The sequence below is a fragment of the Hippoglossus hippoglossus genome, chromosome 20 (genome assembly GCF_009819705.1).
Source record: "Hippoglossus hippoglossus isolate fHipHip1 chromosome 20, fHipHip1.pri, whole genome shotgun sequence".
NCBI classification, from domain to species: Eukaryota; Metazoa; Chordata; class Actinopteri; order Pleuronectiformes; family Pleuronectidae; genus Hippoglossus; species Hippoglossus hippoglossus.
The window spans coordinates 6,097,665-6,167,249 of record NC_047170.1 but is presented as its reverse complement, the minus strand read 5'-3'; the positions used below and the strand labels follow the sequence as shown (position 1 = coordinate 6,167,249).

Below are 69,585 nucleotides of genomic sequence, written 5' to 3'. Positions count from 1 at the left end.
ACTAAAAATATTCTATAAATAAAAATCAATCCTGAGCCCTAAGGATTAGAAAAATATAATCTACTGAACGTGACAGTGTTTTGTGTGAAATTGAAATCTTCATGTACAGTATGTGCCCGGGGACGACTGGCCGGTTGAAAGGTTACCGAGTGCAACCTGGTGATTCATGAACTAGATATGCAGGCAGCAGCTGACTGTGAGTCATCCTCATGCACGCACATATGCAACACACAGGAAGGCAAACTCCTCCACCCGGATACCCAGACTGCTTCACAAAAATGTCCCCTGAACGCCACGAATTCAAGCCTAACCACTGTGGAGCATCTCACATTTTCTTACACACACACACACACACTGTATATTTCTTATTGTTACACACTTCCACCATCAGTCCTGTGGGGCAGGGCCAGCAAACATGAATGCTCCAATAACCTCCATGTGAGATTAGGGGGAGAGTGTACAGTGAGATTATGGAGCCACTGCCAGCAGTGTTTGTTTTGGTTGTGTTCATGCTCTAGTTGACAGATTAATCTGTGAAGGTTACACAAGGATAGACGCTGACGCCGTTCCACATTTGCTGGGAAATGCTCCCACCTACTGGTCACAATGTCAAACCGCGGCTGAAGAGAAGCCTTTTACGCATCTGTTACAGGTCACTGAGTGTTTTAGGACAACACTACATTCAAATCAGCCACATCAGTTGAAATAAAATCTATGATAAAAAGAATCGTGGACTGTATTCACATGGTTGATCACCTGGGTTCATTGGTTCCATACTAATTCATTTTTATTTATCTGTTCATTACTGGACCAGAGGGATGAATCACAGAAGTATAAAAATAAAACATACTTTAATCCAAACTCCAACTCATTTCAGGCTATTGCACTTTATATTGATTATTTGCCTGTTTAACACATTGGTTAAGTTTTTGACAATGAGCTGATGCGCCTTTTAAAATATGCAAATGTTTCTGTATAGAGAGATTATATTCCTGTATACTCACATAAACTAGAAGGCCACTCTTTCACAATGTTGCATTTACATGTATTGAGATCAGATACATATACCATGTACACAGAACTATAAAATACAGTACTGACATGAAACCCAGGCAAGATGTCCATTCTTTGATACAGTTCAAAGGAATATTTGTTACCATACAGTAACTGAATAAAGATAACCCCTCTAAAAATACTTATATCATAGATATTATCATTCTACACATGCCAGATTCTTAATTTTTTCATAAAGACATTTCACAGAAATGTCAAAAAAAGAAAGTCCTATCTCACAATATTAAATAAAGCAGAGAAAAAAAAATCCTGGATCCGTTCCCTTAATCAAATCAGTTCCAAAAGTGCATGGGTTCTACCTTGGCCTATACCTCTCCCTTTCACTAACTTTTAATAAAATATTATGGAATTGTATTATTTTGCAAAATCCTGCTAACAGACAAACAGGATGAAAGCATAACTTTGTAACAGAGGTAAACATTCAAATATCACGTTATATAAAAAGTGCATTATTTTACCTTGAGGGTCAGTGTCTCCGATCACACCACAGAGCACCTCTTTTATCTTTGTATCAGTAAAGGTTGAATTTAACGAGCCCTAACAACACTTGTTTGTTCTGGTGAAGCAATGAGCATCAACATTTTAAAGTATTTTCTCTAAACTGAGAAAACTTGCCTGGTTCATGGTTGTTTAGACTGTGAAGGAACTTTGTGTGATTCTCTGATCTACATCAGATATTTTGCCCCTTCAGCAAATGGAAAATCTCTGATTGTCATGAGGTAAGGTCACAGGTGGAAGACTTGAACGTTGTCAAAGCAGTTTTATGTCCAGTGTGAGACGCTGAGGATTTAAGGGTTTTGACCTGCAGTGGCAAGCATTTAATCAGTGGCTTTAACTCAGAATGACTGGAAATACCTCTGACATTTATTCGCCCCAAAAGTGGTACGACATATGACTGGTCCGTACCAGGAATAATGAGGTAACATGACAAAGTAATTACCAGTAAAACACTGGGGAGATTGAACAAACTTTAGTCCATCAACTCCAGGTAAAACCACTGAAAAGGTGGAACATCCTTTGAATCGTTATATTGAATCGGCGATCAGAGTGGAAATTCCTTCCACATTCAGATCATTCAACCTTTAGTCTCTGAGGAGTTTGTGCTGGTTTGTAGTGGACTATGATCTGAATCAAGACAAAACAGTTGATGATCAAGAAGAGCAGTCCAGCGAGCCAGATCAACAGGAAGGTGTTGTAGCCTTCAAACTCCAGGAAGTAGGCCGGCCCCAACCAAATACCCTGGGGGAGAATTGGAGAGAAAACGGGTTTTCTTTCATACTAAGCTCAATTGTAGCTGTTTCACTCAAAAATTCAGTAGTGAATCTACACAGATAACATCAATACCTGGAAGGCAACAATGGATGGTCTGGAAATGTGCTTATGTGAAGTTTACCTGTCCAGCAAACCAGAGGAGCAGCAGTCCAGCCCCCTGTTTCAGAGACAGACTCAGGCGAGGGATGACCAGAGGAAGTAGGCACAGGTACCACAGGAAGTACTGTGAAAGGATAACATGTAACTTTGTTAAAGTATGTATGAAGATATGTCGACAATATAAACGACCCCAATACAGAGTATGAATTCTTTAGAAAAGCCCCAAAACTATTTTTGGATGGTCACAGTGACCTTTAACCACCAAATTCTATTTGGATCATCCTTGAGACCAAGTGAATGTTTGGATGGAATTTGAAGATAAATGTCACCATCATGGAGACACGAAAACAAACAAACTTCTACCTTTCTATCGGATCCCTGCCTAAACTCTGTTTGTTGATGGTGGTTCATGTACCTGTGAAGTGCAGACTTTGTTGAAGGAGACGAAGATAGCTGTGTGAAGGAAACAGGAAAAAGCCAGGTCGGCGCGAAATGCCCACGATGCTGCCAGCAGCAGGATGAGCTGAGGGAGAAACGCAGCCAGGCCAAGCCACTGGCTCCACCTGCTGTCTGCTCAGACACAAGACAGAAAAAACAGACCAGTCTTAAAAAGCTGCATTACAAACACGCATCATGGGATAGCTTTGTAAACTGTATACTTTTAATCCAGTCATCCTAATTGTATGAATGTATTTTGTGCAGTGGTATACATCTTGCGCTGTGTAGACTTTTGATTTTTTTTTTTTTATTATCTAAACTAGCAGTTTCATTGGAGAGTGCCCTGATCGAGCCACTCCGAGGGTTTTATGCACCTCTCCATCACATTTTTTATATGTATATATGTATATATACATATATATATATATATTTTATTTAAATTTGTATCACTTATAAGTGCAAACCAATAAAAATCAAAATCAAGATGTACATCTGCAGTAGCTATATCTTCCTGCTGGTCTTTGCTCTGTAGTTCTGTGACGCTGCTTTCAGACATGCACTGAACTCCGGATAATCTCCGGACATTCTGCAGAGTTTCTCCTGCCAGCCCGCTAGTAAAAGCTCTTGATAATGTCCAAATGACCCCATGTTAGAATACAGCAGGAGGACATCCGGAGGATTCACCACAAGTGAGTGGATATGTTCATGTTTATTCTAACACGCAAAAGACGCAAAACTGAAAAAAAACAAAACAAAAAGAACACAAATATGTCAGAATGAAAAAGCGGTGCCACACACGAAGAAGACACATCCAAGATGTCGAGAGAATTTTTGCTGATAAGGACCAACACCAGTGTTGATGTGGTGCAAACAAAAACAGGTGATCTCAGCAGCGGAATTCATACATTACCTCCTGCATGCTGCACCACCCCTCCCCTAAAAGATCCGCAGATTTCTCTGTTGTTATGAATGTTGTAAATCTGCTGCCTTCTTCATGTGTGAAAGGCAAACTCTGGAGTCCAGTCACCATTTTGAGATTTCAATCTCCACAGTGTATATCTGAAATAAGCTTATGAAGCACTGTGACAAACTAGGAAGCTATAAAAGGTTGGACAGATGAATACCTGCAGTGAGGTAGAGCATGTAGAAGTATGGAGAGAAGTTGTGTCTGATGTCTCTTCTGGTCAGGTGGTACAAGTAGGTCTGATGAAGGAACTCCCAGCCATACCTGAAGAGACAGGAGAGGAGTCACATGATCTGAGCATTTCTATTCAAACCTATCAAAAGTTAGTATACTTGTTCAGATAAGGAAGTTAAATAGATATATTTTTACTATCAAATAACAATAAATACTAAAAGTATTTAGCGTTATTGTAAGAAATGAATAGAGCACTTAATACTTGTCTGTGCAGTACTATGGAAATCAACTCCTGTGTGTTTGTGTGCATCTTGTTCGTCTCACATGTGATAGAAGAGGGCTGTGAGTCCACAGAAAACTCCTCCGGCCACAGCTGCAAAGAGGAACAGCTCAGTGTTGAGGAGGCTTCCAGTGAACCTGATAGTTCTCCTCCACCTCTGTTTGTCCTCTGCTCGGCTCTCTGGTGTGCGCAGGGTCAGAGCGATGGGCAGAGCATACGTACCGGGGTAGATCTTCATATGCACCGACAGGCCGTACAAGATGGCTGCGCATATGAGATGTCGGCCTTAAAGAAAGAAGAAGATAAAAGTATCAGCACAGGAGCAGTATTTTACAGGGCTAAACACAACATCCACTCACTTACCTTCCATACAGAGTAATGTCCCCAGCACCAAGGCTGCCAGGATGGACTCAGCGTTCCCTCGGGTGGACACTCCTATGGGCAGTGGGTTGAGGAGCCACAGAGAAGAAACACGACATGCAGTCTGAATATGAAGCACATAAAAAACACACAACGTTAACTGCACTGTGCAAAAAGCGTCTTGGCTCCATCTACGTGGATTTGACAAAACAAAATGTGTTTTCTGATCAAAAGATTTCAAGTAAAAAAAGATCTAACCTCAGAGGTCAGACCTCGCAGGCGCAGGATTCTGTAGATGAGCAGTCCCGACAGCACGTCACACACAACGAATAGGATCTTGCCAAACACCATGCTGAGATAGATGTTGGGGGTGAGAAGCCAGGCCAGCAGAGGAGTGTAGCGGTAGGTTGATCTGTTGTACGGGGACTCGCCCTGAAGGGATGTGGAGTTAAAATCAGAGACATGTACTGCACCTCTTACTGATGCAATTGTTGACTGAGTCAAGTTCTGGAGTTTTCTGTTGGATTGACAACATCACATGTTTATTTTGATAAAGCTGCTCATCTTCATACATCAACGTATAATATGTATAGATGAGCGTCATAGATAAGTATAGATATAAAATGTATAGATAGGGTAAAGTACAAAAGCAGCAAAGTGTATCAAGAGTAATAGATCTCATTTTGCAAAATGGCCACTGTCTTGTTCATATTATCAGTTCATCGGTATTGATTTTTTATTATTGATAATTGATATTGTTGCCGGATGAAAAGGAGCAAATTTTAAATGCATCACATAACTTCTTAAGGACAATGATCATATTTTATACACTAAACCCACATGTATTGTCTCTAAAATCCTAATCTGAAAGGCAACTCCTGACTTTAGTTGAAGGATATGCGCGGAGGAGTAAATGTTCCCTTTGTGAAATAAAGGATTGAATTTGAAAAAGGCAGCTAGTGGCGTTGAAGGTGCACATTAAATAGTAAATTAAATTGATGTGCTTCACAAGTTACAATAACTTCCAACACTGTTATTTTGTTAAATCTCTTTAATTATTTCTTTAACCTGTGACACTGAAGTTAGTTTCTAACTCAGCAGTTCATGGGGAGTATTTAAGTATTATACCATGTCTATACCATGTAAAATATTAATCTATAAATATAAGATACAAGATGAAAAAGTGTTTCAAAACGGTTAAAAAATGTATTGCCGTTCTGCATATTTTCACTGTTTTCTAATGCATATATTTATTGTGTGTTACTACTTTCTGGTGTCATTTATGTGAAGCTCAATGTGACTTTGGTCTCTCAAACTTTACTAAACTACTTACTGACTGACTGACTTCTGATTTGTGAAAAACAATCACTGATTCTACACAACACCAGAGCAGCTGCAGAGCACAACACCTGCTGTTCTCTGACTTGTCAAATGTCTAAACCAGGACACAAACAGTAGCTATCTGCTGTTACACATGAGGTCATGGTGCTGTCACCTCAGTGATGAACCTTGCAGCATCCGTGAACACATGGTAGTCAATGTCCGTGTACTTCACCGCCATAGTCCGGTCCTGGTGGTCTCCATAGGCGACCAAAGCCAGTCGCACAGCGAGGGAAACCGAGAGCAGTGCGTGTTTGCAGGTGAGCATGGAGGTCAGCCGCTCCATCGCGCAGGGGAACCAGGTCAGCACTACAAGCTAACTCTGGCTAACTAGAGTAGAAAACTGTCCCTGCCTCCGCGGTCACATTCAACTCCCAGACACGAGAGCAAATATTGTTATTATCGTCACGTTTCACTGACAGGTTCCGCTGACCAGACTCCGAACTCACTTCCTGTATTTGTGTCACGTGGGTTGAGGGTGTACCATTGCAGCGGCAGGTTTGAAGTGGACGAGGGCACACTCTTCTTCTTTTTGTTTAATGGCGCGTGGCACCTAACGTCACAGGTGCATTACCGCCACCTACTGTGCTGGAGTGTGGGTCTGCGGAAATACATTACTAATAATAATAATAACAATCATACTACTACTACTACTTATAATAATAATAATAATAATAATAATAATAATAATAATAATAATAATAATAATAATAAGGACAAAAAACAACAACTTAAATCCTCCTCATTAATCCAGTTTCTTTTAAAAACTCAAACAAGGCTTTTTATTTCCATTCCTCAATACTGAATACTGTGTTCACACTTCCACCCCACATTCATCTATGTGGCTCAGTCATGCTGAAAATAGAGAATATAAATGCACTGTTTTGTTTAATCCTGTGTGTCTTATTCTTAACCTTGATATGACTTTTTTCTCTCTGGTGTTTTTCCCTATTTTCATTCCTCCCACTTTTTGGCTTATTTGATATAGATGGCATTCTTTACCTCCATCATCCCTTTGTTTTTTACTCCTAATTGCTGTTTTGGCCTTACTGAAAGGTACCTCCATAACTCTCTCCTGTTTTAAAATTGTTTAGCGACTGAATCTGCCATTTCCTTACCCTCAATGCACCTGTGAGCTGGGATCCACATGAACCTGACTTCTGTTTGTGTGTGATGTAGTCTGAATAGTGTTTCGTATATATTTCATACAGAATATCTGCTCTGCTGTGACATGGACAGTAATGATACCAATGCTGATAGGATGTCTGAACATACTATAACCTCCTGAATCTCGCTTTGCTCTGTCCACTGTAATGTCAATGCTATTGCTAACATCACAACTTTATATCCTGTCAGGTGATCTGGTGTTCTTTCCTTTATATTATATTTAACTCTGGGACAACAAAAGCAAACCTTGTCCTTCCATTCTTGGAAGGACAAGAAGGCTCCTTTGATCCATCTGTATATATTGGGAACAGAGTATTGTGTGTAGATCTTAACCTTCCCTCTTCTATCACCTCATCTCATTTGCCATTTTACTTGCTGTTCAAGCATAACACTCAGTCTTTGCTTTCCCACTTTCCCAGCATGGTCTAAGGGCCCTCAGGTGGGTGATCTTCTTCCTTGTGTCCTTGTAGGTTTGACAAGTAATTTAGCATTAGCGGTTTGTATCGGAGATTCAGCTGCATTTCTCCCATCTCCACTTGGACAGCTATAGTTGGAGAAGTCTTAATAGCCCCACAGCATATACTGTAGTCTCAGTGCCGGATGTTGTATTATTTCTAGTATCTTTGCAAATCTTTTGCTCCTGACCTGTCTACCACACATCCATAGTCAATCACTGATATTATTAAAGCTATATATATATGTATATATATTCTTCAACTCTTTTCTACCAGCTCCCCATTCAGACCCTTTGAGACATCTCATTACATTAAGAAGCATCTTGCATTTTTTCTCTATCTTATTTATATGTTCATTCCAGGTCAGCTTTGTGTCAAATAAACCCTGCAGATATCGGAATGTGTTTACCTGCTCTGACTGTTCCCCAAACATCTTTAAACCAGCCTCTCTTATCTTCTTATCACTACTTTAGTTTTTTTCCACTGAAAACCTAAATCTCCATGAATATGACCATTTCTCTACCATTCTGATTGTATTTTGTATCTTCCCCTGATATACTGTTCAGTATTTATAACTATTTAATAAAGCCCCATCAACAGCAAATAATAATTTTCCTATATCAGAGATTACGTCTGAGTACACATCATTAATCATGATGGAAAAAATTATTGGGCTGATCACACTGCCCTGAGTTTTATTATAGGGATGATGCCTGCTTCTTTCCAGCTCGTAGGTAATTTTCCCTCTTCCCGTATTTTATTATATATCGCTAAAAGTTTAGTTGTCTGCTTTCCCAAATGTTTTAACATTATATAACAGATTTGGTATTTCCCTGGAGATGTTTACCCAGTCTTTCCTATGGCTCTCCTCATCTCTTGTAAAGTAAAAGTTGTATCCATCACACCATTTGTTCTTTCTCTTCTCTGTATCTTATCTGTTTCTTCCCTCCCTCGCTTCCTTTTCTGTGTTAGATTGTCAGAACTGTGAATTTCCGCAAACATCTTGGCCATTACTTCTGACTTGTCTTCATTTGTTATTGCTGTTTTCTCTCCAACTTTTAACATTGGGTCCTGCCTCTCTCTTCGGATTCCCCCCAACTCTTTTATCATTCCCCATACATTGCCTATAGGAGTTATCTGCCTAATTTAATGCAGAATTCTCTCCAACATTCTCTCTTTACTTTCTTTTAGTAAATTGTGGGTTATCTTTAATTCTTTCTTTCATGGTTCTACTACACTCCTCTGTCCACCATGGGACTGGTTTTCTACTCATTGTCCCTTTGCTTCTAGGGATTGATACGTGTTGCTTTGGCATGAACAAACAACAGTCCATCTATAACTGTTAAAAATAGTGAAGTTTTGTGCAGCAGTAGGCCGTGATTACAGGAAAAATTTGTAGTCATTATAATACATCTATTCTTTCATCCATTCGTTTTGGTTAAACATTAACAGTGACGTGTAAAAAACATGTCATGAACAACAAGTGTAGTATCATCTTTATTACAATGATTAAACTGCATTATATCCTTCTTATACTCACTATACACTGAACTAGACAAAATGTGAATGAGTTATTTTCTTTTTTAGAAAAAAAGTTGACAAACAATATTTGGGGATCACACACTTTTATTCCATGTGTAAAAGCATCAAGATACAGAAACATAATTGGTCAAAACTTCATATAAACTATTTTTTATGAATACTCATTAAATGCATAGAAGTGCAATAACTAATATCCACCAAGCACACATCTATCTGCAAATATACTCATCACAATATTCTCTTTGGTTTGCTGAATATATAAAATAATGATATTGCATGTTATATAGAGACAGTGCAGAGATTCTTTCAACCATCATATGTTCACCTGGTATACAGGTACAGTTGACCTCTGTGCTGCCAGCTTAGAAAGGCATAACAAATGTGATCAAGGCAAATTCTTCCAAAGAGTCTGAGGTACAGGATAACAAATTAGACTGTAATGGTATAGATGCTGCAGCAAAGAGGGCCAAATGTGTATTAAAGGGATAAAGTGACCAAAATCTGAAAAAGATCAGATTGGGTGCAATGTTAAAGCAGAGCAGAGAGCTTGTGTTCAGGACAAACACAATCACTCATGTGAGAAGTGAGGCAGACGAGAGCCACAGTAAAAAAAAATCCAAAATAATAGTTTCTCCTCATCATCCTGATGCTGCAAATATAGGACGGGAACTTGGGATATGATCAAACTCTAGAGCCGTGTTTCTCAAACGCTCAACAATGTAGTTCTCACTGAGGGGAGCAGAAGCGGCCGGCAAACAGAACACTCATTGTGGGGTTATGTCGTATAAAGAAGAGGAAGGGATGGTCTGCAATGAATCTGACTGGAGGCATTGGAAGACAGCGCAGCATCATGACGGCAGCAGTAGCAGCAGCAGCCTCGGTTCCCTCCTCATTGACCTCAACAAAAGCCTTGTGGACGACCTTTGACAGCACCAGGTCATTAGAAGGAGACATGCCTGTCACAAAAAAAAGAGGGACGGAGTATATTTCATGAATGGAGGACACACTGACTTGGGAGAACCTCAGGATTCTTTTATTTTTTTCCTGATGTTTAAATGATGATCAACTAATCTGATGTATGGTGCATGTCCTACCTGAGAAGTCACTCATTCCCATATCAAAGGCATCCACCATGCCCATGCTGATCAGGACATCCTTCATGTCATAACTCTCCTCCATCTTGAACCGAGGCAGGCCCAGTTGAACCTCTCCTTTATCCATCATGTCTGCACGAGTCCACTCAACAAAGTTCTCATAGGTCAGCTCCTTCTCCAGCTGGGGTCGTAGACAAAATCAATTATTAGTTTGTCTTGTGGGTTTCTGTATGTGTGGAAGTGCATGTGTGTGCATGTCCTACCTTCTCCAGACCAGTTGAACTATCGTCTATGTCCATGGGGAGAAAGATGAGCATGCTGAGCTCCTCCCCTTTGTAAGGAATCTCCAAGACCTGAAGAACAGCGTGTTTCCATAATGATAAATATATACTGAATACAGTTGATATGCAAAAATCCAAAACAATAATCAGTAGCTAGTTTCATAGTTACAGTAAAAAAAACTCCAGACATGTCATCCATTTTTCTTTGAATCATGATTCGCCTCATTCATATTTAATAGAACTTCGTAAACTAAAGTAATGAATTATCAATTTTGTTCTCTGGTCAATTTACAGGTGGTTGACGAGACACACTGTTTTCACTGACTCATTAAATGGATGTCTTGATTACCTGACAGTTGACTTCAGAGATGAAGGTCAAAGGGAACTTGGTTTTCTGATGCATCATCTTCACCGGCTTACTCTCATTCTAAAAACAGCAAACAGGAGAAGCAGCTGAAACCTTGTTCACATCACTTTGTTGCAGTCATGCAGAAAAGCAAGGTATAGTGAATACACTGTGACATCATTACTGAGAGAACAAAATATGGGTTATGGATAGTGGTTGTTAAATATAGTGTGCTTTTCTAGTCTTAATGACCACTCAAAGCGCTGTACAGAAAATATTGCATCTTTGTGCAACACTTTCTCTGTCATAGATCACTGCTGAGACAGTCAGCCTATCTTGCTGAAGGACACTTGGGCACGTGGAACAGGACTCTGCCCACCTTCTGGTGGATGAACCGCTCTACCTCCTGAGCCACAGCCACCACCTTAAACATGTTTCCTCACCTGTTTAGGATTTTATATGACACTAGAAACCTTGTAAACTGCTGCTACTAAATTGGCAAATTCCATTATGGAGGCACTGGATTGCAAAACATTTTATGCAGATCTTTTTATGGAATTGTCAAAAGCTTTTGACACAGTGGACTTCATCATCTTGGTGAATAGACTCGAAAATATTGGCTCATCTGAGCATGCTGTAACTTGATTTTCAAACTACTTGTCAGCTGGATCATAATGTGTCCAGGTTGATTGGTCTTCCTCTTTTTTCCTGCCTGTATCAAAAGGCGTACCGCAGGGTTCCATACTAGGGCTTCACCTTTTATGTCAATAATCCCTGTGATAATTTATCAAATGCTGCCATTCTTATGTAGATGACATAACTGCTACTGCTCATCCAACTCAGTACTACAACTGACTACTGTACCACTCTTGAATTCCTGCTATCTTCCTTTGATGTTATTCCGTCCTGTTTAAGTAAACTTAAGTTGGTGTTAAATGCAGACAAATCCAAATTCATTTTATCTTCCGTCCAATTTTACCTTGTTGATTCTGAACTGAGCATCTTTTGTGTCACTCTCCTTAAACTGCTTGTTCCAGTTTCCTTTGAAGTAGATGGCATTCACCAGCACCAGCCTGGTCATGTTGTCCACCACACCCTGGGCCAGCACATCCTGAATTTTACCTAGGATTTTGAAGTACAAATTTGAAATGATGAAGAAATGACAAGCTCAGTCACTGTGTTCCCTCAACAGAGAAATGAGGTAAGCTATATTAATTTGACCAAAAACAGAAAATCTTAAAGGACTGGTGACCACATTCCACTAATACCTGTGAGCCCAAGTGAACATTTGTGCCAAATTTGAAAGGATTCTATCGAGGTGTGATGCAAACAAAGATTTTGTGTGGTCATTGACCTTGACCGTTGACCACTAAAATCGAATCAGTCCATCCTGGAGTCCAAGTGAATGTTTGTGACAGATGTACTGAAACACCCTATGCAGGTTCCTGATGTTTCATTTTCACAAAAACACGAGGTCACCTTGACATTTGACCTTCAACCACCAAAATCAAATCAGATTGTATCAGATTTGAAGTTGTTGCGTTCACAAGACCAAAAACGTGTTTTGTAAGTTCACAGTGACCTCGCACTTCGATTGCAAAAGTCTAGCCAGTGCATCTTTGACTCTAATAAAGCATTTGTACCACATTTGAAGAAATTCCCATGAGGCATTCTTGAGATATCATATTTACAAGAATGGAAAGGACAGATGGACAGACATACCGACCTATGTACTAACGGACAGTCAACGTGAAAACATAATGATTCTGTCACTGGTGCGGAGGAATAATAAAACTGGATTAATCTCTCTGCCCCTTCTGGATCATCATCTTTCAAACAGCCAAGTGCAGTTTTGCCAGTCTGGAAATAATTTTTTCTGTTCTTTTTTTGGATTGCACGGAGGGATCATGCAGGCCTATTAACATACTGGTGAATGTGTGTGACCCACCTTGAGTCTGCTTCTCCACCCACGTGTTGATGTTAAGTCTTGCCGCCTCATGGCTGGTTTGGAAGTCCACAGACTCCAACTCTGCATCGTAGTGCTTCCTGGTTTCTCCCAAAAAATCCTGAAACCATCAGCAACACATTTACTGATTCAGATCACACAAACAAAATAGTCTCTTCACTTGACTTAGAAGAGTTTAAAGTCGTAACAGCAGGAGAACATTTGCACAATCACTTCCTTGCTTGATCATTTGCTGACCTTCTATCCACTCCCTCAGTCATCATTCCTTTGTACTTGAGCTGAAAGATTCCTATCTGAGCCTCTCACAACACTCCACACCCCATTATGAACACACACCTCTACAAACTGGTAGGACTGCTCCCCGTACAGTCTGTTGGCAACACTGAGGGAGTACGGAGCATCTGCCTTGTTGAGTGCATTCAGCAGTTTACTGAAGTCAGCGTGGACGTTGTCCTGACAGTGCTTGGTCTTCAGACTCTGTCGAGAAATTAGACAAAGGCATGTTAGAGAGACACTCTGAGCCAGTAAAAGACCAGTCTAACTGGTCTGCTGGTCAACTCCCCTGTTGAGTGTTGAGAATATTGACAATATCACCATCTCTTACTGATAAATATTTTTCTTGTTGATCCACCATAAGTTATGTATGTTTTTGTAGACTGTAACTGACCTAAAATATTTCCAAACATAAACCTGATGTAGGTAGTTATAAATCTCTCTCTTATGAATCAAGTGGTCATAACAACAAAAACTGAAAAATGTCTGGTCTATGAAATTTGCCTTCGCCATAGATCCTGGTACAGCACAGTGTATGGACTGGTCCATGATAATGACTTAATGGATAAGGTTTTATTTACTGGTTTAATCTGATGGCTTTCAGTATCTGTATGTGAAATGCTCATAACTATATGTGAATATGGATGCACAACATGTCACCACTGACTGAAAATTAAAAACATAAAAATACAATAAGGAGGTAACATAGAAAAAGTAAACCCATGGAAATGCCTGCCCAGGACAAACACACATCGCTTCATGCACCAACGAGTTATTATTTACCCAGGTTTGATATCCTTTCATGAGAATTTAGCATGGAATACCATCTTCTGGAGACTCTCATAGTGATGCTTGCTACATTTGGATGTATCCATGTACAAGAGCAATATCAGAGTAAAGAGGAAACATCTTAAGTTGTGTGGTTCCGTGCAGCTGCTTATAAGGGTTAAATACCACACCAGAAAGAAGCCTTTTAACAGAGAAGCCAGGACTACATTCCTGTGAATTATGCAACACTATGAGGTTTGGATCTGACATTCAAGGCACAGCTACTCCCTGCATTGTTATGTTTCTCTAAATTCATTAGATTAGGAGGTTAGTAAAAAAACAAGAATCCCCTCACCACATGACACCACCCAGACCATTTATTAGTAAAACACCCCGCAGTTAGTTCATCGTTCCTTTGCTCTTGGCTTTGCTACCACCTTCAGCAGATGCAGTGGCAGTGTGGACTGGACCTGCTGCTGCATCTGCATCTGCATCTGCTGCTGCTTCTGCTGTGCTCCTGCAGGCTGCGGCTTCTCTGCCTCAGTGAAGCTGAGGACCTGGCAGGATTGTAGTTAAATTAAGACATCAAATGGCTATGGCTGTGCAAAGTAACCTACATTATCATCATGATGTGTAGGTTGAGTCACATTCTGTGGTCCGACATTTAGATGCTGATGAAAACATAAACTACTTGCTGGAGGTAACTATTCACCTGTTGAACTCACATACATTTCCTAAATTACATCAACTGGAAAACTGTTGAGAGGAATTACATTGTCATCTTCAGTCATTGCTTTCACTGTTTGTCTTCTTGTGTGAGTCTCAGGGTGGACTGACCGCACCCTGACTGTTTCTAAGTAAGTGCAGCAAAGCGAGACTTTCCAACCCAGCAATGTTTTCTTATATGCATTGCTCAAGTTTGTCTTCAAGACAGCATAAAAAAAAGTACTGCATGGATCAGATTTATGCAACAGAATTATTTACAAAGGACTTTTGTTGCTGCACTTCATGGCTTTAAAACAGCTCATATGTAACTGAAAACTTTTCATTAATTTGTCATTAATTTAGTTCCAGCCATTTAAAAAACGGCATAAAATTGGTATTTGGCGAAAAGATAAGTGACACGTTTGCACAAATTCAGGTAACCCAAACGCTGACTCGCAAACGTCTTATTCCCATCAACTGACTGCAATATTTGTAGAGTCGTTGTTGGCCAGCTGGCGAATGAACAAGTTACAAAATTAGAACAGTTCACACAACTGGACTTTCTGGTCACTGCCTGTTAGAACATGCTCGCTGCAGCAGCTCAAACGTAGTACTGTTAAGTCTGCTTCATTTCATGGTTATACTAACTGAAGGAGCAAAAATTATTGGTAGCATGAACTCTTATTTTGTTTCAGCTTTAAAACCTCGACACTGATATTATCTCGCTCTTGACCCACCCACCATTGATCCTGGGTGCAGCTCTGGAGAAGTTAGACTGCTGTCAGCACTTTGAGCTGAAAGGTGAAGCAGCCCAGCCTTTTTACTTCATAAATTCAAACCAGGTTGCATCATGGCTCTTTGAAAAGTGAACTCTGGCACAGAAGGCCTGATCCTGTTTAACAGCCAGGGAATAACCCTACTGCTACCGTGTCAGACGACAGAAGGTCATGAAAAGGGACAAAATACATTTTGTTCCTTTCATTACCAGCTATTATATTGCATGGTGTATCAATTGGCACATGCTGTGAATAAGTTTGTCACCAGCATCTTTAACTTATCCTTTATTCCCAAAGACATTGAGCTTTTGAGTGAGTGGAATTGTTTCCGAACCCCAGAGATGTGATGGATTAAGGGCCAGGGACCCGCCCTCACACATACTCTCGTTGTCATTTCGCTCATTTTGTCTTATCTGGGTGTGTCATTGCTGAAGCAACAATCTGGCAAAATGTCACAGAATGTTCCCGTTTTTCAATGTGTCAACTTCCACATACAAATTAATGACCTCTGCTGAATGCCTCATTATACTGGTGATCACCAAGATTTTCTGTCATTCATTCTGGAATACAGAGTTTATTATTATTATTTTATATGAATGATTATTTATATGTCCCAAAACTACTCAATAAATATACATTTAGCTTCTAAAAGGGTTTTTCTCTGAGGATCTATACACTTCTTAATAAAGAAGGGATCAATTCTACTGTAAAATATGTGATACAATCAGTGACTAAACTTTGAGAGTAATGCCCAGGTAGCCAGGTGTGGATGTATGGGACATATGCACACAAAAGCTGTGTCTCAATTCAGTGGTTGCGTCCTTTGTAGGAAGTGTTCTACCAGATAAGGTGTACATATTGCTTTACTGAACCTCGGACTTTATTGTTTTAACACTTCCATAATATGTAGCATGTTCCTATAGCAACACATCACAGAGCTGCTCCAATAAAACCTTGTCAGAGTCTGAACAGCAGATCTTTGTCATTGTTAGTGACTCTGGAAGACAAAGCTGGTGATTCATGTTGAACGTGGGCTGACACTGATGCAGTTCTCTGCTCTTTGTATTCTGACACACAGTGTTTCTGTGTCAAAGTTCCTTTTCGTTCAGAATCATCTCAGCGAAGAGTCAAAATCATGGGAACGTCTGAAGCTGCAAGTTGTGGAGGTGCATTTTAAATCTTTCTGCCCACTAGAAAAGAAACAAAGTGTGTGTGTGTGTGCGTGTGTGTACCTCTGACATCTGTGTGTGTGTGTTGCCTCTGGCCCCCAGCATCACCATAGCCAGGGCTGAGGAGATGCTAAATGGAGAGTAGAAGACATTTGCTGCCTTGTCGTTGTCACTCAGCTTCTTGAACAGATCCAGACAGAAGCTGGTGTTGGCCTTGGACAGAGGGGATGATGATTCCATTGTGTCTACAAAGAAAGCAGAGCATTAATTATTACATGACTCATTTTAAATCAGGCTTTTATCTCTTTATCTTGCTGTCATTGTGCCAAACTCCACTGAAAATCTTGTTAATTTAGCATTACATGGATTGTCTCTGAATATAAATACCTGATTGGCAAATTATTAGAACAATTTCTAAACTGTCAACACAAACAGAACACACCAAGCAGCGTTATGTTATATTTTAGTTTAGATGTGTGATTTCTACTTCTTGGCATTATAATCTTATTCAAAATCATGTAAAGCACCTTGTAATAGAGCTGTTGTTAGTGAGATTATTATTATTAAAGTAAAGTGGTAATTGTTGCCACTAGTTAATTATGATTCTATTGAAATTAAAAGTGACTTTGGCGACATGATTGTAAGTTGATCAGCAGACTAAAACTAAATATACATTCAACACATCCTGAAAGTATTAAATGTACAGACTTTCTAATGGAGTATGCTGGAAAACAAACTGTTAGTATCGCAATGAAAACGACTTTATGTTAAAAAACACCAATAATTACATATAACACCATTTGTATAAACTATATTCTGCCCATGACGCCAGACCGTGAATGAACCTGGTTTCTAACATGAAGCGTTTAAAACCAGTTCGAGCAGAAATCATGTGTCTACAATCTAAGATCTTAGTCTCTACTTACATTCAGACAGCTTCCTTCAGAGTCTCAGTGTGAAGAGGCAGGTTCTTTATTTACATGCGCAGCTGACACACCCCGAAAACACCGAGCTACTTCCGCGTTGTCGCATGTCCGTGTATGGAAGCCGAAAGGAACTTTATTCGCTTTATTCCATTATTTTTAAAACCCTCTTTTAGTCGTGTGCTTTAAGGGTAGAAACATAACACTAAAAGAAGTTTCTATAACATGTTAAATATTCTTTGTATAAAACTAATCAAAGCCTAGTTAACGTTAGATATGAACAGTAACATGTTCCTGTGTGTAGCATGTTACTATGATTTTAATGTGTCCATGACTTGTTAAAAACTTGTCATGGACAACCAGTGTAGTATTAACACTTAAACAATGATTGATTAATCGTCATTATATCCATCTGGTCCCACTTGTTTCACCCAGATCTGAGAAAAAAAAGTTTGTATACAACATTTGAGAATCACACTTTTATTCCATGTGTAAAAATCCAAAAATACATAAAATGACATCTTGAAGTCTTGACAATGAGCTGATGAACCTTTTAAAACATGCAAATGTTTCTGAATTGCCTAAAAAGAATTTGACAAGATTATATTCCTGTATAATCACATAAACTAGAAGGCCACTCTTTCACAATGTTGCATTTACATGTATTGAGATCAGATACATATACCATGTACACAGAACTATAAAATACAGTACTAACATGAAACGCAGGCAAGATGTCCATTCTTTGATACAGTTGTAAGGAATATTTGTAACCCAACAGTAACTGAATAAAGATCACCCCTCTAAAAATACTTCAGTCATGTTGAGCCACATGGACCTCAAGCTGGTTCCATTCCCTCCACATGCGGCTACAGATCACCAAGCATCCTGAGTTGGTGTCTGCGATACATTACAAAATTGAACATTGAGATAATTAGACACCTACCATGTTCAGCCTAGTCTGGTACATCTTTGAACCACTGTAATGCCATTGTTATTGCTAACATCACAACTTTATATATTGTCAGGTGATCTGGTGTTCTTTCCTTTATATTATATTTAACTCTGGGACAACAAAAGCAAACCTTGTCCTTCCATTCTTTGGCTCCTTTGAGCCATCTGTATATATTGGGAACAGAGTATTGTGTGCAGGCCTTAACCTTCCCTCTTCAATCCCCTCATCTCTTTTGCCATTTTACTTGCTGTCCATGCATAACACAGTCTTTGCTTTCCCACTTTCCCAGCATGGTCTAAGGGCCCTCAGTTGGGTGATCTTCTTCTTTGTGTCCTTGTAGGTTTGACAAGTAATTTAACTGGTCTACAGGTACAGTTGACCTCTGTGCTGCCAGCTTAGAAAGGCATAACAAATGTGATCAAGGCAAATTCTTCCAAAGTCTGAACAAGAACAGATTGGGTGCAATGTTAAAGCAGAGCAGAGAGCTTGTGTTCAGGATAAACACAATCACTCATGTGAGAAGTGAGGCAGACGAGAGCCACAGTTCCAAAAAATCCAAAATAATAGTTTGTCCTCATCATCCTGATGCTGGAAATATTGGACGGAAACTTGGGATGGGATCAGACTCTAGAGCCGTGTTTCTCAAACGCTCAACAATGTAGTTCTCACTGAGGGGAGCAGAAGCGGCCGGCAAACAGAACGCTCGATGTGGGGTTATGTCGGATAAAGAAGAGGAAGGGATGGTCTGCAATGAATCTGACTAGAGGCATTCCAGAAGAGCCCAACATCATGACGACAGCAGTAGCAGCAGCAGCCTCGGTTCCCACCTCATTGACCTCAACAAAAGCCTTGTGGACGACCTTTGACAGCACCAGGTCATCGGAAGGAGACATGCCTGTCACAAAAAAAAGAGGGACGGAGTATATTTCACGAATGGAGGACACACTGACTTGGGAGAACCTCAAGATTCTTTTAGGCGACAGTAGCCAGATCAGTTTTATTGTTTCCTGATGTATAAATGATTATGAACTAATCTGATATATGGTGCATGTCCTACCTGAGAAGTCACTCATTGCCATATCAAAGGCATCCACCATGCCCATGCTGATCAGGACATCCTTCATGTCATACTTCTCCTCCATCTTGAACCGAGGCAGGCCCAATTGAACCTCTTCTTTTTCCATCGTGTCTGGACGAGTCCACTCAACAAAGTTCTCATAGGTCAACTCCTTCTCCAGCTGGGGTCGTAGACAAAATCAATTATTAGTTTGTCTTGTGGGTTTCTGTATGTGTGGAAGTGCATGTGTGTGCATGTCCTACCTTCTCCAGACCAGTTGAACTATCGTCTATATCCATGGGGAGAAAGATGAGCATGCTGAGCTCCTCCCCTTTGTAAGGAATCTCCAAGACCTGAAGAACAGCGTGTTTCCATAATGATAAATATATACTGAATACAGTTGATATGCAAAAATCCAAAACAATAATCAGTAGCGAGTTTCAAAGTTACAGTAAAAAAAACTCCAGACATGTCATCCATTTTTCTTTGAATCATGATTCGCCTCATTCATATTTAATAGAACTTCGTAAACTAAAGTAATGAATTATCAATTTTGTTCTCTGGTCAATTTACAGGTGGTTGACGAGACACACTGTTTTCACTGACTCATTAAATGGATGTCTTGATTACCTGACAGTTGAATTCAGAGATGAAGGAGTAAGGGAACTTGGTTTTCTGATGCATCATCTTCACCGGCTTACTCTCATTCTAAAAACAGCAAACAGGAGAAGCAGCTGAAAGCTTGTTCACATCACTTTGTTGCAGTCATGCAGAAAAGCAAGGTATAGTGAATACACTGTGACATCATTACTGAGAGAACAAAATATGGGTTATGGATAGTGGTTGTTAAATATAGTGTGCTTTTCTAGTCTTGATGACCACTCAAAGCGCTGTACAGTAAATATTGCATCTTTGTGCAACACTTTCTCTGTCATAGATCACTGCTGAGACAGTCAGCCTATCTTGCTGAAGGACTACTGGTGGATGAACCGCTCTACCTCCTGAGCCACAGCCACCCCCTTAAACATGTTTCCTCACCTGTTTAGGATTTTATATGACACTAGGAAACCTTGTAAACTGCTGCTACTAAAATGGCAAATTCCATTATTGAGGCACTGGATTGCAAAACATTTTGTGCAGAACTTTTTATGGAATCGTCAAAGGCTTTTGACACAGTTGACTTCATCATCTTGGCGAATAGACTCGAAAATATTGGCTCATCTGAGCATGCTGTAACTTGATTTTCAAACTACTTGTCAGCTGGATCATAATGTGTCCGGGTTGATTGGTCTTCCTCTTTTTTCCTGCCTGTATCAAAAGGTGTACCGCAGGGTTCCATACTAGGGCTTCACCATATATGTCACTAATCCCTGTGATAATTTATCAAATGCTGCCATTCTTCTGCAGATGACATAACTGCTACTGCTCATCCAACTCAGTACTACAACTGACTACTGTACCACTCTTGAATTCCTGCTATCTAACTTTGATGTTATTCCGTCCTATTTAAGTAAACTTAAGTTGGTGTTAAATGCAGACAAATCCAAATTCATTTTATCTTCCGTCCAATTTTACCTTGTTGATTCTGAACTGAGCATCTTCTGTGTACCTCTCCTTAAACTGCTTGTTCCAGTTGCCTTTGAAGTAGATGGCATTCACCAGCACCAGCCTGGTCATTTTGTCCACCACACCCTGGGCCAGCACATCCTGAATTTTACCTAGGAATTTGAAGAACAAATTTGAAATGATGAAGAAATGACAAGCTCAGTCACTGTGTTCCCTCAACAGAGAAATGAGGGAAGCTATATTCATTTGACCAAAAACAGAAAATCTTAAAGGACTGGTGACCACATTCCACTAATACCTGTGAGCCCAAGTGAACAATTGTGCCAAATTTTAAAAAGGATTCTCTTGAGGTGAATGACCTTAAAACCTAAAATCTAATCAGTTCCTCCTGGAGTCCAAGTGAATCTTTGTGCCAGATGTACTGAAACACCCTATGCAGGTTCCTGATGTTGCATTATCACAAAAACACAAGGTCACCTGACATTTGACCTTCAACCACCAAAATCAAATCAGATTGTATCAGATTTGAAGTTGTTGCGTTCACAAGACCAAAAACGTGTTTTGTAAGTTCACAGTGACCTCGCACTTCGATTGCAAAAGTCTAGCCAGTGCATCTTTGAGTCTAATTAAGCATTTGTACCACATTTGAAGAAATTCCCATGAGGCATTCTTGAGATATCATATTTACAAGAATGGAAAGGACAGATGGACAGACATACCGACCTATGTACTAACGGACAGTCAACGTGAAAACATAATGATTCTGTCCACTGGCTGTCACTGGTGCGGAGGAATAATAAAACCGGATTAAACTTTCTGCCGCATTCTGGATCATCATCTTTCAAACTGGTGGCATTGTAAGGCCATGTGCAGTTTTGCCAGTCTGGTGTGTGTGTGTGACCCACCTTGAGTCTGCTTCTCCACCCACGTGTTGATGTTAAGTCTTGCCGCCTCATGGCTGGTTTTGAAGTCCACAGACTCCAACTCTGCATCGTAGTGCTTCCTGGTTTCTCCCAAAAAATCCTGAAACCATCAGCAACACATTTACTGATTCAGATCACACAAACAAAATAGTCTCTTCACTTGACTTAGAAGAGTTTAAAGTCGTAACAGCAGGAGAACATTTGCACAATCACTTCCTTGCTTCCTCGTTTGACTCGTTTGTACTTGAGCTGAAAGATTCCTATCTGAGCCTCTCACAACACTCCACACACCATTATGAACACACACCTCTACAAACTGGGAGGACTGCTCCCCGTACAGTCTGTTGGCAACACTGAGGGAGTACGGAGCATCTGCCTTGTTGAGTGTCTTCAGCAGTTTACTGAAGTCAGTGTGGACGTTGTCCTGACAGTGCTTGGTCTTCAGACTCTGTAGAGAAATTAGACAAAGGCATGTTAGAGAGACACTCTGAGCCAGTAAAAGACCAGTCTAACTGGTCTGCTGGTCAACTCCCTGGTCAAACCATCAATCTCTTCCTGATTGATTTTTTTCTTGTTGATCCACGATAAGTTATGTATGTATTTGTAGACTGTAACTGAGCTAAAATATTTCCCAAAATAAACCTGATGTAGGTGGTTCTAAATCTCTCTCTTATGAATCAAGTGTCATAACAACAAAAACTGAAAAATGTCAGGTCTTTGAAATTTGCCTTCGCCATAGATCCTGGTACAGCACAGTGTCCATTATAATGACTTAATGGATAAGGTTTTATTTACTGGTTTAATCTGATGGCTTTCAGTATCTGTATGTGAAAACCTCATAACTACATGTGAATATGGATGCACAACATGTCAAGACTGACTGCAAATTTAAAACATAAAAATACAATAAGGAGGTAACATAGAAAAAGTAAACCCATGGAAATGCCTGCCCAGGACAAACACACATCGCTTCATGCACCAACGAGTTATTATTTACCCAGTTATGATATCCTTTCATGAGAATGTAGCCTGGAATACCATCTTCTGTAGACTCTCATAGTGATGCTTGCTACATTTGGCAGGTCTACCTGCTAGTGCCATCCAGAATGAAGCAGCTCGACAGGTCTTTAACCTAATTTCACTCACAGTACTCCGCTCCTCTGCTCCCTTCACTGGTTACCAGGGGCTGCCCGCATCCGTTTCAAAACATTGGTACTTGCGTACCGTGCTGTGAACAGACCAGTCTACATCCAGGACATGGTCAAACGTTACACCCCAACCCGTTCACTCCGCTCTGCATCTGCCAATCGGCTTGTTGCTCCCTCACTGCGAGCTAAACACTCAACAAAATCACGACTGTCTGCTGTCCTGGCTCCTAGATGGTGGAATGAGCTCCCCAATGACATCAAGACAGCAGAAAGTCTTTCTGCCCACGAGAAAAGAAACTGTGTGTGTGTGTGTGTGTGTGTGTGTGTGTGTGTGTGTGTGTGTGTGTGTGTGTGTGTGTGTTTGCATGTTGCACCTCTGACATCTGTGTGTGTGTGTTGCCTCTGGCCCCCAGCATCACCATAGCCAGGGCTGAGGAGATGCTAAATGGAGAGTAGAAGACATTTGCTGCCTTGTCCTTGTCACTTAGCTTCTTGAACAGATCCAGACAGAAGCTGGTGTTGGCCTTGGACAGAGGGGATGATGATGCCATTGTGTCTACAAAGAAAGCAGAGCATTAATTATTACATGACTCATTTTAAATCAGGCTTTGATCTCTTTATCTTGCTGTCGTTGTGCCAAACTCCACTGAAAATCTTGTTCATTTAGCATTACATGGATTGTCTCTGAATATAAATACCTGATTGGCAATTTATTAGAACAATTTCTAAACTGTCAACACAAACATAAAACACACCAAGCAGCGTTATGTTATATTTTAGTTTAGATGTATAATTTCTACTTTTTGGCATTATAATCTTATTGAAAATCATGTAAAACACCTTGTAATAGAGCTGTTGTTAGTGAGATTATTATTATTAAAGTAAAGTGGTGATTGTTGCCACTAGTTAATTATGATTCTATTGAAAGTGAAAGTGTCTTTGGCGACATAATTGTAAGTTGATCAGCAGACTAAAACTAAATATACATTCAACACAAACTGTTAATATCGCAATGAAAACGACTTTATGTTAAAAAACACCAATAATTACATATAACACCATTTGTATAAACTATATTCTGCCCATGACGCCAGACCGTGAATGGACCTGGTTTCTAACATGAAGCGTTTAAAACCAGTTCGAGCAGAAATCATGTGTCTACAATCTAAGATCTTAGTCTCTACTTACATTCAGACAGCTTCCTTCAGAGTCTCAGTGTGAAGAGGCAGGTTCTTTATTTACATGCGCAGCTGACACACCCCGAAAACACCGAGCTACTTCCGCGTTGTCACATGTACCAGTATGGAAGCCGAAAGGAGCTTTATTCGCTTTATTCCATTATTTTTAAAACCCTCTTTTAGTCGTGTGCTTTAAGGGTAGAAACATAACACTAAAAGAAGTTTCTATAACATGTTAAATATTCTTTTGTATAAAACTAATCAAAGCCTAGTTAACGTTAGAAATGAACAGTAACATGTTCCTGTGTGTAGCATGTTACTATGATTTTAATATGTGTCCATGACTTGTTAAAAACTTGTCATGGACAACCAGTGTAGTATTAACACTTAAACAATGATTGATTAATCGTCATTATATCCATCTGGTCCCACTTGGTTCACCCAGATCTGAGAAAAAAAAGTTTGTATACAACATTTGAGAATCACACTTTTATTCCATGTGTAAAAATGCAAAAATACATAAAATGACCCAATCCCAGTTCAAAACTTCATGTAAACTCACTGTCCATTCAGTTTATATTTGTTACATGGATCTGGCTCTAGGGCTTACAGAAGTGATCCCCACTGTTATAGCAGTGGCAGCAGCAGCCTCGGCCAGGTGACATGACTGTGACATGTCTGAGTACACATCATTAATCATGATGGAAAAAAGTATTGGGCTGATCACACTGCCCTGAGGTGTTCCGTTATCGACATTATACCTGGTAAATATTGTTGTTCCCATCTTTACCTGGATCAATCTATCAAACACTTTAAAAAAAAATCCAATTAAAAGTTATTCCTGTTATTTCCATTTATCTAGTTTAATCATTAAACCAACTTTCCATACCATATCATAAGCCTTCTCAACATCAAAGAACACTGCCATTATAAATTCTTTATTAATTTGGGCTTTCCTCATTTCTGTCTCTAAACAGACGACTGGATCCATTGTTCCCCTCCCTTTTCTAAAACCTCAATGATAAGGAGATGACATACCCTACTCTCTATATGGGATGTCATTCTCTCACTGATCTTCCTTTCCATTCATTTTCCAATATGCGATGTAAGTGCAATTGGTCTGTAGCTTGTTGGATTTGTCGGGTCCTTTCCTGGTTTTATTATATGGATGATGCCTGCTTCTTTCCAGCTAGTAGGTAATTTCCCCTCTTCCCGTATTTTATTTTATATCGCTAAAAGTTTAGTATTTGTCTGCTTTCCCAAATGTTTTAACATTATATATCAGATTTGGTATTTCCCTGTAGATGTTTACCCAGTCTTTCCTATGGCTCTCCTCATCTCTTGTAAAGTAAAAGGTGTATCCATCACACCATTTGTTCTTTCTCTTCTCTGTATTATCTGTTTCTTCCCTCCCTCGCTTCCTTTCCTGTGTTAGATTGTCAGAACTGTGAATTTCCGCAAACATATTATTTCTGACTTGTCTTCATTTGTTATTGCTGTTTTTTCTCCAACTTTTAACATTGGGTCCTGCCTCTCTCTTCGGATTCCCCCCAACTCTTTTATCATTCCCCATACATTGCCTATAGGAGTTGATCTGCCTATTTTATTACAGAATTCTCTCCGACATTCTCTCTTTACTTTCTTTTTGTAAATTGTGGGTTATCTTTAATTCTTTCTTTCGTGGTTGTACTACACTCCTCTGTCCACCATGGGACTGCTGTTCTACTCATTGTCCCTTTGCTTCTAGGGATTGATAACTCTGCTGCTTTTAGTACAATTTCTCTAAACCTTTCTGCCACTTTTTCTATCTCATGTTTCAGGTCTATTTTATCCATTCCTCATCTAACATAAGTATTGAAATTAATACAATTTAGCTTAGCTGAATATCCAATTTACTTCTCTTTCTTCTACCATTTATAGTATTATTATTAATTTTACAAGTTTCTAGAGAAAATTAAAATGGAATGATTTTGCTCCCATATCAACTCAAGCAATCAGAAAAAAAACAAGCAGAAAATCAAGGCTAAAATGTGTGCTGTATACTATGGCTGTATCTAGTGTTGTATTGTTGTCAACGTGTTGCTTTGGCATGAACAAGCAACAGTCCATCTGTAACTGTTAAAAATAGTGACGTTTTGTGCAGCAGTAGGCCGTGATTACAGGAAAACATTGTAGTCATTATAATATATTTATTCTTTCGATAGAACTGATTAAAGCCGAGTTTTGGTTAAACATTAACAGTGACGTGTAAAAAACATGTCATGGACAACAAGTGTAGTATCATCTTTATTACAATGATTAAACTGCATGATATCCTTCTTATACTCACTATACACTGAACTAGACAAAATGTGAATAATTCCTTTTTAGAAAAAAAGTTGACAAACAATATTTGGGGATCACACACTTTTATTCCATGTGTAAAAGCATCAGGATACAGAAACATAATTTGTCAAAACTGCATATAAACTATTTTTTATGAATAGTCATATGCATAGAAGTGCAATTACGTATAACCACCAAGCACACATCTATCTGCAAATATACTTTCATCACAATATTCTCTTTGGTTTGCTGAATATATAAAATAATGATATTGCATGTTATATAGAGACAGTGCAGAGATTCTTTCAACCATCATATGTTCACCTGGTATACAGGTACAGTTGACCTCTGTGCTGCCAGCTTAGAAGGGCATAACAAATGTGATCAAGGCAAATTCTTCCAGAGTCTAAGGTACAGGATAACAAATTAGACTGTAATTGTATAGATGCTGCAGCAAAGAGGGCCAAATGTGTATTAAAGGGATAAAGGGACCAAACTCTGAACAGGATCAGATTGGGTGCAATGTTAAAACAGAGCAGAGAGCTTGTGTTCAGGACAAACACAATCACTCATGTGGAAGTAAGGCAGACGAGAGCCACAGTTTAAATCCAAAATAATAGTTTGCCCTCATCATCCTGATGCTGGAAATATAGGACGGAAACTTGAGATGGAATCGAACTCTAGAGCCGTGTTTCTCAAATGCTCAACAATGTAGTTCTCACTGAGGGGAGCAGAAGCGGCCGGCAAACAGAACACTCGATGTGGGGTTATGTCGGATAAAGAAGAGGAAGGGATGGTCTGCAATGAATGTGACTGAAGACATTTGATAAGAGCACAGCATCATGACGACAGCAGTAGCAGCAGCAGCCTCGGTTCCCACCTCATTGACCTCAACAAAAGCCTTGTGGACGACCTTTGACAGCACCAGGTCATCGGAAGGAGACATGCCTGTCACAAAAAAAAGAGGGACGGAGTATATTTCAAGAATGGAGGACACACTGACTTGGGAGAACCTCAGGATTCTTTTAGTCGACAGTAGCCAGATCAGTTTTATTGTTTCCTGATGTTGAAATGATTATGAACTAATCTGATATATGGTGCATGTCCTACCTGAGAAGTCACTCATTGCCATATCAAAGGCATCCACCATGCCCATGCTGATCAGGACATCCTTCATGTCATAACTCTCCTCCATCTTGAACCGAGGCAGGCCCAATTGAACCTCTTCTTTTTCCATCGTGTCTGGACGAGTCCACTTCACAAAGTTCTCATAGGTCAACTCTTTCTCCAGCTGGGGTTGTAGACAAAATCACTTATTAGTTTGTCTTGTGGGTTTTTGTATGTGTGGAAGTGCATGTGTGTGCATGTCCTACCTTCTCCAGACCAGTTGAACTATCGTCTATATCCATGGGGAGAAAGATGAGCATGCTGAGCTCCTGCCCTTTGTAAGGAATCTCTAAGACCTGAAGAACAGCGTGTTTCCATAATGATAAATATATACTGAATACAGTTGATATGCAAGAATCCAAAACAATAATCAGTAGTTAGTTTCATAGTTACAGTAAAAAAAAATTTCATACATTTTTCATTGAATCATGATTCGCCTCATTCATATTTAATAGAACTTTCAAAAATGACTTGTTCTCTGGTCAATTTACAGGTGGTTGACGAGACACACTGTTTTCACTGACTCATTAAATGGATGTCTTGATTACCTGACAGTTGAATTCAGAGATGAAGGAGTAAGGGAACTTGGTTTTCTGATGCATCATCTTCACCGGCTTACTCTCATTCTAAAAACAGCAAACAGGAGAAGCAGCTGAAACCTTGTTCATATCACTTTGTTGCAGTCATGCAGAAAAGCAAGGTATAGTGAATACACTGTGACATCATTACTGAGAGAACAAAATACGGGTTATTGATAGTAGTTGTTAAATATAGTGTGCTTTTCTAGTCTTGATGACCACTCAAAGCGCTGTACAGTAATTATTTTGCAATTCACCTATTCACACAAATATTGCATCTTTGTGCAACACTTTCTCTATCATAGATCACTGCTGAGACAGTCAGCCTATCTTGCTGAAGGACACTTGGGCACATGGAACAGGACTCTGCCCACCTTCTGGTGGATGAACCGCTCTACCTCCTGAGCCACAGCCACCCCCTTAAACATGTTTCCTCACCTGTTTAAGATTTTATGACACTAGAAACCTTGTAAACTGCTGCTACTAAAATGGCAAATTCCATTATTGAGGCACTGGATTGCAAAACATTTTGTGTAGAACTTTTTATGGAATTGTCAAAGCATTTTGACACAGTTGACTTCATCATCTTGGCGAATAGACTCGAAAATATTGGCTCATCTGAGCATGCTGTAACTTGATTTTCAAACTACTTGTCAGCTGGATCATAATGTGTCCGGGTTGATTGGTCTTCCTCTTTTTTCCTGCCTGTATCAAGAGGCGTACCGCAGGGTTCCATACTAGGGCTTCACCTTATATACAGTATGTCAATAATCCCTGTGATAATTCATCAAATGCTGCCATTCTTCTGCAGATGACATAACTGCTACTGCTCATCCAACTCAGTACTACAACTGGCTACTGTACCACTCTTGAATTCCTGCTATCTTCCTTTGATGTTATTCCGTCCTGTTTACGTAAACTTAAGTTGGTGTTAAATGCAGACAAATCCAAATTCATTTTATCTTCCGTCCAATTTTACCTTGTTGATTCTGAACTGAGCATCTTCTGTGTCCCTCTCCTTAAACTGCTTGTTCCAGTTTCCTTTGAAGTAGATGGCATTCACCAGCACCAGCCTGGTCATGTTGTCCACCACACCCTGGGCCAGCACATCCTGAATTTTACCTATGAATTTGAAGAACAAATTTGAAATGATGAAGAAATGACAAGCTCAGTCACTGTTTTTCCTCAACAGAGAAATGAGGTAAGCTATATTCATTTGACCAAAAACAGAAAATCTTAAAGGACTGGTGACCACATTCCACTAATACCTGTGAGCCCAAGTGAACATTTGTGCCAAATTTGAAAGGATTCTATCGAGGTGTAATGCAAACAAAGATTTTGTGTGGTCATTGACCTTGACCTTTGACCACTAAAATCGAATCAGTCCATCCTGGAGTCCAAGTGAATCTTTGTGCCAGATGTACTGAAACACCCTATGCAGGCTCCTGATGTTGCATGTTCACAAAAACACAAGGTCACCTTGACATTTGACCTTCAACCACTAAAATCAAATCAGATTGTATCAGATTTGAAGTTGTTGCGTTCACAAGACCAAAAACGTGTTTTGTAAGTTCACAGTGACCTCACACTTCGATTGCAAAAGTCTAGCCAGTGCATCTTTGAGTCTAATAAAGCATTTGTACCACATTTGAAGAAATTCCCATGAGGCATTCTTGAGATATCATATTTACAATGGAATGGAAAGGACAGATGGACAGACATACCGACCTATGTACTAACGGACAGTCAACATGAAAACATAATGATTCTGTCCACTGGCTGTCACTGGTGCGGAGGAATAATAAAACCCACCTTGAGTCTGCTTCTCCACCCACGTGTTGATGTTAAGTCTTGCCGCCTCATGGCTGGTTTTGAAGTCCACAGACTCCAACTCTGCATCATAGTGCTTCCTGGTTGCTCCCAAAAAATCCTGAAACCATCAGCAACACATTTACTGATTCAGATCACACAAACAAAATAGTCTCTTCACTTGACTTAGAAGAGTTTAAAGTCGTAACAGCAGGAGAACATTTGCACAATCACTTCCTTGCTTCCTCGTTTGATGACCCTCAGTCATCATTCCTTTGTACTTGAGCTGAAAGATTCCTATCTGAGCCTCTCACAACACTCCACACACCATTATGAACACACACCTCTACAAACTGGTAGGACTGCTCCCCGTACAGTCTGTTGGCAACACTGAGGGAGTACGGAGCGCCTGCCTTGTTGAGTGTCTTCAGCAGTTTACTGAAGTCAGTGTGGACGTTGTCCTGACAGTGCTTGGTCTTCAGACTCTGTAGAGAAATTAGACAAAGGCATGTTAGAGAGACACTCTGAGCCAGTAAAAGACCAGTCTAACTGGTCTGCTGGTCAACTCCCTGGTCAAACCATCAATCTCTTCCTGATTGATTTTTTTCTTGTTGATCCACGATAAGTTAAGATTTGTAGACTGTAACTGAGCTAAAATATTTCCCAAAATAAACCTGATGTAGGTGGTTCTAAATCTCTCTCTTATGAATCAAGTGTCATAACAACAAAAACTGAAAAATGTCAGGTCTATGAAATTTGCCTTCGCCATAGATCCTGGTACAGCACAGTGTCCATTATAATGACTTAATGGATAAAGTTTTATTTACTGGTTTAATCTGATGGCTTTCAGTATCTGTATGTGAAAACCTCATAACTACATGTGAATATGGATGCACAACATGTCAACACTGACTGAAAATTAAAAACATAAAAATACAATAAGGAGGTAACATAGAAAAAGTAAACCCATGGAAATGCCTGCCCAGGACAAACACACATCGCTTCATGCACCAGCGAGTTATTATTTACCCAGTTATGATATCCTTTCATGAGAATTTAGCATGGAATACCATCTTCTGTAGACTCTCATAGTGATGCTTGCTACATTTGGCAGGTCTACCTGCTAGTGCCATCCAGAATGCAGCAGCTCAACTGGTCTTTAACCTAAATTCACTCACAGTACTCCGCTCCTCCGCTCCCTTCACTGGTTACCAGGGGCTGCCCGCATCCGTTTCAAAACATTGGTACTTGCGTACCGTGCTGTGAACAGACCAGTCTACATCCAGGACATGGTCAAACGTTACACCCCAGGTGGAATGAGCTCCCCAATGACATCAAGACAGCAGAAAGTCTATACATCTTCCGCCGCAAACTAAAAACACACCTCCTCCGACTATACCTTGAATAAAAGAATCAAGTTTGCTCTTCCACTGGCTCACCACAAGGGTGTGTGCTCTCTCCTTTGTTTTGTATCCTTTACAAATATGTGTCAGAGCTCTTTAAAGATAGGATCATTTTAAATTACGCAGATGACTCAGTGATTGTGAGTCTGCTTCAGGCAAATCAAAACAGTCATCGACCTGTTGTTGAGCACTTTGTTAAGTGGTGCAAGTTATCATTCCTCCAACTTAACATTTCAAAAACCAAGGATATGGTCATCGATTTCAGAAAACAGGTCAAACTGTGGAATGTGTGGAATCATATAAATACCTTGGGACTATTGTTGAGTCCAAACTGAACTTTGAAGCAAACAGTGAAGCTCTGTGCAAAAAGGGTCACTAGCATTTGTACTGTTTAAGGAAAATGTCCAATTTTAATATTTACTAAACCATGCTGACACTTTTTTATCATGCTTTTATTGAGTCTGTCTTATCTTTTTCTTTGGTGTCATGGTTTGGTACCCTGTCCTTAATGGACAGAAACAGAGTGAGTCAGATGAAATGGTCCAGTCGGCTGATTGGTGAGCGTCAGATGAGCCTACAGTCCCTGTACACCAGACAGCTACAGAGGAAAGCCAGCTCCATTAGCAATGATGACTTGCATCCTCTACATGGGGAATTTCAACTTCTACCCTCTGGTCGAAGGTTTACAGTCCCAAGGGGTAAAACAAAACGCTACAGAAATAGTTTTGTTCCATCTGCAATTGTTCACTTGAACGGTTTATAGCCAAATTTGCACTTTTGTCCCTATCCAGTTTTCTATTGATAGCAATGCATTTGAGCACTTTCGTCAATGGTTTTTGTGGTCTTGTCTTCTGTCTGTGTGTTTATAATTTTGTACTGTTTTGGATGGATGTCTTCTCTTTCTGTTGCTGCAAAACAAATCTACCTACGGTTACAAATAAAGTATCCTTAACCTTATCCTTCCTATAGCAAAACATCACATATCTGCTCCCATAAAACCTGGTCAGAGTCTGAATAGCAGATATTTGTCATTGTTAGTGACTCTGGAAGAAAAAGCTGGTGATTCATGTTTAACGTGGGCTGACACTGATGCAGTTCTCTTCCTATCTCTTCTGACACACAGTGTTTCTGTAGTGTCAAAGTTCCTTTTAGTTCAGAATCAACGCAGTGAAGAGTTCAAATCATGGGAACGTCTGAAGCTACAAGTTGTGGAGGTGCATTTTAAATCTTTCTGCCCACTAGAAAAGAAACAAAGTGTGTGTGTGTGTGTGTGTGTGTGTGTGTGTGTGTGTGTGTGTGTGTGTGTGTGTGTGTGCATGTTGCACCTCTGACATCTGTGTGTGTGTGTTGCCTCTGGCCCCCAGCATCACCATAGCCAGGGCTGAGGAGATGCTAAATGGAGAGTAGAAGACATTTGCTGCCTTGTCCTTGTCACTTAGCTTCTTGAACAGATCCAGACAGAAGCTGGTGTTGGCCTTGGACAGAGGGGCTGATGATGCCATTGTGTCTACAAAGAAAGCAGAGCATTAATTATTACATGACTCATTTTAAATCAGGCTTTGATCTCTTTATCTTGCTGTCGTTGTGCCAAACTCCACTGAAAATCTTGTTCATTTAGCATTACATGGATTGTCTCTGAAGATAAATACCTGATTGGCAATTTATTCGAACAATTTCTAAACTGTGAAGACAAACATAAAACACACCAAGCAGCGTTACCTTATATTTTAGTTTAGATGTATAATTTATACTTCTTGGCATTATAATCTTATTGAAAATCATGTAAAGCACCTTGTAATAGAGCTGTTGTTAGTGAGATTATTATTAAAGTAAAGTGGTGATTGTTGCCACTAGTTAATTATGATTCTATTGAAAGTGAAAGTGTCTTTGACGACATGAGTGTAAGTTGATCAGCACATCCTGAAAGTATTAAATGTACAGACTTTCTAATGGAGTATGCTGGAAATCAAACTGTTAATATCGCAATGAAAACGACTTTATGTTAAATTACACCAATTATTACATATACCACCATTTGTATAAACTATATTCTGCCCATGACGCCAGACCGTGAATGGACCTGGTTTCTAACATGAAGCGTTTAAAACCAGTTCGAGCAGAAATCATGTGTCTACAATCTAAGATCTTAGTCCCTACTTACATTCAGACAGCTTCCTTCTGAGTCTCAGTGTGAAGAGGCAGGTTCTTTATTTACATGCGCAGCTGACACACCCCGAAAACACCGAGCTACTTCCGCTTTCTCGCGTGTATGGAAGCTGAAAGGAACTTTCCTTCGCTTTTTTCTAAAACACAAATACAACACATCTACCTCAGATTTGTAAATAGTTTTGCTGTTGGTTGTTTTCAAATGTTTGTTATTCTCTGCTCATAAAGAAGATTTTAATACTACAACCTTCACTCCGGAGCAAGAATCAGTCTATGAACTTAAAATAAAAAACAATGTGACAATGACAGAACAATACAAGAAGGACGAGAACAGAAGGGAGTGACAGAGCAGAGTATGTTTGTTTGTGTGTTTTATTCTATTTGAAAAACCACCATTATTATTGTTAATAATAATAATAATGATAATACTAATCTTAATTATGTTAACTTAATCATTTATTTATCCAAAAACAGAGATAATAATCCTGTTATTGCAACACTAATCTCATGATATGAACATATCATCCAGCCCTTTAATGAACACAGAGAGGAAAACAGTTTCAGAGTAAAATGCCTGGAGACTTACTCACTTATCTGGAAGCACTGACTCATATCAAATATTTTCCAATTCATTCACACAGTGTTTCTTAACATGTCCTGATGACACAACCTCCACCCCATGCAGCACCAAATCTGTTAGAGAACCCCACTGTGTTTGAAAGATCTTTTCCTGCTGGAAGATTATCTGAGTCCATCAGTTCCTCATTGGAACCTGTCTGCCACCCTGTGTGATAGATATGAATCAAATGAATACACACACACACACACACATATATATATAAACTCATGGTGCTCAGTTAAGACTCGACAAGGTGAAATTGCCTTAAAGAAACACCCACTTAAAGTAACACTTATCAGCCTTAGTTGGGACAGTTATGAGTTTTAGCTAAAGAGCCGGTTTGTTCAAAGTTTATTAATATTCAACATATCCAGTGTCCAAATTGTACTAAACTCCACAGTGCACTGCCTTGGGCCCTTACAAACACACATGCCAAGTGTGAAGCTGAAAGAAACTCACGATACATGACAGGAATGCAGAGCACGATGTCACCTTTATATTGATTATTTGCCTGTTGAACACATTGGTTAAGTTTTTGACAATGAGCTGATGAGCCTTTTAAAATATGCAAATGTTTTTGTATTGCATAAAAAAATGAGACAAGATTATATTCCTGTATAATCACATAAACTAGAAGGCCACTCTTTCACAATATTGCATTTACATGTATTGAGATCAGATACATATACCATGTACACAGAACTATAAAATACAGTACTAACATGAAACGCAGGCAAGATGTCCATTCTTTGATACAGTTGAAAGGAATATTTGTTACCCTACAGTAACTGAAGAAAGATCACCCCTCTAAAAATACTTTCTACACTTGCCAGATTCTTAATTTTTTCATAAAGATCTCTGTAATATTGGAAATTTCACAGAAATGTCAAAAAAAGAAAGTCCTCTCTCGCAATATTAAATAAAGTGGAGAAAAAAAAACCTGGATCCGTTTCCTTAATCAAATCAGCAGCAGGATGAGCTGAGGGAGAAACGCAGCCAGGCCAAGCCACTGGCTCCACCTGCTGTCTGCTCAGACACAAGACAGAAAAAACAGACGAGTCTTAAAAAGCTGCATTACAAACACGCATCATGGGATAGCTTTGTAAACTGTATACTTTTAATCCAGTCATCCTAATTGTATGAATGTATTTTGTGCAGTGGCATACATCTCCACATATATATATTTATTTAAATTTGCATCACTTATAAGTGTAAACCAATAACAATCTAAATCAAGATGTACATTTGCAGTAGCTATATCTTCATGCTGGTCTTTGCTCTGTAGTTCTGTGACGCTGCTTTCAGACATGCACTGAACTCCGGATAATCTCCGGACATTCTGCGGAGTTTCTCCTGCCAGCCCGCTAGTAAAAGCTCTTGATAATGTCCGAATGACCCCATGTTAGAATACAGCAGGATGTCCTCCGGAGGATTCACTACGAATGAGTGGATATGTTCATGATTATTCTAACACGCAAAAGACGCAAAACTGAAAAAAAGAAATAAAAAAAGATCAAAAATATGTCAGAATGAAAAAGCGGTGCCACACACGAAGAAGACACATCCAGGATGTCAAGAGAATTTTTGCTGATAAGGACCAACACCAGTGTTGATGTGGTGCAAACAAAAACAGGTGATCTCAGCAGCGACCTCTTCCCGTATTTTATGATATATCGCTAAAAGTTTAGTTTTTGTCTGCTTTCCCAAATGTTTTAACATTATATAACAGATTTGGTATTTCCCTGGAGATGTTTACCCAGTCTTTCCTATGGCTCTCCTCATCTCTTGTAAAGTAAAAGGTGTATCCATCACACCATTTGTTCTTTCTCTTCTCTGTATTATCTGTTTCTTCCCTCCCTCGCTTCCTTTCCTGTGTTAGATTGTCAGAACTGTGAATTTCCGCAAACATCTTGGCCATTACTTCTGACTTGTCTTCATTTGTTATTGCTGTTTTCTCTCCAACTTTTAACATTGGGTCCTGCCTCTCTCTTCGGATTCCCCCCAACTCTTTTATCATTCCCCATACATTGCTTATAGGAGTTGATCTGCCTATTTTATTTCAGAATTTTCACCAACATTCTCTCTTTACTTTCTTTGTGTAAATTGTGGGTTATCATTAATTATTTCTTTCATGGTTCTACTTCACTTCTCTGTCCACCATGGGACTGCTGTTCTACTCATTGTCCCTTTGCTTCTAGGGATTGATAACTCTGCTGCTTTTAGTGCAATTTCTTTAACTTTCTTCCACTTTTCTTTCTAATGGTTCAGGTCTATTTTATCCATTTCTCATCTAACACAAGTATTGAAATTGATCCGATTAAGCTTAGCTGAATATCCACTTTACTTCTCTTTCTTCTACCATTTATAGTGTTATTATTATCTTTAAAGGTTTTGGAGGAGAAAAAGAGAAAGTTACAGTGGAATGATTTTGCTCCCATATCAACTCAAGCAATCAGAAAAAAAACCAAGCATAAAATCAAGGCTAAAATGTGTGCTGTATACTATGGCTGTATCTAGTGTTGTATTGTTGTCAACGTGTTGCTTTGGCATGAACAAGCAACAGTCCATCTGTAACTGTTAAAAATAGTGACGTTTTGTGCAGCAGTAGGCCGTGATTACAGGAAAACATTGCAGTCATTATAATATATCTATTCTTTCAATAGAACTGATTAAAGCCTAGTTTTGGTTAAACATTAACAGTGACGTGTAAAAAACATGTCATGGACAACAAGTGTAGTATCATCTTTATTACAATGAAAGGTTAAACTGCATGATATCCTTCTTATACTCACTATACACTGAACTAGACAAATTGTGAATGAAAGAGTTATTTTCTTTTTTAGAAAAAAAGTTGACAAACAATATTTGGGGATCACACACTTTTATTCCATGTGTAAAATCACCAGGATACAGAAACATAATTGGTCAAAACTGCATATAAACTATTTTTATTGTAGTAAGTCATTATATGCATAGAAGTGCAATTATGTATAACCACCAAGCACACATCTATCTGCAAATATACTTTCATCACAATATTCTCTTTGGTTTGCTGAATATATAAAATAATTATATTGCATGTTATATAGAGACAGTGCAGAGATTCTTTCAACCATCATATGTTCACCTGGTATACAGGTACAGTTGACCTCTGTGCTGCCAGCTTAGAAAGGCATAACAAATGTGATCAAGGCAAATTCTTCCAAAGAGTCTGAGGTACAGGATAACAAATTAGACTGTAATGGTATAGATGCTGCAGCAAAGAGGGCCAAATGTGTATTAAAGGGATAAAGGGACCAAACTCTGAAAAAGATCAGATTGGGTGCAATGTTAAAGCAGAGCAGAGAGCTTGTGTTCAGGACAAACACAATCACTCATGTGAGAAGTGAGGCAGACGAGAGCCACAGTAAAAAAAAAAATCCAAAATAATAGTTTGTCCTCATCATCCTGATGCTGCAAATATAGGATGGAAACTTGGGATGGGATCAGACTCTAGAGCAGTGTTTCTCAAACGCTCAACAATGTAGTTCTCACTGAGGGGAGCAGAAGCGGCCGGCAAACAGAACGCTCATTGTGGGGTTATGTCGGATAAAGAAGAGGAAGGGATGGTCTGCAATGAATCTGACTGGAGGCTTTGGACGACAGCGCCATTTCATGACGGCAGCAGTGGAAGCAGCAGCCTCGGTTCCCTCCTCATTGACCTCAACAAAAGCCTTGTGGACGACCTTTGACAGCCCCAGGTCATCGGAAGGAGACATGCCTGTAACAAAAAAAAGAGGGACGGAGTATATTTCAAGAATGGAGGACACACTGGGAGAACCTCAGGATTCTTTAAGGCGACAGTAGCCAGATCAGTTTTATTGTTTCCTGATGTTTAAATGATTTTAAACTAATCTGATATATGGTAAATGGTTTTGTAATTATATAGCCCTTTTCTAGTCTTGATGACCACTCAAAGCTCTTTACAGTACAGTTTTACATTCACCCATTCATTCATACAGTGCATCTATTAGCAGCACTTTTTTGTTCTATGAGGGGCAATTCGGGATTCAGCATCTTGCCCAAGGACACTTCGGCATGCGAGGAGGAAGACTGGGGATCGAACTGCTGACCTTCAGGTTGGAGGACAACAGCTCTATCCCTCAGCCACAGCCGCCCCATGTGGTGCATGTCCTACCTGAGAAGTCACTCATTCCCATATCGAAGGCATCCACCATGCCCATGCTGATCAGGACATCCTTCATGTCATAACTCTCCTCCATCTTGAACCGAGGCAGGCCCAATTGAACCTCTTCTTTTTCCATCGTGTCTGGACGAGTCCACTTCACAAAGTTCTCATAGGTCAACTCTTTCTCCAGCTGGGGTTGTAGACAAAATCACTTATTAGTTTGTCTTGTGGGTTTTTGTATGTGTGGAAGTGCATGTGTGTGCATGTCCTACCTTCTCCAGACCAGTTGAACTATCGTCTATGTCCATGGGGAGAAAGATGAGCATGCTGAGCTCCTCCCCTTTGTAAGGAATCTCCAAGACCTGAAGAACAGCGTGTTTCCATAATGATAAATATATACTGAATACAGTTGATATGCAAAAATCCAAAACAATAATCAGTAGCTAGTTTCAAAGTTACAATAAAAAAACATGTCATCCATTTTTCTTTGAATCATGATTCGCCTCATTTATATTTAATAGAACTTCGTAAACTAAAGTAATGAATTATCAATTTTGTTCTCTGGTCAATTTACAGGTGGTTGACGAGACACACTGTTTTCACTGACTCATTAAATGGATGTCTTGATTACCTGACAGTTGAATTCAGAGATGAAGGTCAAAGGGAACTTGGTTTTCTGATGCATCATCTTCACCGGCTTACTCTCATTCTAAAAACAGCAAACAGGAGAAGCAGCTGAAAGCTTGTTCATATCACTTTGTTGCAGTCATGCAGAAAAGCAAGGTATAGTGAATACACTGTGACATCATTACTGAGAGAACAAAATATGGGTTATGGATAGTGGTTGTTAAATATAGTGTGCTTTTCTAGTCTTGATGACCACTCAAAGTGCTGTACAGCAATTTTTTTGCAATTCACCAATTCACACAAATATTGCATCTTTGTGCAACACTTTCTCTATCATAGATCACTGCTGAGACAGTCAGCCTATCTTGCTGAAGGACACTTGGGCACGTGGAACAGGACTCTGCCCACCTTCTGGTGGATGAACCGCTCTACCTCCTGAGCCACAGCCACCCCCTTAAACATGTTTCCTCACCTGTTTAGGGTTTTATATGACACTAGAAACCTTGTAAACTGCTGCTACTAAATTGGCAAATTCCATTATTGAGGCACTGGATTGCAAAACATTTTGTGTAGAACTTTTTATGGAATCGTCAAAGGCTTTTGACACAGTTGACTTCATCATCTTGGTGAATAGACTTGAAAATATTGGCTCATCTGAGCATGCTGTAACTTGATTTTCAAACTACTTGTCAGCTGGATCATAATGTGTCCGGGTTGATTGGTCTTCCTCTTTTTTCCTGCCTGTATCAAAAGGCGTACCGCAGGGTTCCATACTAGGGCTTCACCTTTTATGTCAATAATCCCTGTGATAATTTATCAAATGCGGCCATTTTTATGCAGATGACATAACTGCTACTGCTCATCCAACTCAGTACTACAACTGACTTTTCCTGCTTCCTGCTATCTAACTTTGATGTTATTCAGTCCTGTTTAAGTAAACTTAAGTTGGTGTTAAATGCAGAAAAATCCAAATTCATTTTATCTTCCATCCAATTTTACCTTGTTGATTCTGAAATGATCATCTTTTGTGTCACTCTCCTTAAACTGCTCGTTCCAGTTGCCTTTGAAGTAGATGGCATTCACCAGCACCAGCCTGGTCATGTTGTCCACCACATCCTGGGCCAGCAAATCCTGAATTTTACCTGGGAATTTAAAGTACAAATTTGAAATGATGAAGAAATGACAAACTCAGTCACTGTGTTTCCTCAACAGAGAAATGAGGTACGCTATATTTATTTGACCAAAAACAGAAAATCTTAAAGGACTGGTTTCCACATTCCACTAATACCTGTGAGCCCAAGTGAACAATTGTGCCAAATTTGAAAGGATTCTCTTGAGGTGAATGATCTTAAAACCTAAAATCTAATCAGTTCCTCCTGGAGTCCAAGTGAATCTTTGTGCCAGATGTACTGAAACACCCTATGCAGGTTCCTGATGTTGCATTATCACAAAAACACAAGGTCACCTGACATTTGACCTTCAACCACCAAAATCAAATCAGATTGTATCAGATTTGAAGTTGTTGCGTTCACAAGACCAAAAACGTGTTTTGTAAGTTCACAGTGACCTCGCACTTTGACTGCAAAAGTCTAGCCAGTGCATCTTTGAGTCTAATAAAGCATTTGTACCACATTTGAAGAAATTCCCATGAGGGATTCTTGAGATATCATATTTACAAGAATGGAAAGGACAGATGGACAGACATACCGACCTATGTACTAACGGACAGTCAACGTGAAAACATAATGATTCTGTCCACTGGCTGTCACTGGTGCGGGGGAATAATAAAACTGGATTAAACTTTCTGCCCCATTCTGGATCATCATCTTTCAAACTGGTGGCATTGCAAGGCCATGTGAAGTTTTGCCAGTCTGGTGTGTGTGTGTGACCCACCTTGAGTCTGCTTCTCCACCCACGTGTTGATGTTAAGTCTTGCCGCCTCATGGCTGGTTTTGAAGTCCACAGACTCCAGCTCTGCATCATAGTGCTTCCTGGTTTCTCCCAAAAAATCCTGAAACCATCAGCAACACATTTACTGATTCAGATCACACAAACAAAATAGTCTCTTCACTTGACTTAGAAGAGTTTAAAGTCGTAACAGCAGGAGAACATTTGCACAATCACTTCCTTGCTTGCTTGTTTGCTGACCCTCAGTCATCATTCCTTTTTACTTGAGCTGAAAGATTCCTATCTGAGCCTCTCACAACACTCCACACACCATTATGAACACACACCTCTACAAACTGGTAGGACTGCTCCCCGTACAGTCTGTTGGCAACACTGAGGGAGTACGGAGCATCTGCCTTGTTGAGTGTCTTCAGCAGTTTACTGAAGTCAGCGTGGACGTTGTCCTGACAGTGCTTGGTCTTCAGACTCTGTAGAGAAATTAGACAAAGGCATGTTAGAGAGACACTCTGAGCCAGTAAAAGACCAGTCTAACTGGTTTGCTGGTCAACTCCCCTGTTGGGTGATGAGAATATTGACAAAATCATCAATCTCTTCCTGATTGATATTTGTCTTGTTGATCCACGATAAGTTATGTATGTATTTGTAGACTGTAACTGACCTAAAATATTTCCCAAAATAAACCTGATGTAGGTGGTTCTAAATCTCTCTCTTATGAATAAAGTGGTCATAACAACAAAAACTGAAAAATGTCTGGTCTCTGAAATTTGCCTTCGCCATAGATCCTGGTACAGCACAGTGTATGGACTGGTCCATGATAATGACTTAATGGATAAGGTTTTATTTACTGGTTTAATCTGATGGCTTTCAGTATCTGTATGTGAAACGCTCATAACTATATGTGAATATGGATGCACAACATGTCAAAATTGAACAATACAACAAGGAGGTAACATAGAAAAGGTAAACCCATGGAAATGCCTGCCCAGGACAAACACGCATCCCTCCATGCACCAGCGAGTTATTATTTACCCAGGTTTGATATCCTTTTATGAGAATTTATCATGGAATACCATCTTCTGTCGACTCTCATAGTGATGCTTGCTACATTTGGATGTATCCATGTACAAGAGCAATATCAGAGTAAAGAGGAAACATCTTAAGTTGTGTGGTTCCGTGCAGCTGCTTATAAGGGTTAAATACCACACCAGAAAGAAGCCTTTTAACAGAGAAGCCAGGACTACATTCCTGTGATTTATGCAACACTATGAGGTTTGGATCTGACATTCAAGGCACAGCTACTCCCTGCATTGTTATGTTTCTTTAAATTCATTAGATTAGGAGGTTAGTAAAATTATCTTCAGTCATTGCTTTCACTGTTTGTCTTCTTGTGTGAGTCTCAGGGTGAACTGGCCGCACCCTGACTGTTTCTAAGTAAGTGCAGCAAAGCAAGACTTTCCAACCCAGCAATGATTTCTTATATGCATTGCTCAAATTTGTATTCAAGACAGCATAAAAAAAGTACTGCATGAATCAGATTTATGCAACAGAAATATTTACGAAGGACCTTTGTTGCTGCACTTCATGGCTTTAAAACAGCTCAGATGTAACTGAAAACCTTGAACTCGTTTAAATCTTGTCATTAATTTAGTTCCAGCCATTTAAAAAACAGCATAAAATAACTTGATGTGAATTCCAAATGAAATCCATGATGGCAATTCAGGGTTGTATTTTTCGCAGAGCAGTGTGTATGTTGTATGGACACACAATGTCATTTACAGGGAACTTCATGATAGGTTCATTGCAGTTTCAAAGTGGAAACACCAAGTCATGGAGTAAACTGCTTATTTCATTGATGTGTCTTTTTTCACTGGAGGGGTTATTTTGAGATTTCTTCAAACTATATATATCCTCATGATGTGTCAGCATTTACACCTGAAAGCTACATGTTGTTAATGACTGTGTGTGAAAACTAGTTAGCAAGTGTAAAAGTGATGTAAAAATGGTTGTAACGTCCAGCTTCGGCCAATCCGGCTCATTTTAACAGTTTGAAAAATATCCACTTGTGTAAAGAAGGTAGAGTTAAATAACATCCAACACAATATCATTGGTTTTCAGACTTACAATCTCACCTTATTTTGTGCTGCAGTTAGAGAAACTGGTTTAGTGAATCAAATTGACTGTGATTTAAACTTGTTTCTGCAGGTACGAGTGTTGCACAATTGGAAACTGGTTGGTATTTGGCAAAAAGATAAGTGACAAGTTTTGTAGAGTCGTTGTTGGCCAGCTGGCGAATGAACAAGTTACAAAATTAGAACAGTTCACACAACTGGACATTCCGGTCACTGCCTGTTAGAACATCCTCGCTGCAGCAGCTCAAACGTATTACTGTTAAGTCTGCTTCATTTCATGCTTATACTAACTGAAGGAGCAAAAATTATTGTTAGCATGAACTCTTATTTTGTTTGAGTAGGCCCCATCTAGTGTCTGTGGCTGGGTGGGATTAAAAACCAGAGGGGGCTGCCTGGAGGGTGTGGGGGGAGCAGGAAGAAAAGTCTTTGACCTCACAGCCTCAAGGCTGCAGAGACCCTGCTTTAGAACCCTTAGTTTATCTTTAGAATCCATATTTAGAACAAAAATTTATGAAAATGTTTCTTTGGACATAACAGAAAACATTTACCAGCTATTATATTGCATGAAGTACCAATTGGCACATGCTGTGAATAAGTTTGTCACCAGCATCTTTAACTTATCCTTTATTCCCAAAGACATTGAGCTTTTGAGTGAGTGGAATTGTTTCCGAACCCCAGAGATGTGATGGATTAAGGGCCAGGGACCCGCCCTCACACATACTCTCGTTGTCATTTCGCTCATTTTGTCTTATCTGGGTGTGTCATTGCTGAAGCAACAATCTGGAATAATGTCACAGAATGTTCCCGTTTTACAATGTGTCAACTCCCACATACAAATTAATCACCTCTGCTGAATGCCTCATTATACTGGTGATCAGTTTTATTATTATTATTTTATATGAATGATTATTTATATGTCCCAAAACTACTCAATAAACATACATTTAGCTTCTAAAAGTTGTTTTCTCTGAGGATCTATTCACTTCTTAATAAAGAAGGGATCAATTCTACTGTAAAATATGTGATACATTCAGTGACTAAACTTTGAGAGTAATGCCCAGGTAGCCAGGTGTGGATGTATGGGACATATGCACACAAAAGCTGTGTCTCAATTCAGTGGTTGCGTCCTTTGTAGGAAGTGGTCTACCAGATAAGGTGTACATATTGCTTTACTGAACCTCAGACTTTATTGCTTTAACACTTCCATAATATGTAGGATGTTTCTATAGCAACACATAACATAGCTGCTCCCATAAAACCTTGTCAGAGTCTGAACAGCAGATCTTTGTCATTGTTAGTGACTCTGGAAGACAAAGCTGGTGATTCATGTTGAACGTGGGCTGACACTGATGCAGTTCTCTGCTCTTTGTATTCTGACACACAGTGTTTCTGTGTCAAAGTTCCTTTTCGTTCAGAATCGTCTCAGCGAAGAGTCAAAATCATGGGAACGTCTGAAGCTGCAAGTTGTGGAGGTGCATTTTAAATCTTTCTGCCCACTAGAAAATAAACAAAGTGTGTGTGTGTGTTTGCATGCTGTACCTCTGACATCTGTGTGTGTGTGTTGCCTCTGGCCCCCAGCATCACCATAGCCAGGGCTGAGGAGATGCTAAATGGAGAGTAGAAGACATTTGCTGCCTTGTCGTTGTCACTCAGCTTCTTGTAAAGATCCAGACAGAAGCTGGTGTTGGCCTTGGACAGAGGGGCTGATGATGCCATTGTGTCTACAAAGAAGGTAATACCGCAATGAAAACAACTTGTTATTTATGCAGCATTATGTTAAATTACACCAATTATTACATATAACACCATTTGTATAAACTATATTCTGCCCATGACGCCAGACCGTGAATGGACCTGGTTTCTAACATGAAGCGTTTAAAAACAGTTTGAGCAGAAATCATGTGTCTACAAACTAAGATCTTAGTCTCTACTTACATTCAGACAGCTTCCTTCCAGCAGAGTTCAGGAGTCTCTCAGTGTGAAGAGGCAGGTTCTTTATTTAAATGCTCAGCTGACACACCCCGAAAACACAGAGCTACTTCATCGTTCTCGCATGTACATGTATGGAAGCCGAAAGGAGCTTTATTTGCTTTTTTCTAAAACACAAATACAACACATCTACCCCAGATTTTTTTTCATGTTTTGCTGTTGGTTTGTTTTCAAGTGTTTGTTATTCTCTGCTCATAAAGAAGATTCTAAAACCACAACGTTCACTCCGGAGCAAGAATCAGTCTATGAACTTAAAATATATAACAATGTGACATTTATCCTGACGATGATCGATATGGATGATAGGAGACTTTGTTTTGGCTTTGCAGGACAAGTGATAAGACAATGACAGAACAAAACAAGGAGGATGAGAACAGAAGGGAGTGACCGAGCAGAGTATGTTTGTTTGTGTGTTTTTATTCTATTTAAAAAAAACACCATTATTATTGTTAATAATAATAATTGTGAGGGTTGACAGCTAGGAGTTAGAGCACCGCCCTGGTAGGTGGGACTGGAGAGCTCTCCGCCTTTATAAGGACAGGTGCGGGCAATCACTGCCTCTTTGTCTGATGCCTGGTAGATGGTGACTGCTGTGTTTGTGCAGGTAAGGGAGACTGGGAGAAAGATGTTTGATTTACCCGCTTGAAATCTAATGAGGTGTTTTATATATTCAGTTGGGTGGCTGTGTCTCGATCCAGGTTTCTGTGGCACCATGGTTGAGTGAAGATACAGGGTTTGCCTCTCCCCCTATGTGATGCTATAAAAACGGGCCGAAATGTCATGATTGACAACTGACTCGTGATTTTGCATGTTTCTTCATCCAACGAGACCAAAATACATTTTCAAAAGCACTGCAAAGAGACATTTTCAGAATTTATGATACTTTTATTATGTCTTGCAATAACCACAATGGTACTTGCAATTTGTGTGGTAAGAAAAATCTATATTTTAAACGTGCTTTTATTTTAGTAAAGGGAGTGATTCTCTCTTCTACCTTTGCTGTTTACTTAATCCCCTTTAACAAATCACATAGATTATAATTAGACGTTAGCTGCACTCTTGCTTTAGTATCCATTATTTTTAAATCCATCTTTTAGTCGTATGCTTTAAGGGTAGAAATATAACACTAAAAGTAGTTTCTATAACATGTTAAATATTCTTTGTATAAAACTGATCAAAGCCTAGTTAACGTTAGATATGAACAGTAACATGTTACTGTGTGTAGCATGTTACTATGATTTTAACATATGTGTCCATGACATGTTAAAAACTTGTCATGGACAACCAGTGTAGTATTAACACTTAAACAATGATTGATTAATCGTCATTATATCCGTCTGGTCCCACTTGGTTCACCCAGATCTGAGAAAAAATAGTTCGTATACAACATTTGAGAATCACACTTTTATTCCATTTGTAAAAATGCAAAAATACATAAAATGACCCAATCCCAGTTCAAAACTTCATGTAAACTCACTGTCCATTTAGTTTATATTTGTTATATGAGTAGTAGTGCAATTACATATACCTGCACTTTGCATAGTCATGCAAGGACACATATATCTACTTATATGATTTCAACACAGGATAAACAATGTGAATCACTGAAGTTAGAAGTGATGCAGACAAGAAACCACAGTTAAAAAACACTAAATTATTGTTTATACTCACCATACTGGTGCTGGAAATATAGAATTGGAACTCAAGGTACAATTAAACTCCTCTAAAAAAATGTTTGCAACCCCGAATTCAATGATATACTGTTCGTATGCAATCGTAAATGTACTGTAACGCCCCTCCGGTTGAGAAACACTGTTCTTAACAATGTAGTGCTCACTGAGGGGAGCAGTAGCGGCCGGCAAACAGAACGCTCTTGGTGTGGTTATGTCGGATAAAGAAGAGGAAGGGATGGTCTGCTATGAATCTGGCTCTGGGGCTTACAGAAGTGATCTCCACTGTTATAGCAGTGGCAGCAGCAGCCTCGGTCCCCTCCTCATTGACCTCAACAAAAGCCTTGTGGATGACCTTTGAAAGCACCAGGTCATTGGAAGGTGACATGCCTGTAACAGGAAAGAGGAACAGAGAATATTTTATCATATTTCATAATACTAGTGCAGTACCTGTTCTAAACTTGCCTGTTTGGAATGAGCTGTTTGCTTGGCCTGTGGTAATGCTGGTTGCAGCTTTCTTTCTGAAACTGTAAAAGTGACCTGCAGTGATTGACCCGTGGCAAGTAAAGAGCCGACGGCTGGAGTCTGTCCACAGAACCCTGAAGCTGCACCACCACTGCTCCACATAGAGCCGTTCATCTGTTTATTCAAAGTTCAGTGAAGTTCGCCCCGCACACAGAAACCTGAGCTGGAGAATCACTGGTTACCTTTGCGGTGAATGTGCCCAGTATCGTAAACGTGCTGTTGTCATGATCGACAATGTCACTTATAGTTATGAGTCTTAGCTAAAGAGCCTGTTTGTTCAAAGTTTATTAATATTCAACATATCCAGTGTCCAAATTGCACTAAACTCCACAGTGCACTGCCTTGGGCCCTTACAAACACACATGCCAAGTGTGAAGCTGAAAGATGAATAAAGATTTCTGGAAATACTAGATAGATAATGCCTAAACTCACGATACATGACAGGAATGCAGAGCACGATGATGACACCTGACATTCATGTCCTGATTTTGATTTGTTTCATGTCCTACCTGAGAAGTCACACATGCCCGAATCGAAGGCATCCACCATGCCCATGCTGACCAAGACATCCCCCATGTCATAACTCTCCTCCATCTTGAACCGAGGCAGGCCCACCTCAACTTTAGAGTGAGACAACCTGTCTGAATGAGTCCACTCCACAAAGTTGTCATAGGTCAGCTCCTTCTCCAGCTGGGGGTGAAGACAAAATCAATTATTAGTTTGTCTTGTGTGTGTCTGTATTTGTGGAAGTGCATGTGTGTGCATGTCCTACCTTCTCCAGACCAGTTGAACTGTCGTCTATATCCATGGGGAGAAAGATGAGCATGCTGAGCTCCTTCTCTTTGTAAGGCATCTCCAGGACCTGAAGAACAGCGTGTGTCCAAGATTACAGCAAATATACACTGAATAGATCATGAGTTTATGAAACGAACAACTGATTATAGTTTTAAATTTTTGCTTGTAGTTATGTTAAAAAAAGTCTGGATCATACCCAACTCCCATCTAATCTATTTCGCTTTGAAACATGATCTGCTTCTTTCAGATTCAATGGAAACTCATTGACAAAAGTAAAAAAATGATCAGTTGACTTGTTGCCTGGTCAGTTGACAGCTGTTTGAGACACACTGTTTTACCTGACTTATTAAATGGACGTCTTGGTTACCTGGCAGTTGGGTTCAGCGATGAGGCCCAAGGGTAAAGTAGTATTCTGATACATCATCTTCACTTGCTTGGACTCGTTCTGAAAACAGCAAACAGAAACAGCAGTGGTATATATGATCCACGGAGTTTACAATTACAATACCAAGCCATTCCCAGAACATGATCTCTTTTGATTTGTGGGAAAGTTGGGAAGATACAAGTCCAAACTAAGTCCTAGGTGACCAATCTGAGGGTATAACTTGACTGGTCTGTTTGTGTTAAGCTTGCCTCCCTTAATCAACGGAAACTCAACAATAAATGTTTACTCAACTCTACAAGCCTGTCTACAATTTTCTTTTGATCAACCACACATAAAAATGAAGAGGGTTTTTAAGTGTGCAAATTGAGACTAAATAAACGCAAATGCACCCTGTGACAACATTGTTGAGCAAGCTATTCTATATACTAAGGCAGCAAAATATAGCTTTTCAGCCTGAGGATAATCTACCCTAAATTTCCAAGGTCTAAGGTCCTTATATATATATTTGTTTTTACTTTGGTCAATCATTTCTCAATAAAATAAAACAATGTCTGATCAGTTGGTGGTACCACTACATGGGTGTGTCTTCAGACTCGCATATTTGTATAACAGGTGTATTACGTGGTGTACTGCCCTGCTATATACAGTAGTTTCATAGAACTACACTGACTGACTAGTGTTAGTCCCTTTTCTCTGTCCAGTTTTACCTTGTTGAGTCTGAACTGAGCATCTCTCGTGGCACTCTCCTCAAACTGCTTGTTCCAGTCCCCTTTGAAGTAGATGGCATTGACCAGCACCATACGGGTCATATCGTGCAATGTACCCTTCAGCAGCAAATCCTTAATTTTATCTAAGAATTTAAAGCACAAATGTGAAATGATTAAAGGGTCACTGTGTAGGATTTGGGTAAAAAGGGATCTATTGGCAGAAGTTGAACATCAAATAATCCTAGAGATGTTTTCACCATTGTGTTTCATCTGAATTGTTGTTTTCTTTACCTTAGAATGGGCCCTTTATATTTGAGGGTTAGGGTGTTTCAGTGTGTGTGAATGTGAATGACTTTTCTAGTCTTAGCAACAATACTAGAAAAGTGCAACATAAAAATGCAGTCCATTGACATTAATATAGATTATTTCTGTATTTATACTAATAAAGCTGGATCGAAATAAACCTTTCTAACGCCTGGTCCCTCCTGGTGATATGCAGGTCTATTAACATACAGGTAAAGGTTAATGTTAGTTACCCACCTTGTGTCTGCTCCTCCACCCACCCGTTGATTTTGAGCCTTGCTGCTTCAAAGCCGGTTTTGAAGTCCACAGACTCCAACTCTGCATTGTAGTGCTTCCTGGTTTCTCCTATGAAATCCTGGAAGCATCAGCATGTATTTACTGATTCAGATCACCCAAACAAAATAGTCTCTTCATTTGACTTTGTGGAGTTGAGTCCTTACAGCCAGGAGAACATTGTCACTATTACTACAGGCCTTCAGTATTGTTTGGGTTTAAGAAGGGCTTGTTTTTTTCCCAGGGCAATTAGAAGTTGAAATTTAACACATTAACTGTCACACACACTGCCAGCTCATATCCTTAGCATGAGGTCACGCCAGCAGTCAAACAAGGTCATCCATCTGCTGTCAAATGTATTATTAAGTTTGTTGGGTTCCTCCCTGCCTTCTTCCTCTCTCGGTTCACTGCAGGATTGCAACCAACAAGGTGCATGTACACTGTACCACACCCCATCATGAACACACACCTCTACAAACTGGTAGGACTGCTCCCCGTACAGTCTGTTGGCAACACTGAGGGAGTACGGAGCGCCTGCCTTGTTGAGTGTCTTCAGTAGTTTACTGAAGTCAGCGTGGATGTCATCCAGACAGTTCTTGGCCTTTAGACTCTGTAAAGAAAGTAGAAAAAGGCAAAGAGAGACACATTGAGACAGTGAAAGACCAGTCTAATATACAGAGTCTATTAAAGTGGTCTGTTGGTCAACTAACCGTTTGAGTGATGTGAATATAAACAAGATCATCAATCTTTTCTGTGTAGATTATTGTCATGATCCACCATAAATAACGTATGCATTTGTACACACTCACTTATTTATAAGGTTGTAAAGCTCTCTCTTATGAATCAATTGGTCATAAAAACAAAAGCTGAAAACTGGTCCATAATGACTAGTTTTATTTGCTGGTTTAAGTTGATGGCTTTCAGTACTTGTATGTGAAAGCCTCTGAACAATTTCCTCGTGAATGTGGATGCACGAAAGAACCTTTTACACTGTCTTTTAAGAACCCATAGAAATACCTGCCTGATCTTCATGAGCCTTTTCACAAAGATTTATGTTAAAACACGCTCATCCCTCTACTATTGTGTTATTTACCTGATAATTATATCTTTTAAAAAAATATTTAGGGCAGAATGTTTTTCATCAAATCAAAAAGACATAAACCAGAGTGTTAACAGAGTAATTCACTTGTCAATACAGACACCCCAAAGGCAACCACTTAAATTTGTGTGTCCTCAATTTACCCAATGCACCTTTGGGTGGTTACCATTATTTAAAACCATTGTAGGTTTAAGTCGCACTGCGGCATGAGCCGGGATCACATTCCTGTGACTTATGTAACACAAAGCGTTTTTAGATCTGACAGTTGACACATAGACACAATAAACCTGAGGCTGAGCTACTCCCCCCACACAGACCATTTGTTAGTAAAAAGCCCTTCAGTTAGTTTATGCAGTGGCACTGTGGACTTCACCTTCTGCATCTGCATCTGCACCTGCTGCTGCATCTGCTCCTGCTGCTGCATCTGTTTCTGTTTGGCTCCTCCAGGCTGTGTCTTCACTGCCTCACAGAAGCTGAGGACCTGGTGGTGCAATTGGTAGTGTTCACGGTTAACTTAGATATTGCATGTCTCTAAGTGCTTTCACACTTACCTTATTTGGTCCAGACCTTTGACTTTTCAGTTTCTTTAAGTCCGAACCAAAATAACAGGTTCGGACTAAAAGAATAGTCATACCATGCAATGTACCAACATTTTGTCTGAGCAAAAGAGGTGATCTCTGTCTGGATCAAACAAACCATGGTTGTACCTGTACATTAACATGGCCAAGTGTTAGTTTGGCAAGGGTAGAGTTAGTTACCCAGGGCATCTGTGGAGCTGTGTGAAAGTTCAAGCCATTGTGGATTTTCTGGTCCCACGCAGTTAATGCGACTATTCTATTGCCGCTTTGTTCCTAATTCTGCGGTGGTTGCGGCCCCATTGACAAATCTCTTGAAGAAAAGTGTCAAGTAGTTTGGTCTGAGAGATGTCAGGAGGAAATCAGATCAAAGCAATGTTGTCTCTTCCCCCAGTACTCCAGAGCTCCAGATTTCCGTCAACCATGTCCTCTAGCCTGAAGGTGAAAAGCTGACTGATGTATGCACGGGCAACCACAATCAGAAGCCTTAGACAAGCCTTAAAACATTTGTCCCTGAGTGTGTGTTACCATGACAAATTAATCAGATTGATTTGGTACGGTAAATGTTTTTTTTTGCTTCACGTATGATAAATCAGGTCACTTGTTAAACTAAGCTGACAAAATGGAAACCAGTCTCTTATTGAAATTGATTAAACACATAAAAACTCTTCTGTTGCCTCAAGGTTTATACAGCCCTGCCTCTTTCTCCACCCTTCACTGCCACAGCATATGGAAAGTGACAAGTTCCAACAGATCAGTTGACCACACTGCTGACTGTCAAATTTCTTATTCCCATGGACCGACTTCAGTAATTGTAAAGCAGATATTGCCAGCAGGCTCAATAGCTAATTAGAAAAAAAGAGCATACAACACAACCACCCACTCACTTCCAGCAGCCTTATCTAGGTGTGTCTTTGAGAAACATGTAATTGAGGGTTCTTGTATTACACAATGTTCCAACTTGTTGGTACATATCACTTACCTCTACTGAATGTCAAATTGTACTGTTGATTACCAATTTTATTCTGCTGTTTATCCTGGCATATACACTCTCTCACAGGCTTTTTTGTATATCAAACAAATACCATTACTTTATCTGCATAATAATTTTCTTCCAAAACTGAACTGAATTGACATAAATTAGACTTGAAAAAGATTTTGACTGAGAATCTCATTACTACTTGATAATTAAGGAATAAAATGTGTGATCCCTTAACTCTGAGAGCGACTCCCAGACAATTGGACTTGTGGGACGTATGCACATAATTTGTGTGTGTGTGCGTGCGTGTGTGCGTGTGTGTGTTTGCATGTTGCACCTCTGACATCTGTGTGTGTGTGTTGCCTCTGGCCCCCAGCATCACCATAGCCAGGGCTGAGGAGATGCTGAATGGAGAGTAGAAGACATTTGCTGCCTTGTCGTTGTCACTCAGCTTCTTGAACAGATCCAGACAGAAGCTGGTGTTGGCCTTGGACAGAGGGGCTGATGATGCCATGGTGTCTACAAAGAAAGCAGAGCATTAATTATTACATGACTCTTTTTAAATCATGCTTTTATACCTTCACCTCATTAGAATCTCACTCTGTCATTGTGCCAAACTCCAATAAAAAAAATGTTAATTTAGACCTGCATTAAATGTCTCTAAATATAAATAACCAATAGATATATTCAGACAATTTCTAAACGGATATGATTCCGTTTTTTATTTTAGCAAACATTTAAAACGGCATGCAGGCTTATCTTGTATTTTAGGTAAAATTTCTAGTTATTAACATTGCAATCTTGTAGAGCACTTTATAAAAGTATTACTTACAGACAGACACGTTCCTTCAGTGCAGCAGGTGTTCAGTCTCTCAGGAACACACTGATTCCTTTGTGAGGAGGCAACTTCATTACTTACAGGTGCGGCTGCCAAACCCTAAGAAGACATACAAACTTCTGCATTCTCATGAAATTATAACCCATATAATTAGCGTAATGAATAGAATAGCATCAGTCGAGTGCATACCTGAATGTCCCCTTATGAAACCACATTTAAATTTATTAGAACTGGATTTTGATTGCGATCTGCACCAACTTGCACACACTCATAAATGTCAGTCAGATCCATTAACTATTGTCTGAGAAAGCAACAATAATATTGAACTGGGAAACTAGGTGGACACTCTGACAGCGCATAACTCTGCCAAGGCTAATGCCCTATCTCATTATCCTCCAAGCATTTTTTCAGGCTGGATTTTCAAACTGCCACAAAATGCCACCCCTCCAAAAAATGTGCACAGATGATGACCAACAATCAAATGTTTGATCTTGTACACAGTGAATGTGGACTAGATCTAGATCGTTTCTATGCAGTTAAAGGGGTATTAAAAAAATGTCGAGCTTCATTTTCAACCTGCCACAAATTCCTCCCCCCTTGTCAAATTATGTATACTACTACAAGTGTAGTATTAACATCTTTACAAGGAATAATCAATCTCTACGATATTATTGTCACTCTTGGCTGAACCAGATTGAAGAAAAAAAAAATATACATACAATATTTGGGAATCACACACTTTTATTTCATGCGTAAAAGCAAAAGAACACTCAAAAGAATTTACCAGGTCTTAGTTCAACACTTCATGTAAAATCTTGTTCTTTTTAGTCTATATTTGTTATATGCGTAGTTGTGCAATTACATATACAGTACCTGTACTTAACATGATCACCAAGGAAAGATCTAGCTGCGATGTGATTTCATCACAGTATTCAGGATAAAGAGAACATCAGCAGTATCTCGTATTGTTTTCAGCAATGTAGTGCTCACTGAGGGGAGCAATAGCGGCCAGAAAACAAAACAGTTTTGGTGGGGTTATGCCGGATGAAGAAGAGGAAGGGATGATCTGCAATGAAGCTGCCTCTAGGCCTTAGTACACAGGTCAGCATCATGATGCCAGCAGTGGCTGCCGCAGCCTCGGTTCCCTCCTCATTAACGTCCACAAAAGCCTTGTGGACGACTTTTGACAGCACCAGGTTGCTGGAAGAAGACATGCCTGTTGCAGAAAAGAGGTACAGAGAATAATTTGAACAAACTTGCCTGATCTCACCCTACGTGACAGGAATGCACATTGATTTGGGAGAACCTCAGGACTTTTTTACCTGACATTTCATAATTTTGATTTGTTTCATGTCCTACCTGAGAAGTCGCACATTCTTGCATCAAAGGCATCCACCATGCCCATGCTGGCCAAGACAGCCCCCATGTCATAACTCTCCTCCATCTTGAATTGAGGCAGGCCCACCTCAACATCAGAGAGAGACAACCTGTCTGAATGAGTCCACTCCACAAAGTTCTCATAGGTCAGCTCCTTCTCCAGCTGGGGGTGAAGACAAAATCAATCATTAGTTTGTCTTGTGGATTTCTCTGTGTGGAAGTGCATGTGTGTGCATGTCCTACCTTCTCCAGACCAGTTGAACTGTCGTCTATATCAGTGGGGAGAAAGATGAGCATGCTGAGCTCCTTCCCTTTGTAAGGCATCTCCAGGACCTGAAACAGTGTGTTTCCATAATAAAACAACTATATACTGAATAGATCACCACTTTATTCATAATCTGCTCATTCATATTTCATGGAAACTTATTGAGAAGTGACAAATGATCGGTTGAGTTGTTGCCTGGTCAGTTAACAGGTGAGTGACAGACTGATACAATATTAACTGACTCATTAAATTATGAATTACCTTGCAGGAGATCTCAGCAATGAAGCCCAAGGCGAAAGTATTATTCTGGTGCATCATCTTCACTGGCTTAGTGTCGTTCTGAAATGAGCACACAGAAACACCATCTGAAAGCATGTTCACGTCGACTTGTGTCATGTAGACATGTACAGCAGACTGAGGGGGGGGGGGGGGCTGAAGAGGTAGAACGGGATGCCCATTAACCAGAAGGTCAGCGGTTTGATCCCAGGCTCCTCCAGTGTGCATGCCTAAGTGTCCTTGGACAAGACACTGAACTCCAAAATTGCCCCGAACGGCTGTGCTAGCAGTGTGTGAAGGGTATGTGCTAGAAAAAGTGCATAGTAGTGCTTTATGAATGGGTGTGTGAATGGTTGAAAAGACAAGAAAAACAACCTATAATTCAGTCTCATTTACCTTTACACAGTGACATGATTATTGAGGGGGGCAAAACTTGGCTTTTTCAGCCCGGTGATAATTTACACTCATAATTTCGTGCATTTCAAGCTGCACTTTGGAGGATTATGTGAAACAAAGTGACTTCCTTGCAGAATATATGGTCCTGCTGATCTCACAAAAATCATTCATCACATTCATAATTTTGGGGGCTGACACACAAAAACTCACAAATACTAACACTGGCCAGTGCAAAGAGGTGGCGCTCTGAAATCAAATGAATATTCAGCAACAATATCATTTCATCCAACTCTATGTTGACTGGCTGTATTACTCTGAGGTCCGTTTTCTCTGTACAGTTTTACCTTGTTGATTCTGAACTGGGCATCTTTTGTGGAACTCTTCTCAAAGTGCTTGTCCCATTTGCCTTTGAAGTAGATGGCATTTACCAGCACCATACTGGTCATGCTGTCCACCACACCTTTGACCAGCAAATTCTTGATTTTACCTAAGAATTTGAAGCACAAATTTCAATATCGATTACGAAATGACAAGCTCAGTCACTATGTTTCACTAATGTAGAGATAAGTCAAATCATATGTCTGTGTTGTAAACGCGTCTGAGCGGAGAACCTCCTGAACCTTCTGAAAAAGGTTGTCCCGAAGTATTTGTATTTGGTTATTGGGCCATTGTTTTCAACTTAATATTTTTTCAGTTCGTTGTTATGATTGCATTGCATTGAAGGGGACAACACCCCGACTGAGGCTTTCCTCCGTAACATTGCATGGACAAACGAATGCCAGTCTAAAAACCTAAGAAAACAATCTTGTGTGTGGGGCTCAGTAGCTGTAAAACGGCTCCTAAACTGCATGTGAGCTGTGAGGGTGGAGTGAAGGTGCCATATCAGCATATTCTTAGATCCTACTCATGATATGAGGTAGGAAGGTGTAGAGTTACATTTAAGCCATTTTAAGGCCATAAGGGACAATTTTTCATGACAAACCTTTTGAATATGTAATGTTTAGGAAGGTGGAATACGCCTCAGCAGTTCGGACTTACACATACTGGTAAAGAGTAATCTGTGCGACCCACCTTGTGTGTTCTTCTCCACCCAGCCGTTGATGTTGAGCCTTGCTGCCTCATGACTGGTTTTAAAGTCAACAGACTCTAACTCTGCATTGTAGTGCTTCATGGTTTCTCCTAAGAAATCCTGGAACCATTAACAACCCATTTATTGATTCAGATCAAGCAAAGAAAAACACTTTCATCATTTTACTTTGTGGAGTGGAGTCATTACAGCAAGGAGAACATTTTCACTATCATTATTCTGCTTGCTTGTTTGCTGACCCGCTGTTCACTCCCTCACTCATGTTCCCTTTTATCCTATGTCCATGCATCTGTGCGTCAGTATTCATTTCATTTACAGAGCAAGAGTTTTGTCATGTTGCATACTTATGTGGCTCTGTTTTTGCGTACTTATATGTTCTTTCTACTTATATGTTTACACCGGGGATCAGAGAGAAACGGTCTTTAAATCCAATCTATGTCCTGTACATATGGCACAATTGACAATAAAGTTGACTTTGACTATGACTTTGATCATGAACACAAACCTCAACAAACTGGAGGGAATGCTCCCCGTACAGTCTGTTGGCAACACTGAGGGAGTAAAGAGCGTCTGCCTTGTTGAGTGTCTTCAGTAGTTCACTGAATTCAGCGTGGATGTCATCCAGACAGATCTCGATCTTCACAATCTATCGAGAAAGCAGACAAACTAGTGTTTAGCCAGGGAAAGACCAGTCTAATATACATTTAAAAATTTAGGACGCTATATTCTGTCCAAATCAACAAGGCAAAAACCATCATCTTCAGTCGGCTGTCATAGATACGTTTGCTAACTTTGGTTTCATCCATTTCATTCAGTGTCAACAAAAGGAAACGACTTAACTTGTGTGTACTTGATTTACCAAATCCATTTTTTATGGGTTACCATAGTTTGAAACTTATTGATGGTGCAATATTTAATTGTTGTTTCCTGCAACTGCTTATTAAGGATTGAATGGCACATAAGCAAGTATCTATAAACAGAGAAGCCAGGACTACATTCCTGTGAATTATGCAACACACAGAGACACACTAAACCTTCAGTTGGGCTACTCTTTACATTGTTGTTTGTGTCTGTGTGTGTTTTTAAAAGTCATATCAAGACATCCCCAAATTGGAGATTAGTAGAAAGCCCCTCACCACATGACACCACACAGAGCACTTGTTTGTTAGTTTTTGCTGTTTCACTGAGAACCTCACCTGCTGCCTCGGCTGCCTCACCTGCTGCTGTTGCTGCTGCTGCTCTTCTTCAGACTGCATCTTCTCTGCCTCACAGAAGCTGAGGGCCTGATGGTACAATTGGTAGTGTTCACTGTTCAGTTAGACATCAGATGTTGTGTACAGGAAGTTACAATATCATCGCAGTAGGGATGTTTGGGTTGTGTCGTATTTTGTGGGCCCACATTTAGACTGGGTAGGTGGATCAAAAATGGAGCCAACTCAAATGGCTGATCAGAGAGAAGTGAGTAAAACTATATAAAACACTTAAAAATGCAGCTGATGGATAAACCCCTGTTCAGCTAAAGACATTGGGATAAAATGGTTGTGGTTACATATCTTATTAGAGTGCTAAATCAAACTATTCACCTTTTTAATGCACATAACTGCAGACCCCACCCTGAGCGCTTCTAAGTCAGAGCAACAAGGCCAGACCTGAACATCGGTCGAAGAGATGGTTTTCACCTGCTGGTCTTTAAAAATGTTGCTGAGGCAGTCAGAAACCAGCACTCATAGAAAAATGGACTGCATGATTTATTTATGATAGAATAATATAAGTAGGGGTTTTGTTGCTGCACTTATAATAAATCGGATCACTGGTTATGAGCTCACGTCTTAGTAGTTTCAAGGGTTAACTAGTAAACGTAAGATGACATTTTAGTTGGCCCTCCACCCTCCATTGCCACAGCCAGAGGGGGATCAGACATGCATATACAGTATATGAAATGAACTGGAGAATGACAAGTTCCAACAAACTCAGGTAACCACACTGCTGGCTCACATTTCTTATTCCCATCAAATAACTTCAGTAAATATAGAGCAGATGTTGCCAGCTGGCCAATGCACAAGTCAAGGTCAATATTCCAAACTGGTCTTTCTGTTAACTGCCTGTTCTTTGATCCTCACAGCAACATGCTGAAACATGATACTATTACCTCTGCTTTATTTCATGCATGCGCAATAACACACCATGCATGCACACGCAGTTTTATTACTGCAACACATGATTGCACTGGCAAGATTATTGCCTCCGAAAAATACCACATTTCCTGTTTTTGTGTCAGTGAAGCTGCAGACATTTTCCATTGTGCCCAAAAAGTAAACTAAAACCCCCATGGACCTGCACACTGACACTCTCTCACTCCCACTTCCTTGTTTTAACTTCTTGTTTCACACAATGTTGTGTCCCATGTAGCCTACATATTAATTACCTCCACTAAATGTCTCATTGTGCTGGTGTTTACCGCCCATGTGCTGTTAGGGCACTCTCTCAGGGTTTTATAGTAAATCAAATGAAGAATACTACTGCATGCAAAATTATTTTCACCCCAAACTGAACTGAATAGACATAAATTAAGCTTTAAAAAGTTTTTTCCCCGAGAATCCCTGTATTACTACAATTAAGGAATTAAATGTGTCAAATCTGGGATCCATTCAGTGACTAAACTTTGAGAGTGACTTCCAGGTAGCCAGACAAGTGAAGATGTGCACATAATAGGCACAGATGCAGCATCAGAATAGTCTCAGTGAGGTGTTAAGATCAAATCATGGGAACGTCTGAAGCTGCAGTTTGTGGTGGTGACAAGAAGTGTACCTCTGACATCTGTGTGTGTGTGTTGCCTCTGGCCCCCAGCATCACCATAGCCAGGGCTGAGGAGATGCTAAAAGGAGAGAAGAAGACATTTGCTGCCTTGTCCTTGTCACTCAGCTGTTTGAACAGATCCAGACAGAAGCTGGTGTTGGCCTTGGACAGAGGGGATGATGATGCCATTGTGTCTACAAAGAAAGCAGAGCATTAATTATTACATGACTCATTTTAAATCATGCTTTTATATCTATAACACACTAAGTGTAGTAAGCATCATCTTTGGTGTTAAATTTACATATGTTTAATGGAATGTAGTGGTAAACAGACAGTAAATGTCAATCTCTGAGCTATACAGGTCACTGCATTTAAAATTACTTAAAATCCAGTTTATATAGACTATATTCTACAAATAATGCCAAAATGTGAATGGGACAGGTTCACATCTGAAGTAAACTCAGAACAGAAACTAGGTGTCTCCAAATTAAACAGTTCAGTGCTGATCTCAGTTTCTACTTCACCTTCAGAGCAGCAGGAGTTCAGGAGTCTTTCAGGAACACACTGACTTCTTCGTGAACAGGCAGGTTCCTTATTTATATGCGCTGCTGACACACCCACATATACTCCCTTCCGCTTTTTATCTTCCTAGTATAGTTTTTGCCACTCACCCTTTCACACACACATTCATACATCAGTCACACACATGGACTGATGTAAGTCGCTTTGGATAAAAGCGTCTGCCAAATGACATGTAATGTAATAATATGGTCACACACTGTTGGCACAGCAGACAGGTGCCACTTGAGGTTCAGTATCTTACACTTGCGTCACTTAATGACAAGAATAGAAATATTGCTCTGATTTAGGTTTGTTGTCTGTGGCAACGACAATACCAGAGGTTTGACCCCCAGATTCTCCAGCCTGTATCCTGTCCTTCAGTGTCTTTGGGCAAGATACTGAACCCCAATTCAGGAAGTGCTGATAAATACAGTCCATTTTGAATGTGGATAGAGTAAATTATTTCCGTACTAATGACATGAATGTTACTTTGTCTTTTCAGAGAGGCATGTCTGAGGTCACCCACAAGGCTTCCCCGGAGGTAAACTGAGGCCAGCGCCACCTCGTCTCCTCACAACACAAGCACCAATCTGGGTGTGAACACATGTTCCATAGCTGCGTCTTCATCCACAGTGGGACACTGTGTAACAATGTCTGTGCATGATGAACAGAACATTTGATGCATTCATCATATATCAGTGTCTCCTCACTTGCAGCTTGCTGCAACTTGCAGAGCAGACAATTTAGTCACTTAAGTTCCAGAGGCAAAAGCTCCCTCTACTGGCCTCCTGCTCCAACCCAAGAAATACTGTTAGCCTGATGGAACTCAGCAGCAACTTTATTATAACCCAAGAAGCATAGAATAAGAGGAAAAACACGGCACACAGTGTTTATTATATTTTATTGTTCTACTTTTCTGCATACTTTCATGAAACTGTAGCCACAGTCTGAATTAATTAATATTTCGTGTTGAAGATATATATTGTCAAGTTACATATAAAAGCCATTTTATTACTACAACGTGTGAGTGCAATAGCTCAGGTTGGCATTTAATGCAAGCAACAGACTCTGGGCAGCAGAAACTCCGTTTTGTAATTCTAGAGGTTAATGTGAGGGTTCGCTGTGCAGAGCCATCTTTTCCATTCCGATTTCCTGTAGATTTGTGCGCCTGCAAATATAGGATAGGAATTTTACATGTAATTTATAGCTAGAGCAATGCAGAGGATGAATTATCAACCCTGAAAACCCCTAAACTATGTTAGATGTAACCCTCATAGTGCTCTGAGAGGCACGTCGGATCACTCAGGGATGCAGAATCGACCGGCAAAGAGCACCGCCTTGTTGGTGTTGTGTCGGATGAAGAAGAGAAAGGGGTGGTCTGCGATGAACGTGATAGGAATCATTATAGAGCGCTCCGTCACAATGACTGCAGTGGCGGCAGCAGCTTCGGTTCCCTCTTCATTAACCTCCACAAAAGCCTTGTGAATGACTTTTGACAGCACCAGGTCGTTGGCTGGAGACATGCCTGTCAGCAGAGGATAGAGGCCGTTTTAAAAAAGACACTTTACTTAATACAATAGATACTAATGTAATGTACTATAATGTATGTCTCACCAGAGAAGTCACTCTTTGTGACATCGAAAGCATCCACCATGCCCATGCCCTTCAGGACTTCATTCAGGTTGTAAGTCTCCTCCATCTTGAAGCGAGGCAGCCTCACCTCGACCTCGTTTTGGCCCATTAAATCTGGACTAGTCCACTCCACAAATTTCTCATAGGTTAGTTCCTTCTCCAGCTGTGGTGGACAAAATATCATCAGGCTGTTGGTTTAAAATTTTGCGTTTATTTCTTTTTTTTAGTGCGAGTGCATATTCATGTCCTACCCTCTCCAAGCCTGTGGTATCGTCCTCGATCTTGTTGGGCAGGAAGATGAGCATGCTCAGGTCCTTCCCTTCATAAGGCATCTCGAGGATCTGGTCAAAAAGAAATTAAGTTTGAATTTCACGTCATTCACAGATCTGTTTTCCTCATCCTGAAAAAACAAGTTGGTATTTCGAATAAAATCGGATCTTCTATAACCGTTTTCAGACTCATTCTCTGGAAAACATCTGGACTATTGGCTCCAGACATTCTCCAGAGTTTGCCTTTCACATGTGAAGAATACAGCAGGAGACTATCGGGATCAGACGCATTCACATCAAGAGGAAAATGTCCGGAGCTTTCAGTTGAGGGATTTTGACTTTGAGAGGAAGACAGGAAGCAGGACATGATGTATTAATTGTACTGTAACACTGTAATCCTTGTTTTGTCCTTCATTATTTACGCATTTGCATATTTCTTTATTTTTTTGTGTTCAGTTTGTCTAATGTCCCTTGGTTGTTGTACTTGTATCCACTTGTTTTGTTATTGCACAATAAATAAAGCTTTAGTCGCTTGTTGTGAATTCTCTGCACCTGCTGTATTCTCACTTGGGTTTACTCAGACGTTCCCTCAGAGTTTTTAATAGGGGCGTGGCAGGAAAAAACTAATAAAATTATCTGGAGCAACTGACTCAGACATTTGGATTTTCACATACGTCTCCTCCAGATTATTTCATGAGAATGTCTGTTATTCAGTGTTTGTCTGAAAGCAGCATATTAGTAGTTACAGCTATGGAAGAACCACAGGTCTAAAAGAGTTGCTCTGTTGATCATGTTTAATCAGTAGCAGCTTGTTTGCCTGAAACCTGTGAACACTGAGAACCATGGACATCACCTGGCAGTTGACCTCAGGAATGGTGGCGAAAGTGAATTTACTCTTCTGGCGCATCATCTTCACTGGTTTAGTGTCATCCTGGACACAACAGGAAACAAAACAAAACGTTTTTCTGTTGAGGTCGTCACCTTCTCAAAGTTCACACTCTTGACTTTTGGGATAATTCTTTCCTCTGTGCACAATCAGTCTTGTGTTGTTGGGTTTTATTCTTAATCATAGATCTGACCTGCACTATGATACAGACTATGACGATGACTATCCCTTTAAGTCATCCCTTGTTTAATGTTAGCTTTACAGCTTTGAGCAAAGCCACACATCACTGACTATTTTTTGAGAAATTGTTCAAGCATACTGTGAACTTCATAAAAGCTTAGAGAAATAAGAATTCTCAACAAATTGTCAGATTTATTATTAATATTGATGGTTACTTTGTTGATTGGTGATTTTGTTTCAAAGACTACTGACAGGGCAGGAGCACTTCAGGGGCCAATCAGATTCCCACCCTTGGATCTGCCCTTGATACCCGTCATTGGCCACCCCAATGACTCTGCCTCTGTTTTAATGATGTGTATCACATCCAAGTTTGAGGCTACAGTGTAGATTTGATCAGCTTTGTCATGGTCTACCATCAGAATACCTTGTCAGCTACAGTGCTCAGGTAAACTGTGCACTATCACACAACATCATTTTACAAACTCCAGCTTTACCTTGCTTATTCTAAACTCAGCATCAAGAGTAGAATCCATCTCGAACCGTTTGTCCCAGTTGCCTTTGAAGTAGATGGCGTTGATCAGCACTAGCATGGTCCCTTTGTCCAGTGCATCCTTGGCCAGCAGGTCCTTGATTTTATCTGGTGAACAATAAAAAGCAAAACCCCCACCATCATTGTTGTACTCGTCATCCTCATCATCATCATCACAAAAGCAAGCCAAAAAAGAGAAGAAATTCAAAATGACATAAAAAAGAACCAACATTACGGAACCAACAATAAAAATGCACAAGCAAGTGTTCAATGTGTTCAGTTAAGAACAAGCTTTTATTTTCCTCCAGCAGGTTGTTCACAGTTTTGGTTTTTCAGTCTGAGACGTAGGAGCCACAGAAGGGGCCTTATTGGTAGATCTCATGCTGTATGTTAATGAGCAAACCCCACACAAGTAAAATTCTAAACACACATGTAGCCTGCACGTGGTGGAAATATCTACAGCACATGCATTGTATTGTTTATATATATATACAAAATGAGCTGGAATTTGGGTCAAATGGATTTGAGCTTGTTAAGTTCACAAATGATGCATAGTTTAGTATGTAGTCGTAAACCTGCAAAATAAATCTGCGGGAGAAATTGATTGGACTTTGCTTTGTAACTGGTCGGTTATTAACAGTTAAATTAAATTAGTCTGCTATAAAAAAAAAACTGTAAAGGAGCGGCTGCTGTGAGTGAAAGGGATGTTTTCAAATTTGTTTTATCAGGTTCTGACGCCTACCTTGTGTCTGCTCCTGCACCCAGCTGTTGATATTGACCCTGACCTCCTCCAAGCTGGTTATGAAGTCCACAGACTCCAGCTCAGCCTGGTAGTGCTTCCTGGTTTCCTCTAAAAAGTCCTGGAATCATTAGCAGCTCATCTGAATACTCACAGACCACAATTCTTAAACACTCACAAGATTAGTTTGTCTGTTCGTGTAATGTAATTTTTCAGCATGTTGAACAATGGAAGATATTGCAGTATTATTATATCCTTCGAGGAGGTTGTTTCGATTTTGAGAATTCCCCTTTTAAGTTTACATGAATGTTGCACATGTTATTATCTAAAACTATAACTGCTTTTTTCTCTGTTGGTGCTTTCAAGAAACAAAGAATGAACTTTGGCTCAGTAATGAGTCGATAATCTTGGTGTAGTTCTGCACAATTAGAGGTACGAGTGTGTACGGCCATGTTTCATTATCCACACACCAAATTTTAGGATTGCAGGTCACGCCCTCACTGAATAAATGCATTCCCACGTACCTTAACAAACTGGTAGGACTGCTCCCCATACAGTCTGTTGGCAATGCTGAGGCTGAACTGAGCGTCTGGGGTGTTGAGTGCGCTCAGCAGCTGACTAAAGCCGGCGTGGACGTCGTCCGGAGAGTCTTTGGGCTTCAGGCACTGCGAACAGCCAGAGAAGACCTGCGAGTTACACAGACACACTGAGACAGCAACAGGTGAAAGAAAAGCGTGTGTTACGTGAATGGGGATCATTGTTCTCCTGTTAAATGATGAGAATCCAGTAAAAAATCATCACGCTCATGCTCCATGAATCCAAACTGTCAGCCAGAATCACATTTCGACTTAGTTTCTATGTGCCAGCATGAATTAATTTCAAATAATTAAGAAACAGGATGACTTTGGTGGCATAGCTCTCATCATTTGACCTTTGACCCCAGAGATTCACAAGGTTTTCTTTTGTTTAATTCCTCTTTATGACACCCCCAGCACCTTTAGGAGAGAATGTGGAAAAGGCAAAAACAGAGCAAACAAAAGTATTAATATAATCATGCTACACTGTCCTCTTCAGCTCTTGACCAAAGAAAATTTAAAGCTCTGCTTTTTGTGGACTGTGAAGACACTGAATTTTCCATCTGTTGCAAACATCTGCTCAGTTAGCTGATATCAGCTTCACATTACGGTTTGTACTTGCAAGAGATTGTAAATTAACAAGCAAACGCAGTGGGAAATTAAGTGCGAAATACTCCCCCACCTCAATCATTAATCATCCCTTGCATGTAGGTTTTGTTACCACCTTGAGCAGATACTGTGGCAGTCTGGACGTCTGCTGTAACTGTGTCTGCATCTGAAGGCGCGTCTGCATCTGTGACTGCATCGGCGAATCCTGTCGAATTTCTGCCTGCTTCGGTTTCTTGGTCTCAGTGAAGCAGAGGACCTTGAGGTGCAAATGGTAGTTTCTGTTAACGTCAGGATATCAAGTTCAACACTGTGTGTGTGTGTGTGTGTGTGTGTGTGTGTGTGTGTGTGTGTGTGTGTGAGTGAGTGAGTGAGTGAGTGAGTGAGTGAGTGAGTGAGTGAGTGAGTGAGTGAGTGAGTGAGTGAGTGAGTGAGTGAGTGAGAGAGAGAGTGTGTGTCCATCCAGAGAAAGGAAATCTCTCTGCAATCTAATGTTACAATCCCACAAACAAGCCAAGACATGCATGCACACAGATATATGTCTTTCATTTCAACAGACGACTCTCTGGAGAGATTATACCTACTAAGTCAGAATGTTACTCAGACACTGTCCACACCTACAGTACGTTAAAATGTCCACCACCCTTTCCATTAAAACTGAAGCTTTTGTTCTGTGCAGTTCAGCTGGACGTTCTGCGACTTTTATACGATTCAACTCAATCATTATAATTGTAGCATTAACGTAAAGGAAATGTGTATGGTAGCTGAAATAAATTTACTCATAAGAACAGTATTAGATTAAATGTATTGATTTCTGGAACAAGAAATGAATGTCTCGAAAGCTTTTCCTTCTTAAATAGTTTTAGTTGATTACACACCCAGTACCCTGTGAACATGACAGAGCTTGAAATCTGAATCCACGCCTTTTTCTTTCTCTGATGCTGGGTTATTTGATGAAAGGGTTGTTTGAGGGTTAAGACTTGGTTTTAGAGTTTAGAACTAGGTTTAGGTTAGGGTTAGACATTAAGTGTCCTCACTAAACCAGGTTAGGGTTAGGGAGAGAGAGAGAGTGTGTCTGTCTGTCTGTCTGTCTGTCTGTCTGTGTGTGTGTGTGTGTGTGTGTGTGTGTGTGTGTGTGTGTGTGTGTGTGTGTGTGTGTGTGTGTGTGTGTGTGAGCGTGTGTGCGTGTGTGCGTGTGTGCTGTACCTCTGACATCTGTGTGTGAGTGTTGCCTCTGGCCCCCAGCATCAACATAGCCAGGGCTGAGGAGATGCTAAAAGGTGAGAAGAAGACATTTGCTGCCTTGTCCTTGTCACTCAGCTGTTTGAACAGATCCAGACAGAAGCTGGTGTTGGCCTTGGACAGAGGGGCTGGTGATGCCATTGTGTCTGACACAGAGAGAAGACGACAAAACATCAATCCCAGAATTAAAAAGAGACTCTATACGTTGCACCCCGACTAACAGTTGGACAAAATGCTGTCCCCCTGATTATGTTAAACATGAAAAGAAAGAAGAATGTTACTCCAATCACTTCAACCAGTGAAAGGAAATGCTCTGAAAAAAAGTAGTTAAACACAACAAGAACTGGAATGGCAGTCAGAGAGTATGGATGAGTATGCTCTGCAAATTGCTCACATTAAACACAGGCAATATATCCATTATCATATAGTTGAAAGGAACAAAACAAAAGATTAGACCATTAAAGGAGATTATCTTTCCCAAAACTTCAAATACACACATAATGTAAATATTTCAAAGGGTCCTCGCTCCATTTGTTACCATATAGTAACTGAATAAAGATCACCCCCCAAATAAGATTGATTTTGATTCAGAAAATCTGGATAACTATCCAGATATGCACCAAATTCCACCTGTACATATGAATTAGCACTCCACAGATGCATTGGCCCCTTAGTCAAATCCACTCCAAAAGTTAATGGGTTCTCCCTTGGCCCATACCCCACCCCTTCGCCAAGTTCTTTGCGTAATCCAATTTACAGTCAGACAAACTGCAATGAAAACCTAACCTCCCTTGTGGAGATAATAAAAAGAAAAAATGTATTATATTAAATTGGAAACAATACGATTTAATACAGAGAATAAAGATAAGGAATTTACAATAGGTGAAGGAACCAGTGAATAAATAAATGCCAGGCCTTTGAATATACAGATGCGATGAGTCATAGGGGTTATGGTTCAGTAGCCTGAAGACCTGCTCAGAGAACTTGTCCCTGCACTGCCTGCCAGAAGGTGGCGTGGTGAACAGTTTGTTTGCAGCGTCGCCACATAGTCCATGCTGACCTTGCACTCTAAGGCGACACATGTTGATGGTAAACATTGTGTATGTCAGAGAGTTATGGTGGTACCAACCTCAGTCTCTTTTATTAGTCAGTTCCTGTTTTTAGACCCAAATGCAGCTGAGATTATAAAAGTAAGAATGTTTCCTCTCACGCTTTTTATTGAGGATAATAAAGTGTTATAGAGACGCTGCTAAATTTGGCCTCTTCGTTTCATCTGCCAAATGTTAAATATATTTAAGTTATAAAATGTGAGCACCCTGCAGGGCAAAACTTTAGGTTGCTCTATCCTTGTTGGTGTTTTCTCTTACATCTCCAGCACATGAAATCCCTGTTCTCTCCTCAACATTATTTTGTATCCCTTCACAGACAAATCTTAAGTTTTTATACAATAAATATCACACAGATATCCACAATAACAGTTGTTAACTCTCCCGAATGACCTCTTTTATCTTTCTTATGGAAATCACGACACAATATTGTATTTACTCACAGACACTGTTCTCCAAGTCACCGAGAGATCCGTAAGCTTTCAGTTACAGAAGCGACTGTTCTGTTTGAGTCAGCTCTCTGTCATGTTACAGGCTGACACACCCAAACTCAAGGAGGCGGCTGCAGCCTGAGAACATGTCGAGAGAAATCACACCCATCGGCTTGTGCCAATGGGTTTGGTGCGGAGATGCCTCTGACATGAGCTGTCCCTGAACAAATGAAGTGATACAGAAAAGGTACAGTATGTATATATGCATGGGTGGATGTAAAGGTGAAGTGCAATCAACAGCTGATCAAGCAGTACGGACACCATCAGGTCAAGCAGGCTCAGCAGAGATCGCACTTTCTCAGTAAAATAAAACAAACAACACCTTTACTTTCACTAACGTTTACACAGACAGTGTGTCATGGCACTAGAGCATGTACTTCCGTCAAGGCCCAATAGTACATTTATTTCAATCAAGCTGCACCTTAAACTTAAAGATACCGGTCCCCTAAATATGCCTGATTCTTTTCATCCATATCCAGGAATTATTCGCTGGGAAATAAGTGAAAATGTCAAGAATGCGTAAAATAAAAAATAAAAATTCCTTAATCCAGATCTACACCCAAATTGAATAGGGTATTTCCTGACCGATACCACATATTACCAAAAGGTTTCATGGTAATCCGTCCCGTATTTTTTATGTAATCGGGCTTATACAAACATACAATAACTGAACCTGTGGAGAGTAGTATGGGGAGCTGAGAAAACTGAATTTTCCTCCGCTCTGTTGAGGAGCTTCACCGGACCCGGTCCCTACAGAGGGCATTGCCAGGGATCCTTCACGGCCTCTCTACAAGCAGGAGGTTTCTCCCACAGGCTGGAAACGGAAACTTTGGACTCACACACACAAAGTAAAATTTATATTTATTATATGAATGAACAGTGTATTTACAGGTGAAAATGCAAATAATGTGAGTAAATACAACAGTCCCTAAACTACCAAACCAAAGTGCTGGGGAAAGGGGCGATGAAGGGGGCGAGAAGGGAATCCAGAAGCCAGGTAACAGAACAATGAGTCTAGTTTGGGTGAATCCTGGGGAGCAGGGGGAGAGTGATTGTGGATGAGGGCGCTGGCTGAGCGTGCCTGAACACAGCAGGTGAGTATTGGTGATCCTATTTGACGCTCTGACAAAGAGATAGGGATCAAGGCGAAATTAGAAGTGTGGAGTGATTTTCAGGGAGGAGCAGGCGGGGGTGGTCACGCT

The 69,585-nt window shown here is 40.0% G+C and overlaps 6 protein-coding genes across 11 annotated transcripts in view; all 6 read right to left on the bottom strand.

The window, feature by feature from the left end:
• pigm (phosphatidylinositol glycan anchor biosynthesis, class M) overlaps positions 1 to 6,454 on the bottom strand; it is a 6,704-nt gene extending 250 nt beyond the window's left edge. Inside the window, exons 1-8 of one of the 2 annotated variants that reach the window (XM_034573161.1) lie at positions 6,157 to 6,454; positions 4,920 to 5,093; positions 4,665 to 4,785; positions 4,346 to 4,586; positions 4,008 to 4,111; positions 2,861 to 3,015; positions 2,468 to 2,515; positions 1 to 2,313 (exon numbers count right to left, since the gene is read on the bottom strand). The exon at positions 1 to 2,313 is cut by the window's left edge and continues 250 nt beyond it. In XM_034573161.1, the coding sequence (XP_034429052.1) occupies positions 2,146 to 2,313; positions 2,468 to 2,515; positions 2,861 to 3,015; positions 4,008 to 4,111; positions 4,346 to 4,586; positions 4,665 to 4,785; positions 4,920 to 5,093; positions 6,157 to 6,327 (1,182 nt within the window). In that variant the 5' untranslated portion in view covers positions 6,328 to 6,454 and the 3' untranslated portion in view covers positions 1 to 2,145. Of the gene's footprint in view, positions 2,314 to 2,467; positions 2,570 to 2,860; positions 3,016 to 4,007; positions 4,112 to 4,345; positions 4,587 to 4,664; positions 4,786 to 4,919; positions 5,094 to 6,156 lie in introns of both variants that reach the window. The other variant, XM_034573160.1, reaches the window with a different exon arrangement.
• Positions 6,455 to 9,275: 2,821 nt separating this feature from the next.
• LOC117754297 (leukocyte elastase inhibitor-like) lies at positions 9,276 to 17,638 on the bottom strand. 3 transcript variants are annotated; one of them, XM_034573156.1, is made up of 10 exons: positions 17,510 to 17,638; positions 16,647 to 16,828; positions 14,347 to 14,490; positions 13,229 to 13,369; positions 12,875 to 12,992; positions 11,906 to 12,048; positions 10,930 to 11,007; positions 10,563 to 10,652; positions 10,300 to 10,480; positions 9,276 to 10,161 (listed from the first exon to the last, which is right to left on the bottom strand). In XM_034573156.1, the coding sequence occupies exons 2-10, from the start codon at positions 16,821 to 16,823 to the stop codon at positions 9,932 to 9,934; spliced, it is 1,302 nt and encodes a 433-aa protein (XP_034429047.1). In that variant the 5' UTR covers positions 16,824 to 16,828; positions 17,510 to 17,638; the 3' UTR covers positions 9,276 to 9,931. The 3 variants fall into 3 exon arrangements, with proteins under 3 accessions (XP_034429047.1, XP_034429048.1, XP_034429049.1); XM_034573157.1 differs by having other exon boundaries at positions 14,371 to 14,490; XM_034573158.1 differs by lacking the exon at positions 14,347 to 14,490.
• An 846-nt stretch (positions 17,639 to 18,484) lies between these two features.
• On the bottom strand, positions 18,485 to 33,884 carry LOC117754300 (leukocyte elastase inhibitor-like). Of its 3 annotated transcripts, none has more exons than XM_034573162.1 (9): positions 33,777 to 33,872; positions 32,941 to 33,122; positions 30,557 to 30,697; positions 21,990 to 22,107; positions 21,094 to 21,236; positions 20,149 to 20,226; positions 19,782 to 19,871; positions 19,519 to 19,699; positions 18,485 to 19,356 (listed from the first exon to the last, which is right to left on the bottom strand). In XM_034573162.1, exons 2-9 carry the CDS (start codon positions 33,115 to 33,117, stop codon positions 19,127 to 19,129), a joined length of 1,158 nt encoding a protein of 385 aa, XP_034429053.1. In that variant the 5' UTR covers positions 33,118 to 33,122; positions 33,777 to 33,872; the 3' UTR covers positions 18,485 to 19,126. The 3 variants fall into 3 exon arrangements, with proteins under 3 accessions (XP_034429053.1, XP_034429054.1, XP_034429055.1); XM_034573163.1 differs by lacking the exons at positions 30,557 to 30,697; positions 32,941 to 33,122; positions 33,777 to 33,872 and adding exons at positions 22,315 to 22,455; positions 23,530 to 23,711; positions 24,344 to 24,444; XM_034573164.1 differs by lacking the exons at positions 18,485 to 19,356; positions 19,519 to 19,699; positions 19,782 to 19,871; ... (1 more) ...; positions 21,094 to 21,236; positions 21,990 to 22,107 and adding exons at positions 26,728 to 27,606; positions 27,769 to 27,949; positions 28,032 to 28,121; ... (1 more) ...; positions 29,383 to 29,525; positions 30,216 to 30,333 and having other exon boundaries at positions 33,777 to 33,884.
• Positions 33,885 to 36,728: 2,844 nt separating this feature from the next.
• Positions 36,729 to 45,274, bottom strand: LOC117754302 (leukocyte elastase inhibitor-like). Its single transcript, XM_034573165.1, has 11 exons — positions 45,168 to 45,274; positions 44,772 to 44,953; positions 41,430 to 41,570; positions 41,089 to 41,206; positions 40,195 to 40,337; positions 39,200 to 39,277; positions 38,841 to 38,930; positions 38,578 to 38,758; positions 37,875 to 38,160; positions 37,396 to 37,821; positions 36,729 to 36,738 (listed from the first exon to the last, which is right to left on the bottom strand). Exons 2-9 carry the CDS (start codon positions 44,946 to 44,948, stop codon positions 37,931 to 37,933), a joined length of 1,158 nt encoding a protein of 385 aa, XP_034429056.1. The 5' UTR covers positions 44,949 to 44,953; positions 45,168 to 45,274; the 3' UTR covers positions 36,729 to 36,738; positions 37,396 to 37,821; positions 37,875 to 37,930.
• Positions 45,275 to 46,597: 1,323 nt separating this feature from the next.
• On the bottom strand, positions 46,598 to 53,074 carry LOC117754298 (leukocyte elastase inhibitor-like). The gene is made up of 9 exons (XM_034573159.1): positions 52,870 to 53,074; positions 51,352 to 51,459; positions 50,349 to 50,489; positions 49,844 to 49,961; positions 49,304 to 49,446; positions 48,579 to 48,656; positions 48,189 to 48,278; positions 47,926 to 48,106; positions 46,598 to 47,281 (listed from the first exon to the last, which is right to left on the bottom strand). Exons 1-9 carry the CDS (start codon positions 53,044 to 53,046, stop codon positions 47,055 to 47,057), a joined length of 1,263 nt encoding a protein of 420 aa, XP_034429050.1. The 5' UTR covers positions 53,047 to 53,074; the 3' UTR covers positions 46,598 to 47,054.
• Positions 53,075 to 54,093: 1,019 nt separating this feature from the next.
• On the bottom strand, positions 54,094 to 68,534 carry LOC117754251. Its single transcript, XM_034573077.1, has 20 exons — positions 68,336 to 68,534; positions 66,751 to 66,932; positions 65,663 to 65,803; positions 64,888 to 65,049; positions 64,367 to 64,484; positions 63,590 to 63,732; positions 62,883 to 62,960; positions 62,012 to 62,101; positions 61,743 to 61,923; positions 61,429 to 61,653; positions 60,092 to 60,175; positions 59,580 to 59,761; positions 57,968 to 58,054; positions 57,277 to 57,417; positions 56,756 to 56,873; positions 56,029 to 56,171; positions 55,274 to 55,351; positions 54,991 to 55,080; positions 54,730 to 54,910; positions 54,094 to 54,586 (listed from the first exon to the last, which is right to left on the bottom strand). Exons 2-20 carry the CDS (start codon positions 66,925 to 66,927, stop codon positions 54,357 to 54,359), a joined length of 2,649 nt encoding a protein of 882 aa, XP_034428968.1. The 5' UTR covers positions 66,928 to 66,932; positions 68,336 to 68,534; the 3' UTR covers positions 54,094 to 54,356.
• Between the last annotated feature and the right edge of the window lie 1,051 nt (positions 68,535 to 69,585).

Bases quoted from the DNA above. Each gene is read 5' to 3' on its own strand.
- LOC117754297 (XM_034573156.1), bottom strand. From the start codon at position 16,823: ATGGAATCATCATCCCCTCTGTCCAAGGCCAACACCAGCTTCTGTCTG. The intron at 11,008-11,905 runs GTAAAATTGGAC...TGCTGTTTTTAG, and splicing joins CTCAGTTCAGAATCAACAAG to AATGAGAGTAAGCCGGTGAA. The intron at 10,481-10,562 runs GTAGGACATGCA...CTACGACCCCAG, and splicing joins GTTCAACTGGTCTGGAGAAG to CTGGAGAAGGAGCTGACCTA.
- LOC117754300 (XM_034573164.1), bottom strand. From the start codon at position 33,117: ATGGCATCATCAGCCCCTCTGTCCAAGGCCAACACCAGCTTCTGTCTG. The intron at 30,334-30,556 runs GTGTGTGTTCAT...TGATGGTTTCAG, and splicing joins AGTCCTACCAGTTTGTAGAG to GATTTTTTGGGAGCAACCAG. The intron at 28,122-28,373 runs GTAATCAAGACA...GCTGTTCTTCAG, and splicing joins TCTCTGAATTCAACTGTCAG to GTCTTAGAGATTCCTTACAA.
- LOC117754302 (XM_034573165.1), bottom strand. From the start codon at position 44,948: ATGGCATCATCAGCCCCTCTGTCCAAGGCCAACACCAGCTTCTGTCTG. The intron at 39,278-40,194 runs GTAAAATTGGAT...TGCTGTTTTTAG, and splicing joins ATCATTTCAGAATCAACAAG to AATGAGAGTAAGCCGGTGAA. The intron at 38,759-38,840 runs GTAGGACATGCA...CTACAACCCCAG, and splicing joins GTTCAACTGGTCTGGAGAAG to CTGGAGAAAGAGTTGACCTA.
- LOC117754298 (XM_034573159.1), bottom strand. From the start codon at position 53,046: ATGGCATCATCAGCCCCTCTGTCCAAGGCCAACACCAGCTTCTGTCTG. The intron at 49,447-49,843 runs GTGGGTAACTAA...TTAAATTCTTAG, and splicing joins GGTGGAGGAGCAGACACAAG to ATAAAATTAAGGATTTGCTG. The intron at 48,279-48,578 runs GTAACCAAGACG...GCTGTTCTTCAG, and splicing joins TCGCTGAACCCAACTGCCAG to GTCCTGGAGATGCCTTACAA.
- LOC117754251 (XM_034573077.1), bottom strand. From the start codon at position 66,927: ATGGCATCACCAGCCCCTCTGTCCAAGGCCAACACCAGCTTCTGTCTG. The intron at 63,733-64,366 runs GTAGGCGTCAGA...ATTGTTCACCAG, and splicing joins GGTGCAGGAGCAGACACAAG to ATAAAATCAAGGACCTGCTG. The intron at 54,911-54,990 runs GTAGGACATGCA...CTTCACCCCCAG, and splicing joins GTTCAACTGGTCTGGAGAAG to CTGGAGAAGGAGCTGACCTA.